We start from the raw sequence: 72089 nt of genomic DNA, 5'->3' as shown, positions 1-72089 counted from the left end.
AAGGAAACAGATGAATTGTGCTTTTGGGGCATTCGCTCTCTTCTTCGCTGATGATGACGAATGTTGGAAGCAGATATGAAACAGACCCGCCGCGGCACATGTCTCTGGCTAATGGCCTCCCTGGTAATCACCGGAGGAATGTTTCTCTCGACTCCCCAGACGGTGCCAGTAACTGAGTCTGATTAGGCTATCTGAGTTGGCCAGACCTCCCCTTCATTTCAAGGGTAACCGAACAGGCAGGTATGCTGATGCACAGCAGGAATGCGCTTTCTCATCCAAGGGGAAACCTCACAAAATGACGAACAAATCCGTCTATCGTGAGTCATTTGAATAGATAAAAGTATGATGCCACACAGTTGAGACCACACAGATCTTACCCGTCCAAGAACAAAAATCTAGACGTCAGAAATAACAAAGCAGACTTTTTGCTTGGCCCTTTGCAGGGGCAACAGTCATCAGCTCAGCAGGGTGTCTTGTCGGAGCCTCACAAAGAGTAAGACCTCCGTTTGGCCTCTCATTTTCCTTGATTGTATTGTTTTGGCAGATATTATGATGAATTGCCTTGTTGACAGCAGACGCAGAGTAAAGGCTTTGTCCATTCCAATCGCTGTCCGCCCCCTCTTTCTCTCTATTTGGCCCTGCGTCACGCTGCTGCAGGCATTGTTTACACAGACACATTCTCCCAGACCGTATGAGGGCTTCCTGCTGTCAGCTGTAAGGATGGCTTGTCTCAGAGGAAACGCCTCCCCACTTTAGCCCGAGCCGCACATAGAGGACCAGCCAATGCATCACAATAGAGACATTTTATACAACCTCACCACGCATTCAGTCTTTCCAGAAACCAGATGAACTTCCGAAACCTCTGCAATCAACGCATTCACTTTTGACAGTAACCTGGGAACTTCCATGACCTTATTTTCTTCCTATTTTTAGTCCTAGTCATTTGGAAATGTCTGTCTTTTTCATCTCCAGTAACAGCAGCATAGAAGCAGAAAGCTTCTGTTTTGGAAATACTGTTACTATACTGGTCTCTGTGATGATCTGGAGGAGACACAAACTAAACTAGGGAAGTATTTTCATGGGGCCCAAAGTTGAAGGGAGCCCTTCGGAGAGGAGAGGTGGTCCTCTAAATACAAGCTGCACAACTAGAGCTGAACAATTAATCGAAAAAAACAACAACAACGGAATCGCAATATGAACTTCTACTATTTCCAAATCGCAGAGGCTGCAATTAATTGCTTAAGAGAGAGAAGCGTCCAAACTGGATTTCTGAACAAGATGTTTTAGAGCTGCAGGTAATCTTTGGTCCATGAATCAAGTACAATATTGGTGAAAACCTTTCATCATACTCAAACTCAGTAAATCCTTTTCTTTAAACAATTTTAAACATCTAAAATAAATATGAAACTTGTAAAACTTGATTCATATCATCACAATATTCTGTCAAATAATTGCAATTAGATTTGTCCAGAATTCCATGACTATATGTATTGTAGGCAGAGAGGTAACAGTGAAACTATGATCAAAATAATCATTCTTCTACATTCTCTAATTGTGTTAACTTCGAGTTTAACAATTCACTAATTTGCTGGGGACCCCTGGAACCCCCTCAAGGATCCCTGGTGGTCCCCAGACCCCATGTTGAGAACCACGTGGCCTAGACGGCTATGAACCATTAATATGTCTTTCAAATCAGCGTAAAATTGTTCAGTGGGATGGCAGCGAATCCACTGATGTTGGCAGTCCAAGGTAATAAAAAGCAAAATTAGCAGTTATATTCAGACTAATTCAATCAACTTAAGGAAAGCGAGCAATATCTGCTGCAGTTTGTTTAACGTTGATTTTAAAGTGACTTGTTAATGACAACAGCTGCCATCTTAGATGTGAGCGTTCCAGTGAATGCTTGTTGTTGCAATGAGGTGTCATCCTGTTCTTCCACTTCTTCCGATATGATGTGAATGCAGCATAAATTGCATGGTGGTGGGTGGGTGGTGGGGGGCAGTGTGACATCTTGTCAGTGGGCCCAGAGTTTCTACACACAGAAAAATAAAGGTGCGAACTGGGACTGAAAATGGTTCTTCAGGGTGATTCTTCAGAGAACCTTTCTGTAAAGAACCATTTCTGCACTTCTTTGCTTAGACTCCTGCATTGTGTTTTTGTTTATCTGTCCTTGTATAGCCTTGTTTGCAATTGCACAATATATACTATGGAGGGGTTTGGTTATTTTCCACATTTATGCCATCACCCACCACCCAATACCTAAGAATTAAGAACCTTTTAATATCCCAAAGAACCATATATGGTATGGATATTAAAAGGTTCTTGAAAAGTTGTTTGTGAAACCAGAAATAGTTCTTCTATGGCATCACTCCGAGAAGCCATTTTCAGTTCCAGTTCACACCTTTATTTTTCTGTAGCACCGTCCCTGAGTTCACCTCTGTGAAACATGAGAAGGTTTCAGCACTTAGAGGCTTCAAACTCGTCAAACTGTAGTGGTGAAATAAAGTCTCGGCTTGTCTCTGAGGTGACAGGGTTACAGAACAGGTTGAACCGAGATGCTCCGTTACACCCCACCCTCCCCCCGCGCGCACGCTATCCCGGAGATCAGAGGAGGATCCAGTAAGGAGGAAGAAGTGATGGATTTTCTGTCTGCGTTCTCCAGAGGAGTGATGTACTGAAAGTGAATGATATGGACGACTTCACCCGGTTTCATCTGCGGGGAAAGTGTACTCACCAACGTCAGGTTTGCTGAGCGTCAAACCGCCGGGGCCTGAGGTGACGTGGGTGTTTCAGAGGGTAAACACAACCGCCTGGAGCACCCAGAGGTCAGATGTGACACTTGATTTGGAGTTTATAAACAAAAAAGATGAGGACAGAACATGTTAAAACAGCTGTTTGAGTCAACTTTGTTTTGGATTCTACTCTGAGTGTACCGAATATAAGGAAACTTTCCACAAAACAGACAAACCAGGTGTTTCCAGGTGTTTTATTTTTACATATTAATCCACCTCAGTCATGATGAGAAGATGTAGATGAAAGGGAGAGGACAGGCTAAAAACACACCTATTTTAAGTGAAACTTAATAAGTTACTTATTACTTAATACTTAATAAGTGCAACAGAGAAGAGTGTGCCATTTCCCCTAATTGAGACAACCAAATGTTTTTTTTTGTGAGGTATGTACACTTGTCCTCCCACAAGAAATGATGAATTGAAACTTGTGAAACAGAAAACTTTCCTGTAAACATCATTGAGAAAGCTGGACTCACCACCAATAGTTAAACCAGCTGCCAAAAGATTTGTTTTTCACCATCTCCACCCCCACCAGCCACTAAGAAGAAGAACTTTTTTTTGTTTTCATAATTTAACTTTCAAATGTACCATGACTCAGGATAAGAATGATGTTTTGCAAATACATCTAGTGTAGTTAAAAGCTTAACTGAATTAGTTAAATTAAATTAATTTGAAGGCTAAGTTCTGACAGGCAGAACAATTAAAATACTGGATCCTGATTGGCTAACAACACCAGCTCCTCTAATTCAAATGAGGTAAACCTGCCGAGTGGAGGCTTTCCAGTTCCAATGCTGCAAACTGGCCTGATGAAGGATTTCAGTAATTCTTTAGTGAGGAAAGCCAATCAAGACCAAGTCGCCGTGCATTTACAAGAGTTAGTCTGAAACTGCAACTGCTTGTAAAACAGGGTGAGGTAAGCATGTATTTATTGAATATCTTTGATCATACAGTATATGTATATAGAGGGAAATTTGAATTCCTATAATATGGGAACTTAAAAGAAAGATTTTAAGCCTTAAGACAGATGGGACAAAGATTGTGCAGTCAGTGCTGGGTGCCAGTTTTCTTGTCCCATTGATGATAATGAGACGTATTTTTAGCAATGGAGTGTCAAACTGTTTTTCGGCGCTTATTGTCACTTTCATTAACAGTGACACTGCACATTAGCGTGAACTTTAGAATGGCCTTTTGGGCAGTCCACTCCCTTAAATATTACATCTTTACTGTGACATTAGGACATTAGAGAGGGTTTTTGGTGGTTTTATTTTGGCCAGCAGGGGTACATATGGTTCAGGAGGGGTGGGGGTCTTAACCACTACACCATCTCTGGGGACTTGAACCTTTAAAAGTATATAATCCCGTGAGCCCTGTTAATTGGGTGACCTTTTTCGCTTGCCTGGAAATAACTGCAGTACTGTATATACGCTTGCAACTGCATGGGTTCAGTCCTGGGTCATGTTTTGCTCCCGCTTTTCTCCCCCCTTCCCCCTGCCTCTCTTCACGCTATACTATCTAAATATGGAGCCAATACTGAAGGTGCCAATAAATAAAATGATTATCCTGACTGCACATTCAAATTGTTTTGATAATGAGGAATAAACTAGGAATAAATTGAGTTTTAATCCCCAAATTGGGTTTTTTTTCCCATCCATTTCTCTCTTTTTTTAGTCTCATTCTGAATAACAAATCACGGCCACCGCCTGGCTTGAAAAGTTATTCCTATACTGAAAATATGTAAAGGGAAATAGATCTGGTTTCACTTGAAATTTATGAGCAGATCCATCTTAGTAAAACCTGCTTACTTTTGCTAAAGGCCATTTCTGTCATCTCTTATTCTCTTCTGAAGCAGGCCCACCCAGATGCTAAATCACCATGAGTCCAGCACACGGGACGGTTTGTATTCGTGGGAAATGAGTTTACCTGGAGCTCACGTCAAACAGAGTGCGGCCAGCGGAAAGTAGCCGTCAAGGAGCCGTCATGTAGGGAAAGTGTGATAATTGGAGGCGGCCGAGTTTCATCTTCCACGTCAGGAGCCAGTAATGAGCCATCAATCTCCTCCACTAGTTTAGCAGGGGATCCACGCTTAAATTAATCAAAGACGGAGTAATGGCCAAGCATCTGCCATAGAAAACTCCTCTTTCCCTAATCTTAATTGTCTGTAAATTACTAATCGAGGGGGCCAGATTTCTTGTTTGCAAAATAGTTTTAGCGGCAGATAAAAAGCTGCTGATTCTATTGTGATGTGAGACAAACAGCACGGTTTGTTGACTGCCAAATGGCAATCTTCTCTCTCCTCTGGCTTCATTAGCGCTAATATCTTCTCTTTATATCAGTAGAAATTAGATTTGTGCCCTCAATTTCTGAGATCCCCTGAATTTGCTTCGTAAATTATCTTGTCATCGTCTCCGCCAATACTTCAGTAAATAATGTCCTATTGACACTGCAAAGACACACTCTTTGTTTCATTGTGTTTATTCCCTTGACCTTTGAGCATCCTTTCATGCCCACTTTTTTACACCTCGCTTTGTGTCATTTGCACTCAAGTTATTTCAATCATCCTGATTGCTTTTTAGACAGCTCCTGCTCTCCAAGGATCTTTCAGCCAGTCGCATTGTGGAAGCCTTTTGCCAGTCACTGCCACAACCAGGTAACGCCAGGGGATGGTCTCAATTTCAGTTACCATGGCGACAACATCACGGAAACGGGCAGCCTGTTCTTTTTTTTTAATGGAGCATTGGCTGTCTGCCCTCCTCAAGCATTGTAGCAATATTTGCCACAGACACAAGAGACACGGGACAGAGATGAGAGGTCTGACAGAATAACATGAGGCAAGAATAAAATCTCTTTGAAAATGAACACAGACCGTTTGTGTATTAACAGTCTGAGCAATGCAGGCAAAGGTGATCAGAGGCTGAAAAAAATAGCAAAAAACAAACTGGAAGCATCTGTTAATGTTTGCATTTCAGGGATCTAATCAGAGTTATTTGTGAAAGTATTGGGCCAATTTTGTACATGTACAAATATGTACGAGGTGAAAACATTTTTCTTGTTTATTTTGGTGTTAGCATTTTCTGCGTTCAACTTCCCAAATTAAATGTTAAGAGGTATTTTGACTAATAGCATACATTTGAAATAAAGTCATCATAGTTTAAAGTGTTCTCTGCAACAGCTGGCATTGTTCAGATGACATTCAGAGTTTTAACATGCAAGTGAAAGCAATACCCAGAATAAAGATCCTTTTGGACAACAGTAGCTTAGAGAAGAAAAGGTCAGTGGCCTCAATATCTGGACCAACTAAGAAAATCTGACGAGGGAAAGTGAATGAGGCTCTGCCCTCCCTAAACAACTACAGATATGATGCCCTTGGGCAATGCACTTGAAGAAAGGGGCGTTATGACCTGTATCAACCTCTACTGGAATTGCAAGAACATTGAAACAACATATTTCCTCTTACACAAGTTCCTGGCAGAGCTGAAACTGCGAGTAGGTAGGGGGGAGGAGTGTCTTGTTAAAGTTCAGACTGGAAAGTGAGTTTGAAAGCCAGAAATCTCAACAACTGGCCAAGTAATCATTGAGTCATTAGTATTGATCGCGAAACCCTATCAACCCCCTGCAGAAATATGATGGCCATTTTGTCCGATGGGGCAGTAAAAACCTTACTTATTGCCCTTTTATAAGCCCTAATTCCTCTAGAGTAGCTGCTCTGCGACCAACAGTAAAAGATTGGGGTTCAGGCAGCTCCCATTTATGAAAGTGTGTATGAATGTGAAACAGGGCAGTGCTAGAAACCTTTCCCTACATAAATTACATGTCAAAAAAATTACTTTTGGCTATGAACATATAGACAAATTTCAGGAATTTAGTGCAATAGGACCTAATTTCCCTCAACTGTCCCCATTCTTTTCTCACTGACTAGATTATGGCCTTATGCAATGAGGTGTGCGGTATAGGCTTAGAGATCTATGTTGCTATTCTGTGAGAAACCATTTCAAGGATGAGCAGAGAAGATGACAAATGCATCAGGACACTCCTGTGTAATCATCAATATGCACAGCTCTGGGCCTGGCATTTGGCTTAATCCAGGTGACAACCTTCTGTTGACTCCCAGCTGATGGCCAATGAGCGCGGCTGCCTGTCTTAGCAAGGTAAACAACCACATATATCATGGATGAGGGGACGAATCTAGCATGCATCAAACAGGCTCGCCGTCCAAACAGATTTACACGCTTCTGGCGAGAGTCTATTACTTTTTGTTTTTTTAAACAAAGGCTACAGTTTCTGTTTTACATTTGGATATGCAGTATGTGCCTGCCAACAATTCCAGAGATTTTGCGTGAGATGATTAGATATGAATTGTCACCATAACAGACACATGAGAAAATCATGCCAGCAAGGAAAATCCCTTTGAATGTGTAAAGCAGTGCAGCAATAGAATAATTGTCACCAATCACCTTGGAAGGTAGGAGCATACCAATGAGAAGCAATGGTTTGCATCTTAGAAAAAAAATAGTGGGCTAAAATCAATGCAGCTTGCGACGGGATGTGGAAGAATATTTTTCTGTAACATTTGTGAGAGTAAACTTCATATTTTTTCACCAAGATGAGCTTTCTGAATGATAATAAATAACGATAATAAATGAGTTCTGGCTTATGTAAACGTGTTTAAGTAATATATTTGCCAATGTATTGGTACAGTACATAATATTTAGAGGCAATGTCATTTTTTAATATATTTTTCATTGCATTCCAAAAAGGTAGGGTAAAAAAAGAGGGTAAAATATAGGTGGGTGTAATATAATGTGACAATATATCTGTGTTGCTAATGGCTTTGCTGGAGTTGAACTCACATGCAGAATGCTTCAGTATGAGGACAAATAAAAAAAGAGGGCAGACTGTAGATAATATTCCCCAGCTACTGCAGCTAGTAAACCATTTATCCCCTCAGGTAAGAGAATCAGTCACGGCTAGTTTTGGGCGTGAAATGCAAACAAAACTTGGCTACTCTCGATTATCTTCTTCATAAGTCAAAACACAAAAAAAAAATCAAAATACAAGGTTTGATATCCTTCTTGAAAGAGATGGAAGACACTGAATGAATGAGCTTGGAGAGTCAGCTATTTTCAATGAACCCAGGTTGTCACACTGTCAGAAAAACACTGACCCTAAACCCCAGCGGACATGCTGTGGGGTTTTGACGGAGCGGCCTTTGGGAATGTCGGTGTCATCGGAGTGGCTGTGAGAGGAGGGTTGGCTGGTCACGACTCGCTGTGCGTGCCCAGCCAGGCGAGCGGTGCACTGGGGCGGGAACGGACGTGAGGGCCGTGCTAAATGCGGGACGGCGGGGCGCTGTGTGATGTGAATGCTCAGCAGACAGACGCACCGCTGAGGTGAAGACAAAGACCTCATCACAGCACACTTACAGTTTTCTTTAGTCCAAACCACAGTGGGAAAGTTTCCTTTGTTGCACTTTTGTATTTGGTTTGTTCAGGTTCACATTGCCCAAGTACAAGTGAACCAGGAGTTGTAAACAAAAGTCACATGGCTCACAAGTAGCTTGTTTATTGGACAGAGTTTTGGATGGGCGTATACATCTGCCTTCAACTCAAGGGTTAGGGTTAGGGTTAGGAAAGGGTTAGGGTTACAGCAAGAACTTTTCTAGTTTGAGTGAAGTTTTCATTTTTAGCAGAAGTTCTTATTTAACCATGACCCATTTTAGTTATCCTAAACCTAACCTTAAGCTTAATCAAAGTTGCTTTACTTGCTTAAACTTAACTATTAGCTAACCCTTTCACGTGATGCACAAGAGAAAATGTCCAATTTGCAACATAATGTTCACAGAATTTGTGCGCACAACATGCAATCTGTATTTCAGAGTTTCTGCTTGTTTCACAAAATTTTATGAGACTGGGTTGTATCTTTTTGGCTGTAGAGGTTCAAAACTATGTGTGATATAATTGTCTAAACGACACGTACTTGAGCCCAGTCTACTCTCCTCTTGACTCTCCTCCTCACAATTCATTACAAAATGACCACCATGCTATTCATTTAGCTTAATCAACTTAATATGCAGCTGAAGGATGTGCTTAGCTTATCAAAAAGGTAATTACTATTCAGAAACATGTCTTGGTGGTGATACGGTACACTTATGTCTAAAGGGAAAACTTTTTTTACAAGTTAGATAAATGTTGCTACATTCTTATGTTTTTAAACTGACTGGAAACTCCTTAGTTGATGCACTGATGCAAGCCAAACTAATGATAAGATGTACTTTGTTTAGTGTACATGATTTAAATGTGAATTCCATTTAATGTCTGCACTTTTCTTACCCAAATATAATGCAAAATATATATATTACAAAACCTTCAAAGTATGGTAAACTGCCTAATGGATAATAACTTGAATAATTGTTACTTTTGATATTACACGACTCCAAGGTTACATATTACCTGCTTTATTTTATTGTGTGGAATGTATTCTGACAACAATGCATTACTCATCACCAGGTTATTCTTTAGATCCCATTATTTCTGCCTCTGATGTCTGAATCAATGTAACTTAATCACTTGCATTGGCAATAGCAACCACAACAGTATTGATCCTTTCTGTGTTGATTGGTGAGGTGCTAGCTGAATAATGAGCATGGTAAACAGCGTAGGAGTCAGTCATTGAGGCATCAAGTAGCTAACATAAAAAGGGATATTTGTGACATGATGGGAAATGCAGAAATTGGTGCATTTGATGGTTTGGGCATTTCTAAGTAACATCTAAAAATCACACTAGCAGATCACACTAGCAAACTCAAGTCAGATATTTCTGTATTTTTGCCCTCAGTCATTCCTGGAGGATCATGAAAAGTCATGATGACTCATGATCAGTTAAAGCTTTGATTTCTTAAAAGGGCCAAGTTAATCAAAAAACTCAAATGTAAGTATTCCTGTAACATATTTGAAGGTCTTACTGGATGATTGTTCTGGATAAAATAGATTTTCTTTTCTTAGAATAGTAAATGACTGAGAAAGTCCATATGCTGGGTACGAAAATGTACATAAAATAAGGCTTCTCTGCATGGGAAAAGGGAAATTCACACTCTCAAAAAGATATCTTGATTTATTTTTTCAAATAAAAAATATGCAGCAAACTCAAGAAAAGAGACAAAGCCTATGTTGACTTTTGTTTTCATTGTTTTTTTCTTTTCTTTCAATCAAAATATCTTTTTAGGCCATATTCAAACTTTGGTATAAATACTGCGATACCGATGTCACCACTTGCAAGTGGGTGAAGTTTGGCTGGCTTGACAGGTGTGAGGGTGGAGTGGGCCTTCTTTAAAATCCCTGACTACCTTTCAAGAAAATCCCATTATCTTTAGTGGGAAAAAAAAGCATTTTCTGTGAATAACAACACTTGACATGTGACATTTATTCACGACAGTTTAATAATAGCTACATTTTGATACAAAAGACCATAATTACAGTGCTAGTGATGTACAGTATGGATGAACACGTACAGTAAGTGTCCAACTCTCCAAAAACACTGCAACAACTTTATAACTGACAGCTCAGGATATGCAGAGCCTATCGCTGCAGTCGGGTAGAAAACACGTATTTGCAAAAAAAAAAAAAAAAAAGGAACTTTTTCAGGATTGACGGAAGGAATGTTTATTTTCTCACTGATACCCATGTGTAACCGGGAAAATGCAACAGGTCTCAAGGGGAAAACGGTCATGAAACTCACTCAAAACATAAATGATCGTGTAAACACTAAAATTGCAGTTATGTGGTTTTTACCCAACAACAGTGCTACAGTATATACAAACTGTCCTGTACAGATAGCTTTAGTCATCATTTTGGGGAAGAGGAATTACTCCACTCGAGATTTTGTTTGGACAGTTCAGACAAATCCACTTCAGAGCAAAAGTCCATCAGGGGTTTAGAAAACGAAAACCTGACAGGACTCCGCCTCTCCTCAGTCAACTTGTAGCCTAAACTACCTGTATACTTTTGCAGTTCAACTCACGGTGAGCTTCTCTATATTGTAACTGTGCCGCGAGGGCAAGGAGATTGTCTAATCAGCATATCATTAACCCAATTTTTATGCGTGATCCATCTCCCGGTTAAAGACCAATTAATCAAAGTCAGCATCGAACCACTTGATAACACAAACGAATGGTAGCGTGTGCAGGGAGCGAGCGTCATCCGCTCCCCTTAAAAAGGACACTGTATCCCATGACTTCATCACTGTGTGGCCGTGATAGGCAGACTAGCCGGCCATTCACAAAACAGTCACTTTATTAATGCACTGTCTGTGACCTCCGGGGTCCTGCTCTGCTGCCATGTCCCACAGATGCATCAGGGATTTCGTGACATTTCATTAGCCTCGCAGCCCCGACATTACACCTAATAGGCGAGCTCACTGTCTGCTGTCATTTGGGGAGTGACTTTGAGTGTCCCGTCTCGAGGCTGGAGGGAAAGGAAAGCGTCTCGGCTCGCCAGGGGAAAGCTGTGCGCTAGGGGTCATCGTGCTCCAAAGGGAGTATATTCGTCAATATCCAGACTGTTATTCACATTTGGGCTGTCTGGAGGATTCTCTGTGTTTGGATGAATCATGACATTTGCTACAAAAGCCACCATTTGAAAACAGGATGCCTACTCTTACAAGATGATTGATGGCAAAAAACGAAAATTATTACAAACGAAGGTAAGAGGGAATAAATAAGATTTTACTGCCCTGTAGCACAAAATGACCATGTTATATCTGCGGGGGAATTGATAATACTAATGATTACTTGGCCAGGCGATGAGATTTCTGGCTTTCAAAACTCACTTTCTGGCCCGTACCCCGACCCTCGCAAACACACACACACACACACACACACACACACACACACACACACCTACTCTCCCCGAATACATTGGAAGACTACACTTTTCTTAAGTGCTATGAGTGAGAGAAACAAGACATTTCAGCTACAAAGTCCAAAAAGTGTCGTTCTCAATCCAGAAAAGCAAATGACGAAGCGGTATTATTATTCCAGTTTTTAGCATAGTGATATACAGTATTAGCTATTCACTAGATGTTTCCGTTGGATCTCTGCTTTAGCTAGTTTACTCGTCTCTGTTGTGAAAATGTGACTTTATTATTTGTGTCAATTAGAGGCCACCCTAATTCAAGGGGACAGGAGGGGTGGGGGGAGACAGAAGTGCTATCAATGTTGTTGCAATTCCTACTGGGCACCAATAGAGGTCGACAAACATCATAAAATACGAATTGCCCCTTTTAAGGTTAAGAAAACACTTTTACACTCTGGGTCCTGTTTTAGAGATGATGAATTTAAGCTTATGAATTTCTCTCCAGTATGGATATGTAACATTTTGGGAATAAAATACCTGGGGGGGGGTTCGTTGCCTGCGAGGCAGCTGTGTGTGTTGTGGCGTCATTAGCTGGGTGTGTGTGGCATCTGTGTGTTGCTAGCCAGGTGGGCTGGGATACATAAAGCAGGTGCGCTGCTGGGGGAGCGTGAGGATGGGAGCAGGGAGATGCATCGCTATGGCAACAGGCAACTTTCACCCAGAGCTCATTACAGCTATTCAGCATGGAAAGCAATTTGGGTGCCAATGTGCCTCACAAGGACAAAGATTGAGGAGAATCCAAGCTAAGGACCCAATCCAGATTTTTTGTTTATTATACCAATTACGGGTATATTCAAACACAATTTTGAGGGGTATGCCTTGCAGATGGAAAACAGTCATTTTGTAAATATCAGATTGCAAATGCAAAATACAAAACTAAAAATTACAATGTCAAAATACATTTAGAACTACTTTAGCTTCAAGAGCTCAGTGATTCAATTTCAGAGAGGGAAACTGTTGAATGATAACCAAAGCCAGCACAGGCTGAGTATTAACACATGGAGCACTGTACACTGGTTGGGCCTTTAAATCAAAAATACATTCACCACCGGGCTTACAAATATATACAAACTGTTGCACTGACATACTGTAATAGGAATTTTACACTTTCTTTATTTCTTGGTATCCAAGTTGGATGAGGTTAAAAGGCTGATGAGCATATTTAAGGGGAAATATGTTTCTTGCAAGCATGCTGCCTTTGTTCAGTGAATTTAAGTGTGTAGGCTAAAGATTGTCTGTTCAACAGAGAAAAGGCTGATTTCTTTGATTTTAAACCATTTTGTCAGATAGAGCAGGCTTACATTTTAAAGGGGCCATACAATCTAATGTGAGCTTTTTACATCTGTTGTAATGATCGTCATGATAACAAAAGCTCAGAAAATAAGGCCCAGATTGAAAATAACCAAAATTATCCTTTAATGGAGGAATGATTATCGTATTGAAACCAGCAGCTGCCTATTTATACCGGTGAAAAAATAACTGGGAGTCTGAAAAGTGTAAATGGAAAGAATTTGTCCTTGCATCTGTGGTAGTTTTGGAATTAAAGAAGATTTGCAATGAGATTATGGCACAAAAAGTATCTCTCACTCCTCTAGACTCTCTCTCTTCTGGGCGCTGTGCCAAGCTGTTACACTGCCCCACCCTCATGTCTCTTAGTACAGCATTACCTCATTTTTCTGAAGAGCGCCCTCCAGCTTAGGCCCCCTTTAAACCCCCCCACACCCACCCCCCCCACTCACCTGCACACACACATACACACACGCACACACACCCTGCCTCTGCGGAGACATATGTAAAAAGTGACTTTTTTCACAAGTTTCGATAGGCCATTAGAGAAAACCCCATACTTTGAAGCACAAAAACACATTGATATTCTTCTATGTACAACAAAGAGAACATTTTGTACATTATGTTTCCTATTCCCACTCTATTTCCACAAAAAGAACATTTTTGTGCAGTGTATTCCCTATTTCCATTCTTCCATGCTTCACTGGCAGAAGTTCATTATGACTCAAGTACTTTGAGTATGATGACTGCTGGGTAATTTTGCTGATGTGTCCTTCAGTGACTAGACGAAAATTTGTTTTGTGAGTCATCCACGCCGCAGAAAGGACTGCCATTGTACACTGCACTAACAGCCAGTCATTGTTCATTCCTAGTCATGCAGTATATTCCAGTCCCTGCAAACGTCCCGGCTTATAGCCGTTACTTTCAGAAAGTGAATGCGTACACAACACCCACGACTACTATGTTCCCAATGGTGGCAGTGATGGCAATCCAGAGCCAGATGGCGTCTCGGGACATGGACTGGGGCTCCTCCGGCGGGCCGTGGGCGGCCATGGAGGCAGCGTGGACGCTGGCTGAGGAGTTGAACAGAGAGTGGTCGGTGCTGTAGTCATCGTTGGGCGACGAGTCCATGAAGGCTCCGGTCATCACCGGGATCTGAGGGCAGAAGAACAACACAGATACATAAACAAAGGGAAGGCAATAATTACTACTATTACTACTGCTGCTTCAAATACTACTGCTACAGCATACTACTACTACTACTACAACAACTACTACTACTACTACTACTACTACTACTACTACTGCTACTGCTACTACTACTACTACTACTACTACTACTACTACTACTAGGCTACTACCACTACTATTGCTGCTTCTACTGCAATTGCTACTGCACTACTACGACTAGTAGTACTAATAACAATATAACTTTCCAACACTTCTCAAAGTTACAAAGTTCTGTGAACAAAACAAACATATTAGCAGACAATCAGCTCTAATCCAGACTTGCACTGCTGGCTCCATGTAACTCGCTGAGGCCCACTCAGCAAAATTCAGAGACCATATTGGACTCCAAACAAACAAATTAACAAAACTACTATACTGTAGCATAATGAGAAAAAGGGAAAACAGGAAAGCAATAAGACAGATTTCTGTAGAAATATCATGACTTTGCATCTTCCCACTTGAGTCCAATATATTAGGAGCATCTCTTTCCATGACATAGACTGAACAAGGTAAATTGTGGTGAAAGCTATGATCCCTTGTTCATTTCACCTATTACATCAACTTTGGTCATAAAGGGGGTGGTATTTTTTTATTCTGGAGAAAACTGAGACAGACTATAAAAGGATTTGCACTTCAATATGAGGAAGGTATTGTTAATATTGCTGTGCAAACAGTGTAATTACACACGCCTCTGAAGCACATCCAAAATATTCCTCTAACTAAAGTCAAAGGGCAGAGTCTTTCCTCTGGCTGATATTCGGTGAATATATTTTTATTCCATTTATCTTTTTTTTTCCCTTTCCAACATTATCTGGGAAAATATAAATGGTCTGAAAAGAGCTCAGTGATTGTTCATATTCATCCAGGGTGAAGCTGTTATCTGTAAAGCAGAGCTATTTTAAAATCACCATTCAGGATTCTGAGGCTCATCTGAATCTAATATACAATGAACCACTGGAGCGGAACAAAAAAATTAGATAGGAAATAGGAACAGTCAGAACATGAGGTGAATTTGAACGTTTCTGTCACGGAGACTGAACTTTAACTAACATGTCTTGAAAAAACACAGGAAGGGTTTTATTCTACAGTATATATCCATCTAGATATCCATTTTGAGGACTAGATGTGCTTTGTTCAATAGTTCAAAAATAAAACTGAATAAATCATCTAAACTGTTGCTATTTTTATGAGTACAGGCCTTATATAACTAAAATATAACGAGTAGCTTCAACAGTAATGTTGAGTTACTTTCTTGTAAGCAATCTTTTTGTAGGGGGTATGTGTCGCTTCAAATGGCTTATATCTCATTTTGGAATGAAGTTCTTCATGTTTTCATGTACTTGTTGATTGAGTTTTTTATTGAGTGGTCTGTTCACAAGACCTGTTGCAAAGCACCTCTGCTTATTAATTTACCTCTATATTATCTGAGTTTATGGGCTTTTTTCTGCACAGTCAACTGACACATTGAATTTCTTGATGACCTAATCAAGCAAAGCACTGTGATGGGATCAGTGGTGAGTGTGATTTCACATTTCCATTGATTGATTTTGAAGATTCACATCTCACAAAGAATCAGTGGTATTGAAGTAACACACTGTAAATGGCAGGGAATTTACAAGATTGTCCAAATGTCAGGATATCAATGCAATTTACTCAGAATAACTAGTTCTACACTGCAAAAAACATCCATCTTAACAAGTCATTTAGTCTCATATTCAGCCTTCAAATCTTATTTTTCTTAAAACAAGAGAAAAATTCTGCCAGTGAGGTGAGATAACTCCACTTGTTTCCAATGCAGCTTCACTTGTTTCAGGAATTTTCTAGAAATGAGTGTCAGTATCTTGAAACAAGTCAGAATACTATCAAGAAAATGACACTTGATTCTACAAAATTCTTGAAACAAGTTGATTTGCATTGGAAACAAGTGAAATTATCTAACCCCATTGGCAGATGTCTTCACTCGTTTTAAGAAAATTAAAATTTTAGGACTGAATGACTTGAAGATGGAGATTTTTTGCAGTCTAAAGAAAAAAAAACAGATCTTGGGCCAGTTACTCCATCATTTAGTATAATATTACTTCACTGCCATCTGAAAAACAGCTTCTAATCTCACTTAAAATGATTAGGATTACTCAGCAAGGTATGTCATATTGAGAAAACCTTTGACGTCTAATACATTTTTCCATTTTTATTTTCCATTAAGAAAGTTCCAGACTTACTTTAAATGAACCACACTCTGTTGCTGGGTGGTGTCACCTTGAAGTCCGCTAACCGCATGAATCTTAATGCTGTCACTAATTTACTTCATCAACAGCGCTAGATTAGTTTCACTGAGATGCCATTAGGATTCATGATGAACACACACACATCACCGCTACACGATTAAACCATTGCGTAAATCCAAACAAACACTGTGCTTTTCTTTAACACAAAGCAAACACAGGGTTGCATACACAATAGACACTACCAGTCTACCACAGTGTCGAAAAAAACAGAAAAATGCATATTCACATCTACTGGTAACATTTCTGTAAAGGAATAAATAGCCTACGTCTCCTGAAAATGTAGCCTTTAGTTATTTTTCCACATTTTAGAATAATAGTAAAGACATCAAAACTATTAAATAACACAAATGGAATTATGCAGTGACCAAAAAAGTGTTAAACAAATCAAAACTATCTTATATTTTAGATTCTTTAAAGTAGCCGCGCTTTACCTTGATGGAAAGGCAAAGGTTTTGAAAAGAAATTCATACATAGGATCAACTTCACTATTTATATTTGTCTAAGAAACTAATTTCAAGCATTTAAGCAGAAGCCTTTAGATCAAAATGGCGTTAAGAGAATGAAAAACACAGAACATTCAATCAGGTGTGTCCAAACTTTTGACTGTGTACAAAACAGTAAAACTATCTTCCTTAGGTTGCACCTGCTTTTGCACGATTCGTGTCTCAATGTTTCAACATTTAAAAATGCTTCTTAACCCGTCTCTCCCCCTTCATGATTGAATTTAACGAGACAAATCAAAATCTAATCCTAGCTTTCACCTCGATCCACCGAGTCAAGACTATTTTCATGGAAAGAGCAGCTGTTTCTCATATTTTGCACTGATTACCGGATGAGAACTCAAAAATGTCTTGGTCTCGTCGTGTGTCTGTTAAGATGGAGCAGGGGAAATCAGCATTTAGCCTTCAAATCTCCTACTAAATGGAATGAATTTTTATACTGGTGATATTAGACTCTATAATCCCCGTTCACCCATTCAGGATGGAAATGTAATTGACAATGGCAAACACATCTGTTTTAAGAGATTACAAGTCTGCTTATCTTGTTTTATAGTGCTTGTATGTTATAATTAGTGCTATAGAGAGTTACATATTATATGGTATATATGTATAATCTTGTGTCCTTTCCATGTTTCCTCTGTATCTTTACACTGCATGTGAGATCCTGTTTTTCCTATAACCATGCATGTCAGTATGTGCTGTGTAACTCTATAAATTGCCTATATGTGTCTGCACCAAGACAAATTCCTGTACATTTATTTAAATTTTGATTCTGAAAGTAAGTCTGATGTCTATTATAACTGATTATAAAGCAAGAAAATCACATTATTATTGTATGAAGAGTTTTGTTTTAAAATGCAGTTTTGGAGAAACTTGAAGCTCATTTCTCATTATTTCCTATTATATCCTCTAAAACAGTGGTTCTCAACGTGGGGTCCGGGGACCACCAGGGGTCCTTGAGGGGGTTCCAGAGGGTCCCTAGCAAATTGATCAATTGTTAAACTTCAGCATTATGTCATTTACAAGAAGTTAAGACAATTAGAAAATGTAGAAGAATGATTATTTTGATCATAGTTTGACTATTGTCTCTACAATACAGATAGTCACAAATTTATATATATTAAATATATTCTCAGATTTGGGCTTATTAAATGGGAGTCCGTGGCCCTAACGTGGACTAAATTAGGGGTCTTTAATATGAAAAAGGTTGAGAATCACTGCTCTAAAATGCCACTATTTTGTGATCAAAGGTATTCTGGTTGCTGTTATCTCCAGTAATATTCAATAGTGAGTTTACTCTCATGACAGCATTCATTCTATCAGAGTAGGTGTTATTTATTTTTTTTAAATGAGAGATTATCTCTTGTTGGAATAAAACTCATGATTTCTTTTCCTGCTGTCTACAAAGAGCTTTTATGTACTGTACATTACACATGTATGTTGTTAAGACCTTGTATTAAAATAAAGATTAAGTGAAAGGATAGACTTGCCACACAGCATGGTGACAACCCTATGATGCCAGAGGAAAACAAACACTCCTGTCTGGATGAGAGATGAGGTGCATGCATGCTCATTCGCTTGTGCCACAGTACATGCTTTTTGCTCCAACTGGCCATTTAAGTGCTGTGTTCTGTTCTGGGTAATAGACGTGTCTGTCACAGCCATAACGGCTTTTTGAAATGGCTTTCTGGGCAGAACAAATGAATCTCACATATTGGCTCCCCAGTGGGCAGCCAGCTAACTCACAGCTGAGCCAATAATTAAGAGGCATCAACAAGATAGCAAGGCGGGGGGGGATTCACACAAACCTGGCCAGACGACCTGGATTTATGAACTAATTTCTGTTGATTTTCTGCCCCCGCACAATTTCCCACTTTATCACTGCCGCGGCCCCCCATGCAGATGCTGCTGTAAATAGTTACTCTATTCAGTTATGATGTCGGCTCCCTGAAATGTTGCTTTTGGTGGCAACAACATCCTCACGTATGAAAATGCATGCAGAGATATTTCTGTTAAACCTCGATTCTACCATGCAACTGTTTTGAAAGAGTGTGCAACATTTTACGAACACCTGCTGAAGGTGAATCCAGGTAAAAGCGAAGATTCCTCAGCATTCAAACAAAAATAGAACATAAACAAGACATATGATCGGTTACAACAGGTGCATGTACTTGTGATTGGCAATTATATTTCCATCCTGAATCGGTGAATGGGGATTATAGCGTCTAACATCTGATATAACACTTTAGCGGGCGAATAGAAGGCTGATTTCCCCGGTTCCATCTTACCCAGACCGAGACGCTCTTGGGTTTTCATCTGAATCAATTCTTCTAGAGTACAAAATGATAGAAGCACCTGCTCTCTCCTTGAAATACACTGACCAGGTGAATCCAGGTGAAAGCTATGATTCCTTTTTAATTGCATATATTAAAGCCACTTCAATCACGAAAGGGAGATGTAGATTAGGTTAAAGACAGACATTTGTGTGCCGTTTCATATTCCTGCTGCATGGGTCCTCTTTTGCAAAATCCATGCATCAGTTCATCTACTGTCAATTCATCTCCTTTCAAGATTGAAAAATCATTTTCTCCCTTTCAGCTGTTTTCCAAGTATCCATTCATCTCTTAAGCATAGAACTAAACTGAGTGTGCAAAATATAAGTAACATCTTCTTCTTATTCAGTTGCACCTCCTATGTTGGTATGTATGTCTACTTATTTTATTTTTCTGCTCTTATGGGTTGTTATGTGTTTTTATTCTTCTTGCATTTTTACTCGTCTTGTTTTATTCTTTGCATTTTTATTCTTGTCTTGGTATATTCTTTGCATTTTTATTCTTGACTTTTATAAAAAATTCTATAAAGCACTTTGGTACAGACTAAACTTGAACTGTGCACAATCTGGTTCTCTTGTCTCAATATCGCAAAAGGCTTAAATATCCTCTCTTCTCCTGTTTTCTCTTCTCCCATTCATCTACATCTCCTCTCCATGATTGAAGTGGGTTTTACAGGTGAAACAGGCTCATCTGGATTCACTTGGTCAGTCTACAATATTAGGACCAGATTCCAAATATCGAGTCGCAACGCGTTTTGCACAATTCATGCCTCGGCTCTCTCAGGGTTTAATAATCTCTCTTAAACCTGTCTCCTCTGCATTTAGGGGAAATCCAAAATGAATCCATCACCTGGATTTACACGGTCACACTGCGTCACTGAAAGGTATTCCTGATATTTTCTACGCTCAGTGCAGAGAGAATGCCTTTCAGTAGAGTCTTAGTATGTTTCTTGTCTGCGTATCACTGTCTCCGTCCCTGCGGCCTGATACACACAGGCCCGGAGAGCACTTTGCAAAGCAACTGTCACAAACGGTGAACGTCTTCCTGTTGCTATCGGCTGTTCCACAATTAAGCCTCCAGTCGGATGTCAGTCACTGGGGGTTTAAGTGCTCTCTGTGCACTAAATGATCCTCTGTCCTCTAGCCTGCGGTTGTAACACATAAGGAAATGATGCACTGTATTTTAGAGCCCAGAGCAGCTGTTTGCTCACTGAGATCAAGTTGAACACTAACAGGTTTTTTTTTTTGTTCTGAAAGCACTGAGCACACCTGCTGATTGGAGCAAAGTCAGTGAGGAGTCGGTTTGTTGAAATTTCTACGATATATTGTGTGCCTTTCTTATAAATAAATGTCCTTTTTGCTACTCTCTTATGCCGACTGATATAACACAATATGATTCAACCTATATCCAGTTCATGAAAGCTTTTCCATTTGCTGTTCTAAACACCCGGCAGATCTTTCCTGGGAAAAATTCTCTGGTTTTACATTTCCGGTTTGTTTGGAATAAACAGAAGAAGAAGAACTGGATAGTTAGCATGAGCAGCGATAGCCACCATGGCTGAACAGACGAAGAACAGAGAAACTCAAACTGCATCGACAGAAAATCCAAGCTCCGCCCACACTGTTTGATTGACAGGTGATCTCTGGGAAGTGCAGTGCAGAAACACCACAGTGATGAGGCTGAGCATCAAATATCACTTATCACAATAACTTCTTGAATTTGACTTGTGCAATATTTTCAAATGAGGCAGTTTCTGTTCTCTTTGCAGGAAAGTTACAGGTGTCTGTAGCTTCATGAGCATATTGTTTTCTATTGTATAAATTTCATAAGGACTCTTTGCATAAGGACACTTTGACAGCGATTGACACACTGGCTGTTGCGGGTATTGAACCTGTGACCTTTTACAGGACAGTCTGCCCAACAACCAGGCCGCTCTTCTTCTTTAACAATGTGCTAAAGTTAATCGCTCAAGATTACTTTGAAAGAGCAACGTGATGCTTCTGTATCCTCCAGCCTGATCTGTATTCTCAGGCACGCTTCAAATGAAAAGAAATCTCTCCTGAGGTACGCAGGCATTTATAACGGCATTATCCTCCTGTGTGCGTTTACACCGAATGGCTCATCTCAAGTTTCTCGGCACAGCTCTTATTTCCTTATCAATACTCTAATACACACTATGCCAGGCAAGCACAGGGCATTTAATCATCTTCAGCTTCTAAGGATTCATTTTGAAAATGTGGTGCAATTATTGGATTTCTGCCCTGACAATCTATAGTGATGGCCTTTTCCCAGGTCATAAGATGAGCGCCTTGCACTTAACGAGTCACTGTCATTTGTCGTGCGAATATCGAGAAGGTGAATGAAGAGAAGGAGTCTACAATCACATTGATATTGCCAAGTTTCATTTCATTTCTGCAGAATTTGGTCGTTTGGAAATTCCTCATGCCTGTTATGAGCGTTATCACATTATTGAAGATGGAGCGCCTGTGTCACAGCAAAGTCAGTCAGCTATTTTTCCCCTTCCTTCTCACTCCTGTTCATACCTGGAGTTCAGATCCTCCCTGTGCCTTGGAAATGTCACAAACCTTTACTAATTACAGGCCTATCATTGTGGCTTCTTCCTCTTAAAAAACAATAAAGTTTATCTCTGTGCTTTTGTGTTTAATATTTAGTTCCCTGACACTAGGCACAAGCAGCTACAGTAAGGATGAAAGAGGCTGTTGGTGAATTGAATGGAGCTGAGATTAAGACTAAGCACGCCCTAATTACTATAAAGGAGATCCTTCAAGTCACAAAGCACAAGTCATCCATCAGACATCCACGAGAGAATAGACAGGGATATTAATACTGCTACTATTATTACAATCCTTACAACAACAACAACAACAACCACTACTACAGCAAAGAAGAAGAGGAAGAAGAACAAGAACAAGAACAAGAAGATCAAGAAGAACAAGATCAAGAAATATCTTGCAAATAATACATCGCTTTTTCCCCATCTCAGATTGATTCTACTCTTCCTGCTTGGACCTTCCCTGAAGAGTTAATCCGGGTGAAACCCATCTACCAGATTGTAAACAAGCCCCGAGCGAAAGCAGCGGCCGCCGCTCATTACATGCCGAGCCGCATCACGGGGAACAGGATATTTAATGTGCGTGTGCACTCACGATCCATTCAGCCACAGGCTTCTGAACCAAAGGGAAAACAGAAGAGAACACCCGCACTTTCAGCAGCACCTGCATGTTTTCTTTGCATAATAATCAAATGAATACGTCCCATGTGTGCAGGAGGTAACTGGGTTAGTAACAGTATTCTGGACGAATGGGGAGCTGAGTGCAGTGGATCTCAAAGTTTGAGCCTTAAGAGGGTTTCAGGGTGTGTGCAAGTAGAATTAGGAATAGGTCAATTTTATTATTATTTAATTTACCTAAATGAGAGAGCAGAACATGAGAATTACCATGAAATCTGATCAGAGGTGTCATTCTCCCCACCATTATCTCTACAGTATAAAATCTATACTATATCTTACTTTTACTTACTTGTACAAACTTACTTTTATTGTAAGGCCTTTCTATAATCTTTGGCTTTTATTCATTTTATACTTGTTGTCTTGTCTGTTATTCATTTATTCAATGATTTATTTATTTATTCTATTTGTTTGATCCCGATGGCAAGAACTTTCTTACTTCATTGTTGTGTTTTATTGATCTTTGACTCTTTTTTTTCCCTTGGATGTGAAGCACATTGTTACTTTGTTTTGTTTTGAAGTGCTGTATAAATAAAGATTATTCTAATATTAATATTATTAACATGAAAATGCAAAGGAACCTCCAGGTTAGTTGTTGTAGATGCTGTCCTATAACTGAAAAGCCACAAGTTCAATCCCAACAATCTGTCTATCAACAGCCATTTATTCTGCTAAAGTGATCTTGAGTAATACGACAAGCCTCTACCTGCTCAGTCATTTGTAAGTGGATAACAGCAGTAGTTATATGGCTAAAATGTGAATGTGCTCAGCAAACATGCAAGCTCCTTTCCATCATTACAAATGCATGTTGCATGGCTGAGCTTTGTTCAAACCCACAGAATTTTATTTCAAATTCTAGTGAAGATACCAAGGTTTCCAAAGATATCAGATGTGTACAAAATGAAGCACAAGACATCTAGATTTTTTTCTATTTGATGTAATGATGCAGACATAAAAAAATGGTGTCTTGGGTTTGAATATTTCACTCAATATAAACAGCTATAGCTTCAATTAAGCACTGTAACAACTAGGTGTAGAATATGTACTGTATGTGACATTGTCATACAATATGGATAATACAGTTTTCTTCTAACTTAGCTACTTGAGGGGAAATTTAAAGGGAAACCAGGGTGAAAATCGTGCATTGCACAAAATCTGACTGGCCTGTCTGTGAGGCTTACTTGTGTTAGAATGTGCTGTAGCCTATGTAACAACCTGTAGCATAGTCACCTGTAATCTGTAGTAACACTGACATTTTGCATTTCAGGCATTTAGGTGACGCTCCTATCCAAAGCAACAGTGCGTGCAACAGAAGAACAACATCTCATCTGCTCAGTTTAGCTCTTGTGCCAAGCAGGGTGTTGACACGATGCTGTTTTGACAGATTAACCACCGGAGGATTATTTTGGGAAGCCGACATCGACAGGGGCGATGACACCTCATTCACCTTTCATTTGTTCTTTGACAAGAGCGGACAGATAATGGATTGGAGATGGAATAGGGTTGGCACTAGCGGAGCCCGAGCGGCCACATATAATACATCGGGAACAGATAACCTCATTGAGCGATATCCTTCCACTTCCCTGCAGATTTCATGTTTTGACTGATGTGACACTGCAACAGCCTGATAGCAGCCTGAGAATCCCTGAAGATATAAACCTAGAGCTGGGACTCTTTGTTGCAAATTGTTGTTGAATATTAAACAGGACGGTCAGAATTTTGATTCAGGGATCTTTTTGACCTCGTCTTTCCCTCTTGAAATTAAGTGTCACTTTAGGAAGGATTATTCCTCTATTTTACATAAAATTCAGATGGCTCTTTGGCCTGTGTGTAACTTATGGAGCAGGTGAAACCGGAAAACATGGCTTGGCTCTGGTAATTGCCAAAGACAAGTGAATTTTAACTACTGCTAATGGTTATTTAATAAGAGTCATACAGAGACCTGTGGCATTTTGCATAATTTGTAGTTAAATCACCTTAAATAACGGAACCAGCAACATTTCTTTTGCCCCTATGACTTTCTGACTACTGATTGCCAGAGAACTACAGTTAACCATGAATTCTAGTTTCAATTGGTTCTTACATTACAAATCATGGCTTCCTGCAATGAAAACATTTGTCTGACATCATGTCAACATGGCAGCATATACTGTAAACACTACAAAGCATTATTTTATTTTCCCTGCACGACAGTCGTTTGGCCTCATATGCTGCAACTTGAGCGGTATAAGCAACATTTATAAACAGCAACATATCTAACCAAGAACAAACATGGAGAGTCAGGGAAATTCAAGCGGCTGGACCAATGAGCAGATCTCGTCTCCTAAACATTCTATGAGGGACTGAACACAAAATTACCTTCTGCAATTTTTTCATTCATAAGGAGAAAGCAGATCTAAAATTGCTTTATAAACAACAGGGCACAAAGGACTCTGAGTGGAAGCAGGGGGTTGGGGATGTGTGAAGAACACAAATCACACTTGAGCAGTTTTTTCACTTGGAATATAATTTTGATATATTGAATAAACCCAAAGCACAATCAATGCAAAACAAAACAAAGGTCAGTATCTCATAGTTAGCATAATAATGTTCAGAAAATCTGTTTGCAGCAGTAAGTTTGCCTGGAGAAGAGGGTCGGGGGCCGTTGTTGCCTAACAGTTAGTGAAGCAAGCTTGTTTCCAGGCCGAATCCCTCGGCCAGCAGGGGGAAATGAGTGAGTGCAGCTTTCCCCTCCATCAACAAACACCATTGACTCCGTCCTTAAGGGAGCCACTTACTGTAAAACCCAAAACAAATCCGATTCCAGTCCCTGTAACTTTAGCTAAGCATGATGGACTTGTTTACACTCTTTGCTGTAACATTTCCTTCTCAGGTGTTTGTAGTTTATACCCTCGGTTCATTTTGTCATGCTATAGGCTTTCCAAGCATGAGTAACTGCTGGCTATCTGATGTCAACATCCATCTCCCAATACCCATAAAACTTTGTGCTTTGAGGTCGTTTCCTGTAGCGGTTCAGATTGCATTCTTACTCCTTATGAGCCGCACCGCAGTTTTGCTTGGAAAAGGACGGAGACTCGCATTTTCAGACGTCTCAGTGCCGTTATTTGGTGCCACCAAAATTGGAACACTGCAAAAATCTGCATCTTAACAAGTCATTTATTATTGAGTCCTAAAATGGTAATTTTCTTAAAACAAATGAGTAAATCTGCCAATGGGGTTAGATCATTTTACTTGTTTCCAACGCAAATCAACTTGTTTCCAGAATTTTGTAGAATTAAGTGTCATTTTCTTGATAGTGCAGTGATCTGCCTTATTCTGACTTGTTTCAACATATTGACACTCATTTCTAGAGAATTCCTGAAACAAGTGAAACTGCAGTGGTTATCTCACCCCATTCGCAGAATTGTTCTTGTTGTCGAATTCTTGTTTTGAGAAGATTAAGAAGGCTAAATATGAGACTAAATGACTTGTTGAGATGGACGTTTTTCCGCTTTGAATGGCATTATTCTCACCTGCCCAAACCAAACAAACCGAAATGAAGTTGTAAACGCTCCAGAGTTCGAATAAACCGCTCCAAACATGCTTGGCGTGATCGAACCCTGTCTAAAAGGTGAAACAGGAAGATGCTGAGAAAGAGTGCACATGCTCAGTAAAGCCCTTTCCTGGACAAATGAAGGTTTTAAAACAGTTACATCATCCGGTTGGATTCTCTTGCTGCTGTAGTGAAGAGCTGCTGCTGTGCTGGAGGGCAGACAGCAGTAAGGATGACCCAGAGAACCTCCCGTTTCCTCTCCCGCTGCCCTTGGCCTCCTTTTGTCACACACACACACACACACACACACACACACAGCTGATTAGACAAATGTCCTCTGACGACTCGCCGCTACACTCTGCATTTGATTGAGACGGCATACGTTCCACCAGTTCAACAGGCCAGCGGCAAGACCGACTCTCTTGCTCAATTTGTGGAGTTTATTTTTCCACAAGGACAGACAGAAGGAAGGGCGGCCTAGTGGTGGGAGAGGCTGTCCTGTAAGGGGAAGGTCACAGATTTGGTATCCGCAAGAACATGTTCATCCAACAGCTGTGTGTCCTGCTGAAGTGTCCTTGAGCAAGATGATTCACCCCTGCCTTGCTCACTCATTTTAAAGATGCTGCTCTGGAGAAGAGTGTCACTTCAGTGCCTGGAAATGTAAGTGTTTGTTTGAGGGAAAAAGAACAAGTCTTTTACGCCTCTGTGCTCCGACACAACTTTAATGGACGGACAATGTTTCGAGCACAAAGGCTCTTTGTCAGATGTCGTCCGTCCATTAAAGTTGTGTTTGAGTGCAGAAATGTGCAGGCTTTTCCTTTTTCTATGAGATTTCTTTAGCCCAGCACCAACAAAGCAATAATAGGCGTATTTTCTCTTAGTGTTTGTTTGAGGAGCCGTATGTCCCGCCAGCTTAGCAGGCCAGTGGCAGTACTGATATCTGCTCCCTACATGTTGTCTACTGTATGTATGGTTTGTTTTTCAAGAGCAGATGCATTCACACTGCAAAAGACGACTTAACGAGTCATTTAGTCTCATATTCAGCCTGAAAATCTTATTTTTGTTAAACCAAGAGAAAAATTCTGCCAATGAGGTGATATAACTCCACTTGTTTGCAATGCAGTTTCACGTCTTTCAGGAATTTTCTAGAAATGATTGTAAATATCTTGAAACAAGTCAGAATAAGGCAGATCACTGCACTACTATCAAGAAAATGACATTTGATTCTACACAATTCTTGAAACAAATTGATTTGCATTGGAGACAAGTGAAATTATCTAACCCCATTGGGGGATTTTTTTCACTTATTTTAAGACAATTATGATTTTAGGACTCAATAATACACTAAATCACTTGTTAAGATCACATCAAGTCTCACTGTCACATTTACATTTTGGGTATTCAGCTAGAGCTCATATCCACAGTCGTTTACAATTAATACAACAGTACAATATGCTGGAACAATAGAATAAATCCTTCATTACTAACATTACAAGCAACAAGAAGTCCAAGGGTGAAAAAGCCAGAATGCCAAGGCAACAGATGTCCCCAGTAGGTTCACATATAATAGAGACACGCTAGGTAAAGAATAAGAGCCAGGCAGAAAAGTTTTCTGCCCGTGGCTGCCATTAGAAACTCCCCCAACCTGCATCTCTTCTCTTCACTGCAGACTATTCTTTCTGCCTACTCTCAAACGCCATAGATAGAACTGACTAGGCATATTGTACACAAACTCTCATATGTCAAACTACTTGCCAGAGCTTTCTGTACACTTTCTGATAGCTGAGAAGGGAATACAATTTGAATTTTCTGAATAATTCCTCGCAGGAATTAGATAAGGTAATCTTTATTATCCCAATAAAATGTGGGCAGTCAAGGTGAAATACATAGACAAACAATAGATTAAGAGTGCAGTACAGCATGCAGCAAAATGTGGGATTTCTACATCTGCTACATCTGCACTTTTCCCCTTTTTGATTCGAGCGCTGACAGAGTCTTGGTAAGACATCGCCATGGTGACGATGATGACCCGCTACACAGCGAGCGCTCCAAGTCCTCTGGTGGAGGTTGCATCACAGGATGACGCCTGCTGTAATGTGACATAATCAGGGTGGCGAAGAGGCCTCTGACTCCCCGCATGTCACTGGGACAGGAAAAGCCCTTACTGTGGCGAAACGTCTGCCTGTGGCTGAGCAGTCATACGTTCTAGTGCTAACATGTTCTCCGCAGTATGAACACATGTATGTGTATGGCTTATTTTATTTTAGCAAGAACAGATACAAGGATATACTGCAAGCAACTGCCTATTGTAGTCTTATGCAGTATTTTTTAGGAATATCTATTTTTTAGGACTATCAGTATCGGCCAATATCAGCTTTAAACTCTAAATAACCGCCTCGCGGTTGTATGTCTCTGCCAATAAATTTTGTTTTATCATTGCAAGGACAGTCTTTATTTATTGAACATATATAATTAATGTGATTATTAGGTCAACTTAAAGGATTTTGGTGTCTGCAAATGTAAGTGACAGCACTTCCACCGTTTTTGTACAATGACCCAAGATCGTTTTCTCAGCTACAGTGGTAAGCAAAACATTATGATGTCACAGTGAAGTTGACCTTTGAACTTTTGGATATAAAATGTCATCACTTAGACATTTGTGTGAAATTTTGTCATAATTAGCGTATGAATTCTTGAGTTATGGCCAAAAACGTCTTCTGTGAGGTCACAGTGACCTTGACCTTTGACCACCAAATTCTAATCAGTTCATCCTTGAGTCCAAGTGGCCGTTTGTGCCAGATGTAATGAAATTCCCTCCAGGCGTTCACGAGAATGGGACAGACGGACAGATGGACGGACGGATGGACGGACAACCCGAAAACATTATGCCTCCGGCCACGGCTGTCGCCGGCGCGGAGGCATAAAAAACAATATTGTATCAGTCTGATATCATTTTCACTGCCGATTTTTGGCGATATTTGTGGAATTGCCATTTTTGTGATGAGTGTGTCAATACACCTGACAAATTAGCAACAGAATAAAATTAACATGGTCTTTTGTTTGAAAACCACTTCATTATCTTAAGATAGGCATGTCTGAAAAGCTTCACCTGTTTTGCATTTGTACTAAGATTCTTACAAAAATGTATATCCATATCGGCCGATATGGATGGGAAAATGTCGGATATAAAAAAACACATTGCTGCATCCCTAGTATTTTTACTAATGTTAACTTGTTTTGATTGTTTTCATCTGTCTTTGGAGCAGGGCGTTGTCAGTAGCGGGGATTGAACCAGCAACCATTCGACTACTTGGAGGTTTTAACCAACCTGCCACTCCATTCTCAATCAGCACGCCTCTCTACTGGATATCATGTGAATGATTGAGTAAAAATTCAGATGCAGCCATTGTAGAAATCCCATTTTACTGTATGCTTGATGAATTACTGCTTCACTATAGATCTGTTAGCAAAAATAATTGGTTACAGAAAAATTAAGTTTTGCTCTCTTTTCAGCTGGAAGTTACAAGGAATGGACCATACACTCATTTGTCTCTGCTGTATAATGTTTGATAAAGAATTGTCTTCAGTAGAAATGCGGGATAGATGCCAAGAGATCCCACAATCTGGGCCATCAGTTACAAAGTGAGATCCAGTAGAGAAGCACAATCATTCATAATTCAGTTAGTTAGATAATGATCTAAAATGTGAACTGTCCGCGAACAAAGATGAACTTCTCTCCTGCTTCATTAGGTCTACGTTCAAATGTTTTTGATAAATGGTAGACAACACATTCAAATGTCTCATAATACATTCCTCAGAAATTAACATAAAACTCAAATCATTGAGGGAGTAAGATGAATGAGTCGTAACTGTGCCATTCAGTAATATGCATGAAAGCATAAAGAAAACCAATGAATGAAAAATACAGGACAGTGCTTTCTTTAAATATTCCTTTACATCAATCTATGCGTAGAGACAATGAACTCAATTTTTCATATTTAAATTTCTCATCATTAGTGGACACTTGAACGAGCAATATTTAATCTGCACACTAATGAGCATTATAAATTTCCATACAACACACTACTTACAGAGATTACACACTCAGTAGACCACAGGGCGGCTCAGATATCACACACTGCAGGAAGAATTGATCATATCCCAGCCATGTAATGACCATACCCCTCTGAAAGAATGGTCAGTGTGTGATGTTTCATTTAATTAAGCACTAACGTGAACCAGTGTCCCTTAATAAAACGTGAGTAATGCCTGATTGGTTCTCTACAAAGAAATGGTACACATAGAGAATGTGTCTTTATGTAAAATAAACTAACAAACAAAGTTAGGGCTGTTTCTAACATTTGCATTTTTGCAGGGATCCATGTACCAACTGATAATGTAATAACTGATGGATAATGTCATAACTAGTCAAAATGGAATAAAATATGTCCCGCTAAATGAATCGAAAGTGTAATAAAACATTTTAATGCAATAATTTGCTGGATAGTGTAATAACATCATTATTACATTGTCTGGGGATAAGGGTGTAACTTATTTGTAACATTCTTATTATGCATCCGAGTTATTACATTATTAGTCAATATGATTGTTGCATTATCAGTTAAAAAATATGTTACACCGCTTATGAAGTTATAATGGCTGACTAATGTAATACTGTGATGGTGTTATTGTACATTATCTTGGAAATATGAGGGGCGTTACGTTATATTTTGACGTTATTATATATATTATATTTGAAGTTATTACATTATCAATTGCTACAATTCAGCTTGGAGTTTATGGAGCATTTTCTGTGGAGCATTTGAGGAACAAGTCTCTGGAACAAGCTTGAATTAAGTGAATTTTGAACTTTCGTAAAGATAGCAACACTAGGAAAATAAGGGCCAGGTTGAAAATAACCGGAATTTTCATTTAAAACATCTCTTGTTTACGTAGTAATCTATTAAACGGAAGAGATTTAGTCTCTCTTAAATGTCATTCGGACCTTTTACAAGATTGACTAACCTGTAAATTGAGTTTTACAGGTATTTTGAGGCTGTAAAAACTCGCTTTCTCAATGTCCCTGCATGACTTTTCCAAGGCTATAAACCAGAGTTGCAGGATTTTCAAAATCACAAGGAAATATTAGTCATCAACACATTTACCCCTCTTCAGTTGAAGGCTTCTCTCAGACCCCCAAAATCAACTGGCCTTTCCAGTGTCATGATTTGTTATTAAAGTTCCAAAAGAAACTTAATTTGTGTCTTCAAGTCATTCCAGAGTAAAGTACTTCTTCCTAACTTAATACAACACTAAGTCTAAGAGCTTGCCCACCAGCGTCAACACTGTTATTTGAAAGTTAAAGTAATGGATTTAAAGTTCAAAAACAAAAGTCTTTTTGGGTTTGTGTAATGAAACCCGATTACGTAATTTGGAACCATTGGAACTCATTTGTTCACTTGACCATGTCGGGATAAAAGGCCAAAATGTCTTTTATCTTTTAAGTCACTTTTACAGTGTATCCATTAAGTTGGTGGATAGGCTGCCTGGTCTCTTTGAGCGGCTCGGCCCCCTGGCTGCCTGCATGACTCATTCACTTTGTGGCATTTCTCGCAATGCGCTGCCATTTCCATTCGCTCTCCCATTTCCATTCTTTTTAAGTCAAGAAAGCCTATAACCATCCCTACTGTGCTACATGTTGTGTTTTTCACCGAGGCAATATAAAGTTTGGCTTTCAGACTGCGCTGTATATAATCGCCTCTTGGAGTGGCTCCAGTCTCATTGGGTCAATAATGTCCATCTGATCTAATATCAGCTGTCACATTGGCCTGTTTGTAAAGAGTTTCCTTAGGAGGAGTTGTTCACTAAATAAATATAAAAATCATCATGGGAAGGTTAGATTTTCTCTGCGGGCCTTTTGTCCTCGTGCTGTGTGTTATAACCTCAACACGCAGGAGAGGTGTTGACAGCTGGCAGCGTTCAGCCCGTCTGTACACACACACCTCCAGCCATGCCCTGCTGCTACGACAGGCTAGAGGTGGAGGTTTAGCATCAGGAATGGCATTGAGCATATAGGCTATGGGGGGGTGGGGTTCCTCAAGAAGAAGAAGAAGAAGATGATGATGATGATTCTGTGATAAAATACAGTGATAGAATACAACCAGCAGTGCTAAAATACAATGATAAAAAGCAATGATGGCAGAGAAACATTCCCATTTATCTGTTAAGGTATAGAACTATTATCATATACTGTATCACTGCACTCCCAAAGACTAGCTTAACAAAAAGATTTCAATTTAAGATCATCCAAATTCTCTCGGTGGTGTTGTGGATCGTAAAAAGATTTTTCTTCAGATTTGTTGTTACATATGAAAATAATCACACTGAATCAAATTTGAAATTTTCTGGTACATTCAAATTGAGAAGGAAATAATCTATTCCATATCTAAAGCTATAATATGCAACTTTTTAGACATTAAAATAGCCATAAACCAATGGGACACATTGATTTATGGCTATTTGGCTGAAATTCACTTTCCAATGATGTTTTTGGGGCGTAAAAAAAAAAGTGTTATGGTGAGCTGGGTTGTGGCTATCAAAGTGAGGCTAGTGGCCACTACAGGGAAGTAATAACAACAACAAGAAGGGAAAGAAGTGGGAAACAAAAGAACAGTGACGCGAAACGTGTGGCAGTCAAGACCCGTTCAAAAACACGGTGAACATCAGCGTTACTTTTTTATTTAATTGCAGATTGGCTGCTTTCACCGTCTGCTTCTTCAACACCTGTGGTGGCTTTATGGATGCCGGTTACCTCAGCCAGGCTAGATACCATTTTACGTAGGCAGCTCATCAAGATGAGGCAAGTGACAAGTGTCGGAGCAGGAAGTTGACCAACTGAGTGGGAGGAGGACGGGAGGAACGGTACACTTACTGCCTCAAGGCAAAAAGTTGCACATTGCAGCTTTAATGCAGGACTGTAGAGGTCAAGTGGGAAGGGACAGAACCAAATATATCACAGTCACCCCTGGCCAGCACTCTCAGCATCCCTATCTAATTACACTTGCTCTCTGACATACTCCCAGCAATGGAAATCAGCTTGTGGAAAATAATTACAGCAATTTGCAGCTCGGATTTGGGTGCCATGGGGCGCAAAGTGGGGATAATTATCAAGAGGATCGTGCGGAGGTCTAGGAGCTTTTAAGCTGGAGAGATGGACTCGGTCCTTTGGGAGAGAAGTGAGTAATTTTTCCGCTACCTTTTTCCTCCAAAGTGTGGATGAGTTTTTAATATACCTGCGGAACCACAGGCTTCTACTGCTGCAGGGACTGGGGGTGAAGTGCCTTGCTCAAGAACACTTCAGTGGTAGTTGTTTAGGAAAGAGTGAGTATTTCTCATTCACTTTCCCCACCAAGATTTTTCCCAGATGATCCAGGATTTGAACCGACAAACTTCTGGTCATAAGCCAACTTCTCTACTCTCCACACCTCTGTCTTTTCTGGGGTTGAGAAGGTTGCATTCAAAATGTCATCCGGTATAAATTACTGTCACCTGCTTAAAAATGAAATCAGTAAAGCTATCCACTTGAGTACTCAAACTGCACTGTAATCTGATTACATCTGGATCACTCCATCTCCAAAATACATAGAACAAGCAGTTAAACAAACCATTTATTCTCCTTTACAGACTGTAATTACAATAGTATTGCATCATCTACAAGCGTAATCAAATAAGTAATACATTTCTTCAAAAGCACCTTTAAACTGCATTTCAGACAGCAACTGTAACAGGTTACAGTTATCATATGCTGTAATCAGATTACTGTAATCCCCTTACATGCTGGCTGGCTGGCTACAAGCCCCAGTAGTGCCATTCTCTTTTTTTCCACTTCTATGGAAGAGAACATCACATTAACTTCACATCTGCATGCTGTCTTGCTTGTTGGCAACCATCGGGGCTAACTGGCTACCTGATTGATGAACCACTTGACTATCACCTCATTTCATATCATGCCTGATTTCAGCACCCACTGCACTTCTTCTTCTTCTTCACATCTCTGAGTAGAAGGTGTCATTATTACTGTAGTAAAGTACCTGACCAGGTGAATCCATGTGAAAGTTATGAGCGCTTATTGATTTCACCTCATAAGCTTGACGTCACTAATGGGGGGAGATGTGGATCAAGGGGAGGAGACAGGTTAAAGCAGCTTTGAGATAGTTGACGAGCAGCCTCAACATCTGAGACGCACAAAATCTGACTGAATTAAAAACAATTTCAAAGTTCTGGAAATAAAATCCTGAATCTACCTAAATACTGATCAGGAGCATCAGGAGGCAAACAAATTATCTTCTCTCAAAAACTCTTTCACTGCAAAAAAATCCTAACAAGTGATTTACTCATACATTCAGTCATAAAATCGTGTTTTTCTTAAAATAAGTAAAAAATTCTGCCAGTGGGGTGTGATGATTTTACTTTTTTCCCCCAATGTAGTTTCACTTGTTTTAGGAATCTTCTAGAAACAAGTGTCAATATCTGGAAACAAGGCAGATCACTGCCTTGAAAATGGCACTTGATTAAAAAAACAAACTCTACAAGTTGATTTGTATTGGAAACAAGTGAATTTATTTCCTCCCATTGGCAGATTTTTTCACTTGTTTTAAGAAAAAATAAAATGTATGACTCAATACTCGATTAAATGACTTGTTGAGATAAATGTTTTTTTTTTACAGAGAATGCAATTCAAATTATGCAAGGCCTCTTGCTCCTGTTAAAAGCTACAATTCCTCTCACTGCAGATAGATAAATGACAGTGGTCAAAAAAAAAAGAAGAAAATATAATTAGCAGCTGAGGAATCCCTGACATGAGATAAATGGAAAAACCTGCAAAGCAATAAGGGAAATCTCTACTGCAACCGTGCCCATTATGAGCAGAAAAACATAAACTTACAGCATCCTTCATCTTCTGTCAAAAGCGATCTGGCCAGACATTCATTTCAATGCAAGTTCCAAAATGAAGGATACAATTAAAGGAGGAGTCGTTTGGCCAAGGATTAGACCTCATTATAGCTTGGCTCCAGAAGAAATGAGGACTAACAGAGGAAAATCCTCGAACAAAAGCACATTAAACGTCCGGCCCATTTGTACCGCTGAAGGACAGCCAAGTCTAGCAAAGTTGATAACCCATTATTATTCCTGCCGCGCGCCTCGTCCCCGCTCCCGGGCCGATACTCGCCTTAAGAGACGACGGATCTATTCTTAACATCTTTTAGACACATTTTTGCCATGTTGGTTCTGGTCTACCATGATGGGACGGGGAGAGAGAGGCAGCTTTCCCAGCATTAATATTGAACAGACCACCTCCAGCCTGTCAGAGCGGGGAGACGGTGGGCAGGGAGTGTGGCGAGAGTGGGCACTACTGCTGCCGCTGCCTCTAATGGAGACTGGTGTTGTGGTAGCATGTGAAGCACCTGTCCGCCTGTCCAGAGATCAGCTCACATCGCGGCACACAGGTGACTGAGGTCATGGTGGAAACAGTCCCGCCTCGTGTGCTTCAGGATCAGAGAAGAAGAGAAGAGGAAGATCCCCCTTTGCATCAGTAACAGCATTAGGGCTTAGCCAGCTGGGATGGCGTTGAGAAATGTTGTGTCATTTGAGCATTCTCTCTCTCTCTCTCTCTCCTCTGTTTCTCTCTCTCTCTCTCTCTCTCTCTCTCTCTCTCTCTCTCTCACACTCTCTCTCTCTCTCTCTTCTGCACAGCCTTTGCCAGCGAACAGCAGCTGAGCCAGGGCCAGTTTTAGCCTGCTATATTAGGGTGGGCTGGTAGAAATAATAGGTGGGCAACTTGGGCGGTAGGTAGCCCAGAGGTTAGAGAAGCAGACTAGTAGTCCGAAGGTTGCCGGTTCGAATCCCTGGTCAGATGGCACAAAAACCTGGTAAAATGACAGCTGGCAACCGGAGGGTTGTCAGAGTCAAGATCAGATGCAAGCTCCTGCCATCGTGCCCTCAGGCCTCTCCAGCTTATGGCTGTGTGTTTGTGTATGGGGTGTTTGGATAGGTTAAATGCAGAAGATTAATTTCCCCATGGGGATTAATAAAGTAGTATTCTATTTTATTCTATTCTAATTTATAAAGAACAATTTGAAGCAGGGAAATTGGGAGGTAGTGAAGCAGCATTTCTAAGTTTGCTGCTACCCTATGATTTGAGTCAGTGGAGGGCAGATTGATTTACCCTAAAATAAAAAAATTCCTTCATCCAGATTTTAACATAATCAACTCCATAACATTTCTTTTTATTGGATGAGCTTAGTTCTCAAATAAAATGAAAACCTAATCCAGTGAGACTTCTCACCACAGCCAATATTTACAAAACTAGAAGATAGTCTTATTCAAACTCAAACTGAAAAGTGACATTTAACATTATCTTTCATAATCGTAATTGTGCTTTGGCAACACATGTCAAATGTCATGCCCATAACGCCTATTGAATTTAATTTAATTTAATTGAATTGAATTGAGAGAGAGAGAGAGAGAGAGAGCAGCGGTGGTCGAGCGAGCTAGAGAGTGAAGTGGCCGACTTTGGAGGCGGGCTGTAGGCTGCCCACCCAATCAGAAGTTAGAAACGGTACTGGTATTATCTGTGCTATTTTTCCATTGGCTGAACAAAAGAATTATGTTTTCTTAACTTTTGATTGGGTGGGCAAGACGCACGTTTGGGTGGGGTGAGCCCCGTGCCCATAGCTACCGCCGGCCTTGAGCTGAGCACTGTTTGTCCACAACTAATCTGAAAATTTGTTAAATATTACTTTGAAATATGCCAGTACCTTAAAGTGTGAATTAGCCAAATTCCTTTTTATTTTTTACTATCTGTATTTGTTAAAGCTGCACTAAGTAACTTTGCATGTTGGCAGCTCCTAATGGCAGCATAATTGTTTGACATTTTTTTATTTTAGTATCAAGAAATCATGTAATGTAAATGTTGGTGACTCCAACGTTATAGAGTTTGGATTTCACTCTTAAGTTTGGATTTGTCACTTTCTGTGGGTGGAGAAGAGACCAAACCCGACACACATTTTTGTCCATTGCTGCCCCACTTTGTGATTTAGGCTGATAAAACTGGCATATTTTTACATAAAATCTTGCCTGTAGTGAAGCTTTAATCTCTATTTTACAGAATATCCTAATTCCTCCCAGGGATTAATAAATGATCTATCTATCTTGATATCATATTGATATGTAAATGCAGATTTGGCCGTGAGACGGGAGAATTGTCATGGAAATGATTATGTTTTGGCTACCGTGTCCTAGTTTAGAATTTTCTTTATGTTTATTAAACCTTTCAGTATGAACATGTGTGACACTGAAATCGGCATACGCTTCCTCCGACCAGAGTTCGGTGTTACACTTGTTCAAACTGAAAGGTTTAATAAACATAAAGAAAGCAATTCACTTAACCTCACATGAGCGACAGTTCTCGGCTTTTTATGTATTGTCAGAATCTGCTTTGTTCGCGTTCGTTTATGTGCTAGCAGTGTGATTTTCAGACCTGTTCCTCCATACAATGACAGTGAATCTCCTCTACCGGAGCAACAGCTAACAGACAATCATCGATTTTGGGGTTATATCATGGCTGCACAACCCAAGGTAATACAAAAGTTCAACATCACTTTAAGCAAACCAGAATTCAACTCCTTGCCAAACAACATGGTCCCTTCAGTATAAGGGAATGGGAATTCATCTAGCCTGGGCTTTGGATAGGAAACCTTTACTGTAAAGCAGCACAGATCACCGCTGCCTGCTGCTGCCCTTCACCAGATACCCCTTTTCGACCAAGGCAGTTCGAGGGCCGGTTCGGAGCCGGTGCCTAATCTCGAACAAGTTCTTCGCGTTTCGACAGCCAAAGAACCGGCTCTCGGCCAGGAAAACTGGTTCCAGAGTGGCACCAACACTTTGCTGGTCTAGAATAAAGAACCGCTTACGTCAGGGGCTGGGGGCGGGATTATCGTGACCAACCAAAACCAACAAGACCAAGAAGACCGCCATTGTTAAAAAACCAGAGCTTAATCAGAACAGAACGTAATCGCCGTCCATAGCAATCACGACGAGCAGCACAAATGCGTTGGACCAGTCGTGTTTGGATGCCAAAGAAGGCTCGCAAAGCCAGGAGCAACAAAGAGACGTAGTCCGCCATTTTGGTTGCTGTGCTTGAAGTTGGCACTAGTGTTGCTGGGAAAGCAGAGACATATACAGATCTATACAGTGACATAATGACGTGGCTCTCTAGCCAGCTCTAGTCCGTGGAAAAGCAAATCGGTTCTTAGAAGGTTCGCAAGTTGAACCACGTGCGAACAGGCACCAACACCAGCCCAGCACCAGCACTAGGTTTTCAGTTGGTGGAAAGGGGGTAACAGTCACCTGGAAGATGACAACTTCCTTTAGAAGACAGGATGGAACTTCTCCTTTCACAGAGCCTGATGAAAAGTGACAGAGTCAAAGGTCAACGCTTGCATGAGTGGCTTTCAGGTCCCAGAGCGCTGATCTTACTGTCAGAGTAAAGGCAAAGACCATTTCTCTCTCTCTCTCTCTCTCTCTCTCTCCCCCCCTCTTTCTCTCTCTCTCTCTCTCTCTCTCTCTCAACATCCTCTCTCTCTCTCAACATCCTAACAGCTCGAGCAATACGGGTTTTTGAAGTCTTACAGAAATTTAAATTTTCATGTATATAGTGTTTTCCCCCAGAATTTTCTTCTTCTCAGGGTGGAAAAGCCTCTGAAACAGCATTTAGACCATCATGGGACACTAAAACTCTCCAGTGAAACCCAGACTAATGAAATTCTTTTAGTGTTAGCAGCTCTTTAAAGGATAAGGCTGGTGTTTTTTAATGCATTGCTTACCATCAACAAATCCCATGAAAATAACAAAATCAGCAATGATTTTGTTTTGCCAACAAGTCTCGTCCATGTAGCCGATGCCCAGTAAAGCCATGTCCCAGCAGCCATAGAACTCCATTGTATTAAAAAAACGATTAAAAACACGTCAAAGAGCCATGCCGTTGCTCTGGGCAACATATTTCATCATCGCGATGCACCGGGCCGGCCGACTTTTTCCTCAAACAACTTAATAAGCCGGCTGTAAACACGTTTGCGATCTCAGGAAAGTAGTTCCGTAGCACAGAAAATAGTCCCCGGCGTAATGAAGAATTTGTTCCCATTTGAATTTGATTTGGTAATAACTACAACAGCCTGACTTTTCGTGGTAACAGTTAGCGATTTTTTAAATTGAATCTATGTCTTTGTGAGCTGTATTTCAAGGTTTTTAGCTTACAATTGGAGCCAATGACTTCCGGGTTGACGGCTAAAAACGGTACGTGGGAAGTCAGAAAGTAACGGGAGTAGAGCAAACACATTGTTGATTTCGTGTTATTTTCACAGGATTTGTTGACGGTAAGCAATGCATTAAAAAACACCGGCCTTATCCTTTAAGGCAGGCTGACCCACCGCACTTATTTAATGATATTTAATAACTCTTACATCAGGCCTTTAAATAAAGAATTAACTTTCACTGTTGAACAATTGAATGAAAAATAAAATTTCATTGCAGGTTTTACAGAGATGTATGTGATCAGGGAGGAACCTCCATCATATCGGAGGAGGACGGCGTTGACCGGCCGATATCTGATACTTAAAAAAAACACAGTATCGCCCTGATATACTGGCAAACTGATACACCAGTCTAGTCACGGCACTGATGCTTGTAAGCTGTGGTGTCTACATGAGAATATAATAATGTCGTTGCTGATAAAGCATTCTGAACACTGAGCTCATCTGTGAGTCACTGACGTGAATACAGAGATGAAACGGTCTCTTCACCTTGTAGTGACGTTTCCTGAAAGACGCAGCCAACCTCGTTCATATGCATAAACCATTAACAACAACAACTACTACTTGACTAAAGACTATGAAATCACAGATAAACTGTAGATATGATGTTATTTATTTCTTGTACTTTTATGTAACTAGGTGGATCAGCCAAGAAATGTAGGCTACTTACTTGCTTATTTACTAAATTATTTGTTTGTTTGTTTTTGGTCACAGTTAGATAAGAGGCAAAAGTGTTTTAAGGGGACTGCTGCTACTATGACTATACTACTTTGACTACGAGTACTACTACTACAACTACAACTATTAGTCTACTACTACTAATAATAATGAAGTAAAAACACTGAATACCAGAAAGACTTGATAACAGGAAACCCAGCACTAAGAAACAGGCAACAAATGAAATGATCATGTTTTGACAGCATCAAATACAATATAGACATATAGGTTTGTCATTATTAGAAAACCAGCCATTAATCAATAGTTACTGATCAACTTTAAGGCCCTTCAAACTGCATACAGACGAGGTGAATCTAATGAAACACGAAAGACCATGCTGATTATTCACAAACCCCATGGCAATTTCATTGACTGTCATAATATCACATAGTGTCGATAAGGCTGTAGAAAAAAAGTGCTAATTTTTTGTAATGATCACCGAGTCTAATTTATACAGTGTGGTCATCAAACAACTCATATTCAAAAAATAAATGAATTATTTATTTTAATTACACATGCGTCATGCAGGCTGTTTTGGTTTCAAGGTAAACGCAGTATAAGTTCGACAGGGAAAAACTTTGCCAGCCTCGCGCTATACAGTAAAGATATGTCGACTTAAAAATATCTCACTTGGTAAATACTGTCAACTCATAATCTTGAAACTCTGACAAAAAACATCCAATGATGAATTTTAGAAGCAATATGATACCAACAAATATCTCCCTATAGGGGGTAAAAATACCAAAAAGTACCATATGGTCACCACAGAAACACTATAAGTCACTATACGATATATTATAGTGAATTTTTTGTTTGGGAAATTTTAAGTGCACTGACGTATGCCATCAATGCATGGATTTCCCCGTAGTTTCATTGATGCAAAACAATAATTTGCAAGGTGTTTACCTGCGCTGCCATAAAGGAGAGATCCATGGTGGCTTCTGGGTTTTGAGGACAGCGGCGTCTGGTGTCTCCTGAAACGGACTCGAGTCGTCCTACTCCTCCCGGGAAGGACAGGAGACTGGGGAGGCAGGGAAAGTCTGTGTCATCCTCCTCACATGCAAGCGCAGATCATCGCATCTTCATGTAATGCGATAGACTAAACTGCACAATGTGGTGAGGAGAGATCTGGCAACCCAAGTCAACTCGAGATTATCTTTTTACTGAGAACTGGGAGGAAGAGAGAGAGAGAGAGAGAGAGAGAGAGAGAGAGAGAGAGAGAGAGAGAGAGAGAGAGAGAGCGCAACAGCCTATGAGGACAGACACAGAGAGAGAGAGAGAGAGAGAGAGAGAGAGAGAGAGAGAGAGAGAGAGACGCAGCAGCCTATGAGGAGAGAGTGATATTTTGCTTTGTGTGTGATCCAATAATTGCAATTTTCTATTGTTCAATTATTACCTCCGCCAAGGAGGTTATGTTTTCGGTGCCGTTTGTTTGTTTGTTTGTTTGTCTGTTTGTTTGTCTGTTAGCAGGATTACGGAAAAACTACCGGCCCGATTTTCATTAAACTTCGTGGAAGGGTGTAGCATGGGCCAAGGAAGAACCCATTAAATTTTGGAGCGGATCCGGATCCGACTCACGAACAAGCAATAATAGCACGAACCTTGGCGGAGGTCTGCGCTCTCCGAGTGCAATTCTAGTTTTTATTGTTATTATTGCTACTTTTATTGATTATCCCAGTTTCACTAGGCCTACTGAAGTATTTAATGCCAATAACTAAATAGATATTACTATTTTGCTATTGGTATTTGCTATTTTGATAATCTTTTGCATTTTAAGTTTCCTTTTCTCTGTTTCTTTGCTTCCTTGTTGCATTTTAATGTATGTCATGACACAACGTATGACTATATAGAGTCCATACTTGGCAACATTGTATCATAACAGTCATGCCAATGAAGATTATTTGAATTGAATTGAATTGAGAGAGAGAGAGAGAGAGAGAGAGAGAAAGAGAGAGAGAGAGAGAGAGAGAGAGAGGATACAACTGACTGAAATCCCTTACGAGAAAAACAACAGTAATTCCTATAATACATTTTAGAAGGATGCTATACAAATCTACTATAACACACTATAAGTCACTATAGGAATATTATAGGAATGTTAGAGTGAGGAATCTGTTTACCAGCTGTAGTTATGACACCCTAAGTGGATTTTCTTCTAATGACCCATATCTGGCGCGTGTATATTGAAATGCGAGACGAGCGAGACTTGCTTTTGGATCATGTCTTGCTATATTTAATGAAGGCGTGTAGGCTATCTCACACAGTAATTCATCACGCCGCTGAGCAGGCTGCAGCTCCGGTGTTAAATGCATGGAAGTCTGTGTGATTAATGATTGTTTGATGAATTGGTAAATCTTTAATGTATCCCAGCCTATTTCCAGATTCCCAGGGCTTTACTTTGCTGCTTCTGTATGGATGGTGAAGTCCATATGGATGTCTATACACACACACACACACACACACACACACACACACACACACACACACATACACACACATACACACACACACACACACACACACACACACACACACACACACGCTTCCCTCTACACTAACAATATTTCCATTTTCCAATCAGAGCTATTATGCAGTCCAACATTAGCTTGCACTGTAGGGGATACTGCAGGGTTTTTATAACAATCAGAAGTAACAAACGTTTATTAACTCTTAAGTCCATTGTTAAACAAATAAGTTACAGTTACTGTAGTGCAAATGGAAGTGGGACTGTTCAGTTTTGTTGCTCGGTGACTGAGGAGTAGCCTATAGGCCTTATTTTTCTTTTTATACGAATCTTAACACCTTTTGAAATTCGTTTCATGGACTTTTTAGGCTTAAGATGACTAATATCTCATACCTTTTTTTTTTTTTTTTTTTTACTGATTTTTTTTTATTATTTTGACCAAGATGGGACAATATGCTTATCTCACGATATGATTCGATACCTGATATGGGGTTCACGATTCGATACAAACACGATAAGATGTAATAAAAGTTCAATGACAACAAAGTCTGACTGTGCAGAATTATGTTTATTTCTGAGACACAAATCGTTCTAGCTATGGCATTGGCTGCTAGAATGTAAACAACAATTTAGAAATGTCATTACAAAGTGCAAATAATATAATTTCCATGGAGAGCTTGTAAAATTGTGATGGTCAAGCCGTTTCATTACTACAGCAGAATAAAATGGAGCTAATATCACAATTCATATTTCTGCCCCACGATAGGTATTGTCACATTTTTGTATCGCGATATATTGAATTTTGAACTATTGTCCCATCCCTAATTTTGACAGATCTTATTTTGACAGATCTTACCTGTGTTGTCCCAATAAATTATATTTGAGCCGCTCCAGCCTCATTCTCCTTTTGGGGATTTGAACACTGCTCTCCCTTCCACAAACAGCCAGGTATTGAACAGTGATTCTGCAAAACAGCAGGGTTCCCCAGGCCTTTAACCTTAGTGGCTTTTCTCACAACACTACACATCCTCTCCGAGAAATAGTGCATTCTCATTCTCAAGTTTAATATTGAAGAAAGAGGTATTACATCATTGGTGTTTGAGAGATGCTTCACCACTCCAAATCAACTATGATATGGATCTATAAGTAGCCTACTGTATTTCTATACATCTCACTACACTGTTTGCCATGATAGTTTAATGATAAATTGCAATGATGTATCCTCTGGAGGACCCCGACACAAATTGCCCGCTGGATTTGTTGTTGTGTGAGGATATTAATTTGCTACAACAATTGCAGTGACACCGAATCTCTTAAGCTCATCAATATTTCATCTGCAGCTTCCTTCCCAGGCCCAGGAGCCGTCAGGGCTTTGAGAAAACACCCTGCTGAGTGCAAACAACCTGCCGGCAGAGAGGGAGCTTTGACAGAGAGACAACCTTAAGGGGAAATTAGCTAAAAAAAAATAAAAAATGGCAGATTGGAGTTTTAGTTATACAATCATTTCTTACAGGAAGAGCTGAAGTCAGAAATAATTTCATTGGTTGAGTTAAACCTCAATGAGCGGAGCCAAAGAACCACAGCTTTATTATTCTTTGTTTACTTTATCCTCTTTTTATGCATTTTAATTCTTTTTGATTCTCTCTTCTTATACATTTTATCTCTTTTTATTTGTTTTTTAGTTATCTTATCCTGTATTTCTTATCTAATGTCTTATATACCTTGTGTAAAGCACTTTGAATTGCCTTTATGTATGAAATGTGCTATGTAAATAAACTGGCCTTGCCTTTTAGCTAGCTAACTGGCAAACGAACGGCAAAGCAGGAACTCAACATAGAAGTAAAAAAATATATAAATGGCAATGACTTATTTTTTCATTGAAAACCTTTCAGGCTTCATAATATTAGCCTCCTCCTCTCTCTTGTTGTGTATGTAGGCTATATGTGTTTTTATGTGTATGTATGCATGGATGTTTCTGTTTATTTGCCTCTTACCTCTTACCTTTTTCACTGGGCTTCAGTCTAACGTTACTTTAGCTACGTAACTTGGCTAATCGCGTTGCTTGAGCTCCAAAGCTCCTGGCACCACCTGTGATCAGGACAAGACTGTTGGTGCTTTGGAGGAAAATGCGATTTAACGTTGTCCTGCAGATACTTCTGTCATTTATGTCTGATGGATCTTTCCTCTCTGGCGTTTCTTTGAGCAGTGTAATATCACTGCTATCTAAAAAAAAAAAGGTACTTTTTCTACCTGGCTCTTAGACTTTGTCTTAACTTAGTGCTTCTTTATCATAAATGAGCATTGTAAAGCAGTGGTAAAACAGTAAAAAACAGTAGTATTTGTAAAACAAGTATTTACATCTATTATCTGGTTGGTGTGGTTTTGGTCCTTTCACTTCTTACTATTGGTGTCTTGTTTTGGCAATCTAGGAACTTAAGCTTACTTTAAAGTCTGGAATATTGTCATGACACCATGGCTCTCATCTCAATACTCTTTACTATTCGAATGTCAGCTAAATAACTAAAATGTAAAAGGCAATAAGAATTGGCCTCTGAATCTCATCTGTTGCATTCAGGTTGCAGTAGCCTGTATCTTGTCTTCTCTGCACTACTGGCACCTTAGCAACCGTCCCTTGTAAACACAGCTAATGTTTGGCAGTAGATGTGCTGGTCATCAGAGTGTGGAGGCTGTGTGGGAGGGAGCCCAAGCATTTCACATTTACATTTTAGGCTGTTACTGTAGCTGATGCTCTGCCAGAGTACACAAGCAGGGGTTCAGTGTCTTGCTCAGTGACACTTTGAAAGGACATGAGGCTGTGGAGGGACACACTGGCTGCTGTGGGGATCTAACCTGTGACCTTGCAGGTGCAGGACGGTCTCTCTCTAACCACAAGGCAGCTTATTGTTAGTCAAAGCAACAGTTGGAGAGTTGCAGATCAACTCCTATTACAGTCATCAAATACTCAGGGGGTTGATCCCAGCACCAAAGTAAGAAACAAGGTTAAAAACCTATTGAAATCTTTCCTGGCAAGAAAATATTCCTATGTGATGAAAGCATCAATGCCACAGCATCTGCTTGGACACACTGTTGCCCATCAGAGTTGCCCAAAAAAGTTGCCCTCTGTATCACTGCCTACTGGCTCACAATCTAGTTTTTTCCTACAGAAGACAGATGCAGGAAAAAGAGTGAAAGTTACTGGGAGCGAGTCCCTCATTACTGTCGTATCATGTCTCATGTCAGTCATGCAGAAATATTACAATATAATATTTTGAAGTTAAAGACATTTGTTCTAAAATGAGATATTTACCATTTAAAAACATGTAACACCAATTCTTTTAATATAAATAATACAAAATTAAAAGTAATTCTGATATTTTAAAAGGTGGTAAGTATTGTAGGACCCTGGTTGACAAAATGATTTGGCCTACACTTCTAAAGACCGGATTGTTTATAATTGCCTATTTGCTTACATTTTACTTACATTTGTTTGTTTGTTTGCTTGATTGCCAAAATGGATATATGGCGTTTTGGAAATTAACTGTTAAACTGTAATTAGTGATATAAGTGTTTTTGTATCTCTAATGACATTATTTGTCCATCCTTTGATTTTGATAAATGTTATGTTTAATGCCCAGTGATTTTGTCATCCTTGGTTTGTGCTTACTGTGGCCATCACCATAAACTAACTAAGAATAAAACCATACAAGCTGCAGCTGAATATTGTATCACATGGTTCACCCCACTTGGTCTGGAGGACTTTTCATTGTTTTTTCGACACACACTCTCTTCGACTCCTGCTTGACGCATCATCTTTTTTCATACTTATTGTAGATCGAGGTCTCAACCAGCTGAACAAGTCCCATGTCCCAAAATGTTTAAAATAGTAGACAGAAGGTTATTTTTGGTCAAGTGATTTTTCGACCAAATGTCGCAGACTTTGTATCAAAACCATATCAACTCTAAAGTTGAAAGTAAAACTTAATTAAATCTCATTCTCCCCACAGTCGCACTGCCTATTCAGTGTTTACAAAAGAAGTTGCTGCAGCATCTGAAAAGGCAGTCGCTTGGGTCGCAATTAAAACTGTTGAGCGATACAAATATCCCCACTGGGTTTTCAAACTCTGTTGCCTGTTACAGCTCCGACAGTAGCTATACTATCTACAGTTAACTATTTGATTTTGTTCTAACCTGCGTAGAGTACCAGAGGGGTTTACATGAGGACAGTTCAGATCATGTCACCTAAGGGTGTGTTCATACCAAGCGGCCAAAACCATGGGTGAATTTTGTAATAAGGAAGTGTCGGCAGGCGGCGATTCCTCTAACGTCCGCTAGATCCTGGCTCCACAAAGACTCCAAATCCAGCCCAACTCCATGCAAGTCAATGGGACCACAACCCAACTTCTCACTCAAAATATAAAGTCAATACATTTTTTCGAGAAGAGGTTATGCTCTCAGTAGCTAATTTCACTTCTTCTAATGTGTCTCCTTATGGCGATTTTCAAAATAATTTAGTCATTAACGGGATATAACAGATATAAAAGGGGGTTGTTTTTCTAGTAATTGAAGGGTCGCCTGTCCATTGATTGACAGGTCGACCATTATGGGCCAATAGCAAGCGGAGCTGCGTCTCTGCAGACGACCCCCGGCTTCGCTCTGGCTGCGCTGGCTCCAAAAAAATTCAACATGGCGGCGATCATAAACCCAAACTTTTGGCTTCAAAACGGCCCTTCAGAAACCAATGGGTGACGTCACACTCACTACGTCCATCTTTTTTTACAGTCTATGGTTCATACCAAGCATGTTTGGAGTGGTATATTCAAACTCTACTTTAGTTTGTTCATTTGGGCAGGTGAGAACAATGCCATTCGAAGGTGGCATGAAATAACCTGAAAATAACGCCTGAAAATGCGAGTCTTGGTCCTCGTCCAGAAGTTTGTTATGAGTGAGAATGAAATCCAACCAACTACAGGAAACAACCCTAAAATGCTTGGAAAGCCTAGCATAACAACCCACAGTCTGGACTGATGCTCATATTCAGCTGTTTTGTCATGGCTTCTTAACTGGTTTGAACATCAGAGAAGGTAAATTATAGCAAAGAGAGCAAACAAGTCCATCATGCTTAGCTAAAGTTACAGGGACTGGAATCCGATTTGTTTTGACTCCCTCCCGGTGCCAAAATCTCTAACCTGCAGGATGACAGGTCACCAAAAGTCTGTCCAATAAACAAGCTGCTTGTGAGTCATATGACTTTTGTTTATAAGTCCTGGTTTGCTTGTAATTGTGAAGAGTGAACCAAAATGAAACAAATCAAAAATGCAACAAAGTAAACATTTCCAGAGTGGTTCAGACCAAAGAAAACAAACTGTAGGTGTGATCGCACCATTAGTTGCCAATTGCAGAAAAGCATTTGAATATTTTCCTGTTATTGGCAAAACTTTCAGGGATTCAATATAATGTCATATGTGGTAAACGCCAGCCAACTGGTAATCCAAGCAAGTTGAAATAAATACTAAAAGTTATTTGAAAAACAAATTGGTACACAGGTCACGCTGGCATGTGGCCCTTCAGTTATTTTATGGCATCTTAGCACTTAGCTTTAAAGTTTGATGTGAGCGCTCAGCCTGCTCAGGATGGAGAATCTCACACTGGGGAGAGCAGTGTGTGACTCACTGGCTGAGGGCGAAGGCAGCCGTGTGATGAGCCTTGCTGAAACGCACAAGTTTGGGTTTAGGGGAGGACTTGGCATTTCTCATCCCCTCATGTCCACTTCCACGCCCATGGGCTTGAGTCAAGACGTGAACTCTCACATCAAATGTATCATTCACATTTAAGTGGAGGAGCAGGGGAGGAGCAGGGTTAATGGGCTGAATCAGCCTCATTTTAGACAGGAGGAGCAAGTGTTTGGAGGGATTACCCAAGAAAGCAAGCACTTTGATTTACAGTTTAGGCTGAGAGGCATTAGGTTTTCTTTAATCCTTACAGGTAAAAGGCTGAGTCCCAGACCTACATCATGTTAAAAGCTTCTGCCATCAGCTATCAGCCCATACATTTGATCCAAACAGGACATATCCAGCATACAGCAGATATACATGACATTACCTGTAGGCGTGGTTCTCAAGGACAGAAGCTTCTCATTTGATTGACTGCTGAGGCACAACCTGTTTCCATGGCCTCCTCCCTGCAGCGCTTCACACTGTTAAAGACACACTCAGCCTTTACTGCCACTTTAAGCAGAGGAAAATATATGTGTTTCTCTTGGGAGGGCACAAGTCTAAACACAAACGTTTTTTTCTTCTCAGTGATTGTGCAACCCCTGTATGTGGTGTTTGTGTGTCTGTGTGTGTGTGTGTGTGTGTGTGCGTGCATGCCTTTGTGTTTGTTTGTGTGTGTGCCTAGACGCATACACATACGTATGTGCCTGGATGTGTTTATGTGTGTGTGTTTCTATGCATGCATGCGTGTGTGTGCGTGCATGCACTTGTATGCATACGTGTGCCTGTGTGTGTGTGTGTGTGTGTCTGTATGAGTGTGTGAAGGACTCTGTGGGTTTTGATTTTCTGCCCCGGTTGCTCCTCTGTCGGCGTCTTGTGCGAGGCTGACCTGCGCTCTCTGAACTCAGCTGCTGCCAGAGAAGTAGATTCCCCGACTTCATGGCTGTGTGGATCCTGTCTGCAGAAAACACCTAACCACAGACTGGCTGCTGCAGAGCCTGGCTGAACACTGAACACTGAACACTGAACACTGAACACTGAACACCTCATTTAGAGGTGAAGTTTCAATCCAACTGAGAAGATGAAATCTTTATATCTTACAAATCATAGTTGCTATGGAATATCTATTAGCATGAGGACTTTAGCTTCAAAATATCAACATTTGAGAGAATGTTATCATCTGCATTTTTGAAATATCGAATGGTATTTTATGTATCTATGTAATGTGTCTTGGTTATTAAATTTAAAAAAAATAGACATACTGCATTTTGAAACTGTGTCCTTCAATTACCTCGCACATAATATGGAATAATATGGAATGAATACACAGGCTAATTTTCATTGTCATTATACCAATTAAGTGGCCATGTTTTATATGAGGGTATTCATTGACTGAGCATTTTAAAATGATACTAACTCTGTGTTTACTATATTCTCAGTCTTAACTGTCCATTTTCAAACCATTATCCATAAAAAATCATAGTATTTGGTAAGAAAAAGTCTTTCACAGATTTATTTGGTGCCATCTATTTCTGTTTATCATCACAATAAATGGTTATCATGACCAAAAAATTGAGCCAGCCTTTGATTTCCATCTACAGTGAGGATCGATTTCTTCTTTCACCAATTTCATCTCAAACTAGCTCCAACAAAGAAGCCTATCTCTCCTCATCCAAGCTAATAACTCAAGTGGTTTTTTTTTCAAATTGAGTTTTAATGTCAGCAATCATTTGAGTATGTATCTTCTTCTGTTCAAATGATGACGGTCTCATTTTGGGAGCTAAACTCATTTGTTTGGTTTTTTTCAAAAGGACTTTATTCCCATAGAGGTCGTCTGTATTTGATTACCTACTGAGCGTTCACTGTCACTGGCAGTGGAGAGGAGTCAGGGTCAGCGTGTCCCCGGGTGAATGAGCCAGACCTTCAGCATGCTGACTCCAGTTTCCACCGCTGCAGGAAGAAGCCCATCAGATTAGTTTACAGAACTGACCTTGACACAATTGTGCATCTCCTGAGTCAATAACTCAAACCGAGATAACAATCACTGCGGGGAGGTGGGGGAGGGTGGACGAGGAGAGATATAGGTTTCTTTGTCGGAGCTAGTTTGAGATGAAATTGGTTAGAGAGGAAACGTCGATCCTCACTGTAGATGGAAATCAAAGGCTGGCTCCATTTTTTGGTCATGATAACCATTTATTGTGATGATAAGCAGAAATAGACGGTGGCGCCAAATAAATCTGCGCCCAAATAATGAAACTCCGGTTTCTCCAACAGAGAAAGTTATCAGAGAATAGGAAGAGGGGAAGAAAGAAGAAGTTTATTTATAGGTAGACCAGGAAAAACAGGCTTACAAAAAAGAGGAGATATTCAATATAATGTATAGTACACAAACAGCTACACGACACTACACTGTGCCACTTCAGGTAATGAAACTATAAAAGAAGTTTTTGTGTACTTTACACTATCAGTCAAAAGTTTGGACACAACTGATTGAATGTACTATGTTTTTCATTCTCTTAAAGCCATTTTAATCTAAATTAGTTTCTTAGACAAATATAAGTAGTGAAGTTGATGTCTGTGTATGAATTTCTTTTCAAGGCAAAGGGCGGCTACTTTAAAGAATCTAAAATATAAGATAGTTTAGATTTGTTTAACACTTTTTTGGTCGCTGCATAATTCCATTTGTGTTATTTTATAGTTTTGATGTCGTTACTATTATTCTAAAATGTGGAAAATAGTAAAAATAAAGGAAAATGCGTGTGACTGGCAGTGTATATATGTGAATATTTGAAGAGTTCTATTCCAAAATGCTATCCACATTGAATAAAAAAAAAAAAAAGAAAATCATCACCTGAACTCCATAATTCAATAGCTCCAAACTATAGATGATTCAATCTGTAAAAAGTGTCATCATTTTGTTAACGATGGGTTTGAATTACCTATTCTCATTTAACAAGTACCAGAATGTGTTTTAATTTTGTGCTGTACGTGTGATTTCTTTTCTGATCTCATTTAGGAACAAAACTCTTCAATTTAACTCTGTCTACACATCTGCTCGTCAAAATTTATGTTACAGAACTGAAAATCAAGAGGAGAATGGATAAGGGAAACAATAGAGTGACAAAACCATCACCAAATTGCTATGAAATAGTAATTGCACACCTTGCTGTTGCCTAGGAGCCGCACCGCATCGGTCTGTAGCGACAAACCTGTTAGGTCAAGTTGAGTCAAATGTATTTATTTAAGGGCTTTTAAGAAATAGGTTTGTCACAAAGTGTTCTACAGAGAGCAAAAGACACAAATAGAATACAGATGAAAACAAGAGAAAATGAAACAAGAAAGAATGAGACAATGTGTGTGTGTGTGTGTGTGTGTGTGTGTGTGTGTGTGTGCGTGCACGCTAGGATGAGCAACAGTGTAAAAGTCCTCCCCTCCTCCCTCTACTGTCGCTGTCCATCTTGACGACAGATAGCGCCTCCCTTTATGTAGGTCAACCCAACCTTTAGATGATGTACTGTAGTATCTCTGGGTGTGATACACTACACACACACACACACACACACACACACACACACACACTTGGACAAATGATGATGAGAGAAGAAGAGTGGTGTGTGAAATGAAAATGAAATTTATAATATTTGTCACTTTAGGCACTGGACATATTTTTGTCCATCCATCAGAACTTTTTTCATGCATTTCATACCTCATCAATACAACTTTCTCATGTTTTGTTATTCAAATTAGTGTTACACTGCAAAAAATCTCCATCTCATTTAGTCTATTATGGAATCCTAAAATCATAATTTTCTTAAAATAATCTGCCAGTGGTGTTCGATAATTTCACTTGTTTCCAATGTAAATTAACTTGTCTCAAGAATTTTGTAGAATGAAGTGTCATTTTCTTGATAGCAGTGCAGTGATCTGCCTTATTCTGACTTGTTTCAAGATATTGATTAATTGATACTCATTTCTAGAAAATTCCTGAAACTGCATTGGAAACAAAAAAAGTGAAACTGCATTGGAAACAAAAAGTTGGAAAGTGGAGTTATCTCACCTCATTGGCAGGATTTTTCTCTTGGTTTAAGAAAAATAAGATTTGAAGGTTGAATATGAGACTAAATTACTTGTTATGGACGTTTTTTGAAGTGTAGCTCAACATATTGGTTTGTCGATATATTGGCCTTTCATTAAAGCCAGTCATGCTGCTCACTGCTGATGTGAGTTTCCTCCCTGACCACAGCTACATAAAACAGTCTGCAAAACCTGCAATGAGTTTTGATTTTCTTTGCACATTTCATTTCTTTATTTAATTATTCAATTATATGTTTTTGTAAATGAATTCTTCATTTAAAGCCCCTAATGCATCCCAGAGTTTCCCCTACCACTGAATAGGTGCGATGGGTCAACCTGCCTAAAACACTTTCATTAGTCTGGGTTTCAGTGGAGAGTTTTAGTGTCCCATGATGGTTTAAATGCAGATTCAGAGGCTTTTGATAAGAATAAACAATAAATATTTGTAATATTTTGGCCAAAATGAAAATGGCCAAATTCAAAGACATTGACTATCGGCACTAAATATTAGCAATTGGCAACTTCAGCCTAAAAATATCAATATTGGTATCAGCATATCATATTGCACATAGTGATACAAATTTCTTATTTTTCTTATTTCTATATCATTGTTGTTATATATTGTAGTATAATGCACATACTTTACATATTTTTATTTTATTGTAGTATAATGCACATATTTTACACATTTTTATATTTATTTCTTATTTCTATTTTTCTTATAATTTCTCTATGCCTATATATATTTCTCTTCTAGAATGTGAGCAACTGCAACGAAACCCAATTTCCCCTCGGGGATCAATAAAGTATTTCTGATTCTGATTCTGATTCTGATTGAATGCTGAGTGTATTTAGTGGCATGAAGAGTCTGCAGTCTATTGTATGTAATGCTCTGCTCCCTGCACTGTGTGAGTGTGAGGTCTTGTTGTCCCTGCTCCATGTCTTCCAGTTGTTGATATGTTACTCCAACACTGTCGCCAAGACAAATTATACTTGGCGAATAAAGTGACTGATTCTGACACTTTATTTATCCATTGTTTTCCTTTGGCGAGGCTATAGTACATAACTTAATATGATTATCTCTATCTACTTTATTTGAAAGAATCCGTCATCTCATCCATTTGCTCTCAGACAATCCTCTGCGGTGAACAATATAAACATTGGCCGGGCAGTCTGCTTTCTTTTGCCAACTTTCGCTCTCAGCCTCTCTTTAAAGTCAACAAAGTAATGGGCTTTGGCGTATCAAATAACTCCAACTAAACACCATGGACAGGCGCTGCCGCCCTGTAATGAATGCATGGGAGAGAGAGAGACAGAGAGAGAGAGACATAGAGAGAGACAGAGAGAGAGAGAGAGAGAGATATGCCACAGTTCTGAGGATGCCCAAACTTTGTAACCACAATTCATGTGATTGTTTTACCTGAAGTGAACTTTTATATGGTCCCTTATGTGCTTCACATTCATATAATCTTAAAACATAAACTTACAAAATGCTTTCAAAACCCACTGTATAATTTACATGATTGACTATTTGAAAATTGCATTGGAGTCTTTTCCTACAAAGTTGACTTTTTGGAGACATTCCATCCAACAGCAGCTATTAGTAACACCGCATGATAGATCGATGCTAATGTCTTCTTTGGTGAGGCTTCGTAGGCAGGGGGTTAATGTAGTTTTAAATTATGTCAAGTCGGAGGCATTAGCTTAAATAGAACCCCAGTCAGTGGCAAATGAACCTAAACACAAGCATGGGAGTGAGACCTCATGCACACTTACTTTGGGGAGGAAATCAATTAAGATTAAACACCAAACAATATATATGATTAGTGAGTACAGAAGAGTATTAGGGCCATTGTAGATAACATTTTTTTTTACCGCAGCTGGGGGGAAATTCAGAGAATTTTTTTTTTTAAATTGCGAGAAAAAAACTCACAAATTTCTCAGTTTTGTTCTCGCAAATTTCTGACTTTTTCTCATAATATTACCCCCCTCCCTCCGGCTGCGGTAAAAAAAAAAAAATTCACCTACAATGGCCCTAATACTCTTCTGTAATTGAGTATACCTAATAAGGAGTAGGGCCAACTTTCACCTTCTTAACAGCTTCAATCCTCCTTGGATGCTGTCATACAAGTCCTGAATTACAGTATTGTGTAGTGGGATATGGGACCTTCCTTCAAGACGGAAAGCCTCCAGATCTTTGAGGGAAGAAGGAGGTGGAAATCTACTTTCCATAAAGGTTCAATTGATAAGATCTGGTACTTGGGGAGGCCATGGAAGGCATTTGACCCTCCCATCCTGGTGTTTATGAAACCACTCTTGAATTTCTTTAGGAGGCATTATCATCTTTGAGTATGCTTGCACGATAGAGTGCACCTGCTGCTGTAAAATGACCTCATATTTCTTGGCTGTTATACAACCATGCAGAGCAATCATTGGACCTAATGATCCCCAGTAGATGGCTGCCCATGCCATTACAGATCTACCACCATGTTTCACAGGTGGCACTTTGGTTTGAAGGCATCTTTAATATTCTCTAAACATAAACCCCTCCACACATAAGACCACATGACCTGTTTACATTGCTCAGGCGTCCAGGTTTTGTGCTCCTTACACCAGGTTATGCATCTTTGTGCTGTGCTTGTATAAAAGTTGTTTCCAAACGGCCAAGAGGCTGTGACTGCAGTGTGAGAGGTGTTGATTCAATTCTGTGGTTATTTTTGTGGCCATATTTTTGTGGTTTTAACAGTTGTCCTGGTAAGTGTCCATGCATCCCTGCTGGTGAACTTCGACTGTCACTGTTCCTCTTTGTCGATGCAGTTTGCAAAAGTTTTGCAGTTTTTGTGAACAGCACAGACTTTCTGGCCTCTTTGGAACTCTGTTAGTTGCCTCACGTCGCTTTGAAAACTCACATTAAAAAAGTGGTGATTGTCAGACTTGTTTTGAAGCCAACACATACTGCTAATTGGCATTCAAGTTAATATGATTTGCCTGTTTAGCTGCCTTTGTAATTGTGATTTAGTTACTTCAAAGTTAAAGTCCTTTTTCATGTGGTGCTTCCTTTATTTTGTGCCTGTAGCTGTACTGCTGCTTTCCAGAACATGATCAGAATCAGAATAATTTCAATCACCTAGTACAATAAATTTTTGTCGTGACATTGGTGCAGAGACAGTCTCTACTTCTGATTCTACATGTGTACAACACTGATCATTGATCAACATTCAAGCAGCATAGCATTATGGTTCCAATACAACAGAAAATGTCCTAAAATTCGACATGCAACAAAATCTCTTTACCTTTTTCGGTTCTCATAAAGCTTAGGGATACGATGGACAGCACATGAATACTAATCTGAGATAATTTGCTTTGGAATAGAGTTGAATATAGAGACGGGGAAACGGAGGCCAAAACAACTGCGGCATTGCTTGCCAAGAACGTTCATACTCCGTCTGGAGATGGAAATCAATGATGTAACACAACCATTCCTGCATCCATTTCTTCCCCTCAGATCCATATGTGAAACTCTGTAAGTTGTCGATACGTCTCTACATCAGTGTCACCACGACAAATTCCTGTGCATTTGTTATACTTGCCGTATAAAGTGATACTAATTTCTCTGACTCTGATCCAGAGGGCAGAGCTGCTGCCGTATAATGATCTGATCAGGGTTTTACTTGTCTCTGTGCTCATTACGATTTTCCATTTGATATCATTAGTGCTCGGTTTCATCATATGCTGAGGAGGAAATACACTCGCTCGGTTTCCTGTAAAACTTTTTCTTCTATTTCAGTCTTAGCCTGCAGCAGGCTGCTGTGTCTCTATAGGTCTGTGGTGCATCATAAGAGGTTTGGCGCAAACATAAACCTCAAAGGCAGGCTGGTCAATTAAATCCACTTTACATCAGTGTCACTGCATGAATGTCACACAGCCAGATAATCAATGACCTTCTCCCATGCAATATCAGAGCTGTATAGTGCAATAAGACCGTATAGTGAAGGTAACATTCATCTACGGTGCTTCATTATAGCTATTTCTGTGAGGTGACCTGAGCGTGCGTGGTATTACAGTTATGTCCCCCAGGCTGGTGAGGCTTATTAATCTGATAAACAAGGAAATCAAAAGGAACTGGGCCATGCAGCTGCCTACACTCCCACTGTGCACTATCACTGATATGCAAATCCACACTGTATATAGTGACTATAGATACAGATACAAGCAGTGAAACTCAATCTGGGTCATGATACTCTGCAGAAACAGTTCTATCCATATCAAATGTACATTTTACTCATTTAGTTGACAGAGCGACAATGAATAAGCTGTAATTCCTAGTTCACCAACATTACAGGTTGTTTCCTCACTGCTCCTTGTCTCTGTGACTGTCTCTCTGCTAGGTCTGATGTGCTATGTGTTTTAACTCACCATTTTATTGTTTTTCTATAATGTATTTAACTGTTTTGTTTTGTTTTATTGTTTTTTATAATGTTTAACTGCTCTGTTACTGTCTCGGCCAGGTCTCCCTCGCAAAAGAGATTCTGAATCTCAAGTGTACTTCCTGGTTAAAAAAAGGTTAAATAATTAAATAATTACAAGCAACCACTGGTAAAGAGTGCAAGGGGTCAGAGCCAAAGTGCCCTGATACTATTCCTATGACTATAAAGTTATCATGTTAGAGGGAAGTGCGGGGGAAAAAACAAAAAATAAAAGCTAAGGAGAGGTTTCTGTGCCATGTAATCTTTAAGAACAAGTCCAGTCAAGTTGACAAGTGCGTTTCCTCATCTAATTGTTCTATGTAACCTATTTGGGACATGTGCATTGCCTGTGTGTAATATTAAACACTAGCAAGCATGACAATCCACTATGCGGCCCTGCCAAGAAGATGACAGGAAACAGAAGTCTTTAATTGGATCGGCCATGGATCCAGTATGGACTGGATCTAGGCTCTACGGTTGATCTGAAATACAATGAGCCTAAACATGAATTGGCTATTAACACAAAAAATCTGAAAGTGAGAACAGCAAGACTCACAAGTGACTTTCTCTGAAGGGAATGTTCCTGTTGCCCCGACAACAAATAAAATGGGAAGCCAATCAATTAAGCCCCAGCCTGCACACTACAACCGACCAATCAGGGTTTTATTGGGGGAGAATTTAGCATAGTGAACAAATATACTCTCCGTGGACAAATGGGAAATTTAAGACTAATTTATGATGTTTTAACAGGTAAACCGCTCCGACTAGGACCCAATGAATCATCATACTGCCTGAGACTTGAAGGGCGACGGTGTTTCTAAGAGGCGGCGGAGACGAAGCCCGAAGTTGATTTAGTATCAGAGAGAGACTAGGGAGTGGTTGGAAGCATTCTCCTAAGGTGAAACATCAATTCTAGTAAATAAAGCTTCGCTGTCCACATAAATGATTTACTGCTGATCAGTAATGTATAAAAAGCAGAGGTCGCCACCCATAAATGGCTTGAACACACCTAAAGGGAAATCTTTCTGTGTCTCTCTTCTCTCTCTGCGGTTGCTGCCAGTCTCTAAGTAATCTGCATATGATTTATTACACTTCCCAGTATGGTGCCATGCATTGCTTTTAATGGCAAACTTTTACACAACAATAAACAGCTGAGGGACTTTGATGACAACGAGGAGGAGGGGGAGAAAAATGGGGACAAACAATTGTTTTAGTCTGCGTGGGCCTGATCTAATTTGGATGCAAATGTGCCGAGAGGCTTTCTGGTTCGGTTCGCCATTTATTCTGTTTTATGCAAATGTTACAATTAGGCTGCTCATCTCGACAGGATCAGCTATTCCAAAACAATGGGAGATAATGGATACTATCAGATGCAGGTCTCTTAGGGGACAGAAGGGGTATTTAGACAAGGCTAGCTTCATCCAGAGAGATGATGAGGCACTCTAAATGAGTCTGTGGGGTGGATTGCCTGCAGAGGGTGGTGTGTGTACTGCTGAGGCGAAACCTGGTTCAAAAAGTACTTGCAAAAAATTCTCAGTGTTTGTTTTGAACTTGATTGGAGAATTAGGTAGGCGGGGTTCGTCACATAGGTCAATACACTGAGTGCCAGAATGTTTAGACAATCACAGCAAAGTACTTTAAAGTCAGTTTCTATTTTTGTGTGACTGACATCTTACCTGACACGATCTGGCCGCCCATCTGGTACTCAAAACAAGTGCAAATGCTGAGATGCTGAGAATTGACTGCAGATTTTTTAGTCCCACTGCTTGCTTGTGTATCTATAGAAAAATACATCTCCTTCAGGGTAGCCAGAATTACTCAATTGATGGCTTTAATACACCTCTAACTGACGATTTTGCCCCCTGATCTGCCTCCAGAACAAGCATGAGTCTCATAGCCTACTGCGCTCGGGGCAGATAGGACAAGACTACACATCGGGGAAAAACAAGGTGAAGGTGTTTATTTCTGCCTAAAACAAGTTAAATAAAACTAACTATGCTATGTAGCCAGCTAACATTAGCTAGCACACAAGCCGCGACCAAAGAATATGTAGCTGGCTACAGTATGTCTAACTGATTTCTGTGGCCGTGACCATACCAGCTAACGTTAGTAACTACTAGCTAACAGCTGACTTGTTTACATAGTCAGCAAACTGTTACACCTGAGCACTTGTCTCTTTCTATTTAAGAGTAAAGTTAATAAATTGTGAATGAAATATCTACAAATAAGAAACATTTGTGTTACTTACCTCTGTCTTTGACAATGCCAGCTCTTAGTCACGGTCCCGCTTGACGTTTCAAATTGGCCCGTCTCCTCTCTTTTTTGACTGGTCGCCTGAAGATGTTTCAATAAGCAAACTCCTATCTGCAGCACTGCTGCTAATGATCTACCGGGGACACTTGGATGATTTTGGTGTCGATGTTCTCATCACTTAACGGGGAAGTTAAAACTAAAACTTGGTGAATTGCTTTAACTGACCTAAATCAAAAATGCGTCTTTTTCAAATCGGTATAGCAATTCTTCTAGTTTTTTTTTCCAGTTACTGAGCTATGAGAGGCTGTAGATCCCTACACTGACATCATATGCTTTTTTAATCCCTTGATGAAGAACACACTCTTATTTACAGCAACAGCCTGGGGTAATAACTGCAGGGGCAGAGAGCATATAGGCTAAGGAAACAAACATTTCTCTATGTGATGAGCATATCAACATACTGTATTTACCATAGGCGATCAGTATGTGTCATCTCTGACTTATAGTGTTTGTTTGCCTTTACAAACAGTTTGTTATACTGCAGTAAAGGTCAATTTTGGTAAACACTGAATAGGAAGTGGCAGATAGTGAGGCATTTACATCTATAAATGTATATAATCTATGTCTTTATCATGTGTGTATGTATGTTTGTATGGTTGTGTGGTTATACTGTTGTATGTACATCTGTACTTTATGCATATCTGTCTGTTCGACTATATTCCCTTTTGCCCTTATCGTCTTTCCAAGAAACTCTTGACACAGTTCATTCACTCCTCTTCAGATTTCCTGGAGTCTGCTGGTCTGCGATCAATAATCTGAGGACTAATTAATGTGCTAATCAATAAAGAGGTGGACAAGGTGGTGCCAGCTCTCCACATGGTCCTCCTGTTACATGTTGATAGCATATTTCTTTATTAAATTACCCAGCAGTCCCCTGTACTGCTCTGCATGAGTCACCCAGGGAACTAAACTCTGTCTGTCACTCTTGAGTCACGGCAGTCAGTTTGTGGTGAGATGTATTCTCCTTACGACGAGGAAGAGAAGAGAAAGTATTCTGATATAGTGGACAAATTTTAAACCTTTCCTTTATCCAGGGAAGGTTTGCTCTGTGCATGCTATTTTTTCAGCAAAGCCTTGCTATATGCAGATTGGAGTTTTATTTGGTTAACTGGTAAACTTGAATGGCAAGGAAGGAATAGAAATAAAAAATAGAAAATCGCAATGACTTCTTTTTTCATTAATGCATGACCATGGCATTCAGCAGGCTGGCTAATTATCTAGACTACAGGCCAGTATGAATGTTTGAACTTGGAAGGTCAGCCTCCTCGTCCTCCCTCTCCTCCTCCTTCTTCTTCTGCTTCTTCTTCTCCTCCTCCTTCTTCTGCTTCTTCTTCTTCTTCTTCTTCAGCTTCTTCTTCTTCTTCTAGTGAATTTCCATCAGACTGGACGCTGCAAGGTGTATTGGTGCCCTCCACAGTTCAAGTTGAAAACATGATAATTCAACTAAGGCTTATACCTGAGGATATACTGTAGGCCAGTTTAGTATAAAAATGACTAACAATTTTCTTTCAAACATTTGATGACTCTTGTTCTGAATAAACAAAGATTTAAATGAAAAAGAAGAAACCCACTAGGCTTCGGTCTAACTGTATAAAGGTTTAACTCAACCAATGAGATTATTTCTGCCTGAAATATTTGTATAACTAAAACTCCAATCTGCCTGCTACACATTTTCACAGATACACACATTTGGTGATGACGTCCATGCACACAGCACCACCATTACCATTTGTCCTTTAGTTGGAAGGCAACAAGGATATAAAATTATTTTATGCTCCAATTTAACGAGTGGAAAATGAAGGACAGTAACACCAAGATATCTGAAGGCCTGAAGGTTACTGGTAGTCCTGTAGTAAAGAGGACAGATGAGCATCCATAAGCAGGTACACTAAACTGGATCTAAATACCCTTTAAAACCTCCTTTGCATTGTGGTATTTCTTACAAATTGTCCCAGGTATTTGATCTCATGTGCTAAAAAATTAGATCCATAGTTTTCTGTGTTTGGTGTGACTGTTCCCCACAAGATGGCACTGATTTAGAGGTGGTTTCATGACCTTCTTAGGGGAGTAAACAATCTAACGAAGGATTTTAAAAAAACTCGAGGCAACTGAGACACAGACTGTGTATAATTGGGTCAGTGTTAGTAAGGCAACCCTGATATTTTGTGCACTCAGAGTATAAGATTGAATCCCTCTATCTTTGCCTGCATTACAACTATTCAAACAGACAATTTCTTTTAGAGAGATACTATGGCTTTTAAGGCTCACCACACTTTAGGTGGCAAACGATGTGACACTTTGACATCCTTTTCAGCTGCTGATAACATCAGATAACATGTCATGATCTTTCATTAGTGAAATCTGTGTTGAGGATTTATTACAATGTAATCTGAAAAACCTTGCTGGTAGGTGAACTTTCATTTCTTCATAGACTACTCTCAGGCTTAATAACTGTCAATCAGAATCACTCTAATCGCCAAGTTTAGTAAAACATACAAGGAATTTGTCTCGGTGACACTGGTACCAAAACATATTAACAACTTAAAGCTGCACTATGGAAGACTTTTATGTAAAAATACAGCCTAAATCAAAGAGAAGCGTCCCATCCTCCCTAATTGAGACCCTGTCGATTTGTCGCATTTGCCCAAATTAAATTCTGGTGTTTAATGGAACACTTCTCCACCCACATGAAGTGATGAATAGAAACTTAAGAGCAAAACAAAAGTGCCTAAACAGCAGCGGGCGAGAGAGTGCTGCATCCAGAGAAACGTTACATTTTTGCCTCTCATCACAGACTGGCCAGGTTGGTAAATATAAGTGTGTTCTGTGCAGTTTTTCTGACATCACATTACATGATTTCTGGGTAATGAAGTTCAAATTTTTCAAACAATTCCTTCTTGCTGCCATTTGGGGCCATGGTGCGAAGTTACTATAGTGCAGCTTTGAAGACTTTCACATGCAGTACATACATGGTACATGGATAACAAGATCTTACATACAGGAGTGAAAGTGCATGATATATGATAGACAGTGGACTATACATATCACTCTACATACCGTATATTTAACATTCATTATTTAACCAACAAGTCCTCCAACCCATACGACCACATGGGTGGTTTGTTCCTACCCTCTAACACGACCCACAGGAGCGTTTCCAACGTGATCTCACAAAAATACGTGAAATGAAAACAACTTGGGTTATGGTTATGGTTAGGCAACTAAAACAACTTGGTTAAGGTTAGGAAAATGGTTTGGTCAGGGTTCAATTTGGAAACGCTGGGAATGGAACCTGGGTCGCCGACATCGAAGGCAAACGTATCCGCCATCCCCGACCACAACTCCCTTACTTTCCACCGTGTTACTTCAATGTTGAGAGAGAAACGTGACGTCACGTGACGTGGACGCAGACCAATGTAGCGCATTGTCGTTATTTACACGACCGCTAGAGGTCGCTTAACTTTAAAACATAACTATCGTAATAAGCTGCTTGTACAAACGACCTATGGGGTCATTTTTTTGGAGGAGTACAGGCTCTATTTAACGTATATGCACAGCCACAGCATGGCACACAGTATGGTTGCAGCTGTCTGATTACCACATAAAAAGACACAGACACAGGTTTTCTGTCATGATCAAGCAGACTATATGTGCTGATACACAAACACAAACACGTCTCTGATCCGACTTGAATTGCTCATAGGCGTTGCTTTGAAGAAAAATATGTTATGTTTTGTGCAATGTAAATGGCATCTTTGGAGTTTGACATACAATGTGGGGGTGATCATGGCAGATGTTGTTTTGCCGGGACTGTGCAGTACACAGCTTGGCGATATACTTCCTCTTCCTCATTAAAAAGCCTCATGCTGTGAGATGCCCTATGTGGTTAAATTCCTCCATCCTGCAGAGAGACTACTGTGACAAACCTCGAGTGCTTAGCACACGTTTTTGTTGCGTAAGTCGGGACACTTTTTCTACATTCAGGTTTTCTAATATTAAAGGGAATTCAGGCTGGCCCGGAGCAACGCTGCCGTGTTTGACATGTCGGCTTCCCCCTGTTTTTTCCGTTCCTTTCAGAGTTTGACGGTTGTGTTCTTGTCACTGTGAGACACTCTGAAACCACCAGGGGATTCCCTAGCGTACCGTGGGAAACGCGTTTCGTTTTTAGTCCAACAACAAGAAAGCACTCTTGAGGAAGAGCGGAGCAAATTTATCAATAATGAGGAAGAAGCCTTTGTTCTAATGTGATTGCTCTGTCTCAGAATCTGCTCAATATTGATGGCAGGGAAGAAAGAGAGGGCCTGTTTTCTTGCAGGAACAGATCTCATGAATGTTTCTCACTGTCTGGTTATTTCTTCATGGCAGAAACTACACAACACTACGGTTCACTGTGCAACGAGAATAATCATTTATGAAAAGCAGACATAAAACGTGCAAGTCCAAAGAATATTTTCTTTTTTTATCCATTGCATCACAAAGGAACTTGTAAAAATACATCAAAGGGGGAGTGAAAAAGCAGAGGAAAAAAATACAGAAAAACACAATTCACTACAGACACCTTGGGCCTGAAACTGTGTCAAGAGAATATGCTGCAGCTGTGACAGATCCAAACTGCCTTGGGTGGAAGAGAAACCAGGCTGGTGTCTTCAGCCTCAGTCGAAGAAACAGAGGGAGCGTTCAGCAGCATCCTGCCATGAAGAGAACCAGAGGGGAGGACTGTGATGCAGTACATGAATATATGTACAGTACATGTATGTGTATAAGATAAGATAAATACTGTAGGATAAGATATGATGAAGCTTTATTGATCCCGTGGGGAAGTGATGATAGAAATAGGATTCAGCAGGATAAAGAGACAACTGGAATATAAGCACCACAAATAATATAAAATAAGCAGTAGAAACCGTAGAAATAGTAAACACTGAAACAAAATAACACAATAAAATAGAATATACACAATTGTGGGGTTATATAAACATATGCTGCTGACGCTCAACATGTATGGGTGGCAAATATTTGGAAAGAATATGAACTACTTGCATACTGTATATGGATTCATTTACAGTGGTTACTACCATTATCCATTACATACAGTTGTTACTTACGGATGTTAATCGCAGTCACAGTTGCTTACTTAAATATGGATAAATACACTACCAGTCAAAAGTTTGGACACACACATTTTTCCTTATTTTTACTATTTTCCACATTTTAGAATAACAGTAAAGACATCAAAACTATGAAATAACACAAATGGAATCACGCAGTGACCAAAAAAGTGTTAAACAAATCAAAACTATCTTATATTTTAGATTCTTTAAAGTAGCCGCCCTTTGCCTCGATGGAAAGGCAAAGGCTTTGGAAAGAAATTCATACATAGACATCAACTTCACTATTTATATTTGTCTAAGAAACACATTTCAAGCATTTAAGCATAAGCCTTTAGATCAAAATGGCTTTAAGATCATGAAAAACATAGTACATTCAATCAGGTGTGTCCAAACTTTTGACTGGTAGTGCAGTTATAGCAGGTAAAGGTAGGCATGTGATACTTTATTGAGTCCCATAGGAAAATTCTCTTTTTGCTTACCCACCTTCAGGGAGGTCAGCATCCTGTCTATATGTACTATGTACTGTATATGCATGGCTTATTTTCAAGAGGACAGATCGACTTATTGCAAGCAGTTGGATGTTGCTTTGTATCACAGTATTGAGTACTGTTGGTAGCAGGAATTGCACCAGCAGCCCCAGGTGTCCTGTCTAACCAACTGTGCCTCAGCACAGAGCACAGCAACACGTTTTGTTGTCAAGATCCATAACAGGCATGTGAGGAGTCGTCAGCTCGGCTGTGCGGACTGTGAGGGTTTTAGTTCAATGGGACGGTCTGCTTGGTACCTAATCAAGAGGAAGTGCATCCCTCGTGGCTCTCTGCAGGACTCATCTCTCACCTCTATAAAAAGAGCTTCTTCACAGAGACCCCCCAAAAATAATGTTAACAGAGAGCACGAGTTGCACAAGTTGCTTAACTTTTGTAAAAACTGTACTGTACTGTACTGTAAATGGTTGATTGTTTAAAGAGTGTGTGAACACACTTTTGTCAGCCAGTCTTCGCCTAATACACAATTTTGAAAGATATGAAACAGTGGGGTGGGAAGGGAGAGAGAATAGGGGTGTGTGTGTGTGTGTGTGTGTGTGTGTGTGTGTGTGTGTGTGTGTGTGTGTGTGTGTGTGTGTGTGTGTGTGATAACGGATCACCCCTCTCTACTCTCTACTTCTCTGATCGCAAAGTATTTGATGCTGCCAAAGGTGAAATCCCTGCCTTGACATCACTGATTGAGGTTTGGCCAGAAGTGCAACATGGCTGAAAGTACAGGATTAATGCTATTCACTATATAGAAGCACATGAACATGTTTACAGCTCAAAAAAATGTGACTTGGTGCTGATTCGCTCTTTAAAGCTGCACTTTGGCGGCCCCAAGTGGCAGCAGGAGATAACAGTTTGGATTTTTTAAAGTTTTAAAAGGACTTCATTACCCAGAAATCATCTAATGTGACATCAGTAAAGTGGGTGCTCCTCAGACCCAAAATGTCTTCCTCTTAACAGCTAGTAGGAGTGGAGATGGTGAGAAAAATGTTTTGTCAGCAAGTTCAGTCATTATTGGTGAGTGCAGCTTTCTCTGGACAGAGCGCCTGCTCGCTGCTGTTTAGGAGAAAGTTTTGTATTTGAATCTTAAGATTTGATTCGTCAATTTCTGTATGATGAGAAGTTTTCCCACCAGTGACCATAATAGAACAAATCTATTTGGTCTCAATTAGAGGGGATGGGACGCTCTTCTCTGTTGCAGCCCCACTTTGTTTTTTTACAAAGACAGGTGTATTTTTACATAAAAAAATCTTGCTTAGTGCAGCTTTAATGATACAATCAATAATGTATTGGACTGTATACATTTTGGGTACATTTACATACATTCTTAAAGTATTTGGAAAGTCAGCATTTTAGAATTTTCTTAACTTATAATAAATCAAAATGCAAGTACTGGTTCACTCCAGTGTTCACACATATTACACATGTAAAAATACACTTTTACAGCGTCAGAATGCAAGCAAAATATCTTTAGCAGTCACTTCTTGTCAGTTTTCTTATCAAAAGTTCAAATGTAGAAATTTCAGAGAGAGAAAAAAATGTCTTGATCCAATTTTCTGTGTAGACAAAGCCAGTAGTAAAGTGACAGTGTTTCAACAGGGGGCACCATATGATAGAAAGTCAGTCTCTTAGCTCTGTAAAACTTCACAATGATAGTAAAAGTTAACAGAAAAAACCTGACATGATACCTTGAGGAGAGTGGTGTTGACCCTGTGAAGGATTCTGCTTTAACGTCACAGTTTTTCAAACCCAAGGATTCTGATATTAGATGAGGAAATATGAGGGATGAAGAGAGGAAAAGAGGAGAGATAAAGTGCAAGCTCAAGGTCAGTGCAGCGTAAAAAAAAAAAAAAAAAAATGATCTGAAGAGGAGAGATGAAGATGGGACGCTGCGTTACAAAAGGACAGAAGAGGAGAGGAGGGGCGGATGTGAAAGAGGAGATTAAAGAGGAGAGTTCAAGGCAGGTGAGAGGAGGTGAGAGGATGAAGTGTGAGGAGGATGAGAGAGAAAAGATGGGGAAGCAAGGAGAGCTGGGAAGTCAGGTTCTTTGAAACTGTACTATGTAGTTTTGGCCAGTAATGAGTCATTTAATAATCAGTTGCAAATGCTTTTTAACTTATTTAGAAACTTATTAAATAACCTTCTGAGGCAAATCACACTGCTTAGATGCTTCTTCTTTTCATTCTATATGAGCAGAAAAGGCAGCCAAACTGTTACTTTATTGCTTTAAACTGTGTTCAAAGGATCAGATACTCCTTTTACAACATTTTTCAGTATTCTTCAGTAATAAATTTTCAGAATCTTAAATCTACACAGAGCAGCTTTAAAAGGGGTTCCTGAGTCTGTGAGCTGTGAATGTGAGCCTCATCTCACCCTGTCCTCACATTTTCAACCCATCTGTGTGTTTAGTTTGGGACAACACACATTCGTGTTACTTTTCAACACAATATATGTTAAAGAAAAAAATATTTTGCACACCTAAAAGACAGGACAAAAACTAAAAAGGTAGATACTGAGAGAGAAATATAATCCTGCACACTGTCTACACTTTATTGTGAAGTTTCGCACCTTTATCAGGCAAACAGGACATGATTTCCTTCTCAACACAACATATGTTAAAATAAACAGCATATTGTTAATGAAAAGTGTGGAAAAATGTGTTGAAAATGAGTCTTCATTAATTAAGAGTGTACCACAGAGGTTGGGTGGCCTTGCTCTATAGTTGTTGTCACAAACCAAAGACTGAGATGAGCTGAATGTGAGTGGAGAAGATTAATATTTTGCTTTTTGTTTTCAGCATCCTTATGATACATCTAGTTTTCCTCAGTTGCTCAGTGGAATAATGAAGCCCAAGAATTCTCTCCTATGATTTGTGTATTTGCACTTCAAAAATCAAACCCAAACTGCCCTTTTTTAGCTATAATGAGGAGCTTTGGGGTAGAAAACAATGTTTTGTGTTTCCACAGAGGAGTCGATGGGCTCCACGGACCTTCAGTCATTGCTTTCCGCCTGCTACAATTAGACCACTTTCTACTGCCTGTGCTGACTGACCTGATTCTACAGTGTGTGCTGAATCTTTGTGCAGAGGCATAGCATGCCCGGCTCTGACAGGAATAATACAAAAACATGCCGTTACCTAGCAACCAGCTCCAGGGATCTGCAAAGTGCTGAAAAGTGTTTCACTGGTTTTCACAAATTCACAAAAGAAGATATTAAGTAGAGCATCGGTTCTCAACCATTTGCCATCGAGGCCCAAGAGTCTGCAGGTTTTCATTCCAACCAAACGTTGCACCAGCTCATTTCACTAATTTCTTCCTCCCTCTCTGCTTGAAGGTGTCAATGATGATGATTATGTATGTGTTTTCTATATACATATATGTTAGAAGTTTAAGATCGAAAATTGCATGTCTTCAATGACTTTGCTTTGGAAGATACATTGCTCTAGTTCTGTGGTTCTCAACCACATGCAATCGAGGCCCGGGTGTCTGCAAGTTCTCATTTCAACAAATCATTACACCTGCTGATTTCACTAATTAGTTCCTCCCTCTCTGTTTGAAGATGCTAATCAGTGAAATCAGCAGGTGTTGTGATTGGTTGAAATGAAAACATGCTCTTGGGCCTCGATGACACGTGGGTGAGAACCTCTGAACTAGAGCATAACATACATCTGCTGAAAGAAGGCTAAATATTGAAGAATGCAATTTTGGATTTTGATGTTGTTCTAAAAATATATATGTAAAAATAATGCACACATAAGAATCATCATTTACTCTGAAGTTTGATTGCATGATGCATATATGATAAACAAAAGTTTAGAGTAAGGAATCATTAGGCTAACTAGCCCAAGTAATTTCTTGTCACACAGAGCAAAACCATAAAAACAATTTTTTCACTTTATTCAGGAATTGGGTTGGAAAGGGTTTGGTAATGAAAACCAAAGACAATAACAAGAAGAATGCCGTTTCCAGACAGTGTTGTCACAAATCTTGTTGAAAATCATCTTCCTATACTGCCTTGACACACTGATATATAGCCGGTCACACTTTATTTGCATAATCCAGTGCTGATACTTGATACATGATCTTCACAAGAGTGTGAAAAGTTGTCTATAGATATTCAGTGTGTGGGTTTGTGTTAATCATAGGGTTAAGGTTAGGTTTAGGGTTAGGCCAAGGTCAAAGTTAGGGTTACATAGTCTGTAGAGATGCAAGTTACTGAACAACTACTTTATTTTACCTGATAGTTGAGATTCAGCATTGGACAGTCCAAATAACCTCAACTTCATGTCTCATCACTTTCATGATCTAGAGGGAGAACATTTGTTTAACAGTATGAGTATTACTTTACACAAATTAGGTGACCAGATTTGTGCTTGTTGCAATGTGTTTTTGCTATTGCAATCTGTTTTTCCAGAAATATTTACATTCCTCATAATCCCATGAGGCATTTATCTGGGGAATTAAGTCTAAATCAGATAAATTAACCATAAGAAATAAATAGTATAATACTTTAGCATATACAGGTCTTTAACATAATCAAAAAACAAAACAAAACAAAACAAAAAAAGCAGCTGCGAGTGTTGAATTACATTCATAGAAATTATGACATTTTCTAATATTCCCCAGTCAATTTCTGTAGGTAAGCCAATGTATTGCAGCACCATCTAGTGTTGCAATCATCATACTCATGTCAGCACAGCATGAGCCATGGCTCAGGATCAAGCAGCTGCATGTGGTCTACACATCTGTGGACTGATCCACCAGACAGCCCAAGGAATTTCAACTTAGATTAGTAGCTCTGCTTACATCCATGTTTGTATGAACTTAAATCCTTTGGTGCACTTTGGGGCAGGTTCAAACACTGAAACGATGTAAGGTTTGTTGCCTATACTGTTCTAATCTGCACAAAGAAAAGCCTGAAGCATTCCACTGTAGTCAAAACATTATCGTACCACTGCAGTGTAACAGTATGTTTCCTTTATTTATCACAGCAAGATCTTTCATAAAACCATTTTGCACCGAGTATACTGTTGTTGGAACCAGCTTCTACTCTGCAGAAGAAGAAATAATGTGATGAAAAACAAGTGTGGTTCTAACACAGGCAGGATTGTTTGTACTCATGGTACTGCAAGGCGCTTTGGGTAAAAGCACGCACCAATTGGCTTAGGTCATGTACTGTAACTTTAACTCCAATTAGCTTGGTGTCTGTTATCTCTAAATGTGAGCAAGGTGGGACTTCGGCGATGCTAGGGGTTCTTCCTCCAGATTCATGGCTCTGCCTCTGCTGATTGAAGGAGGGTTGGAGAGCATATTGTCTTCTCTGGCTGAGGCTCTGTCCTTTTACCCCAGGCTGGGCTGGGACACGGGATGGGCTACAGCCTACCCAAGATGCACTGAAACGTTCCTCTCCGCTGCAGTATGGCTCTGTTTCGTGGCAGATCCATTCCATGGTGGACGGAGAGGATGGTTGGAGGGAGAACGGGCTCCAGCTTCACCGTATGTGATCAGTGATGGTGCTGGGACGCCTCTGTGGGGTGCGCTGTGAGGAGGTGAGGGGTGGCTGCAGGCCGGGGCTGGTCAGCACCACAGGCCAGTGTGCACACAGAGGCATGGGACTCTAACAGCAGCTCCAGCCTCTGTCTCTCCTCCTGGAGCTGCTTGACCCGGGTCTGTAGGCTGGCCTGCTCCCTCTCCAGCTCCTCGGTTTCCTAAGGAGAGAGGGAACATATGAAAAGAGTGCAGACGGCGATAAATTGATACTTAAAGGGGGAATAAGTAATGTTTTGACCACCCCATAGCACAAAATAACCGTAATATATATGTGGCAGGTTGATGGGGTTGCTCATCAATACCAAAGACTCAACGATTAGTTCGGCAGCTGCTGAGATTCCTGATTTCTGACCCATACTCTGTTTTGGAACAACATTTTTAATTGCTCAATGATGGTGGATGGTGCTACGAGCGAGCGACCAGTGTAGCAACACATTTCGACAATGAAGACTAAACTTAAAAGCCTAGCTCTAAGGCCAAAAAAGTCAAAGCATTATTATTATTGCAGCATTTTGCATTGTGGAGTATTATATCTTTACTAGATGTTTCTCTTGGATTTCTGCTCTAATTAGCTAGCCTACTCGCCTCTATTTTGAAAATGCAATTTTATTGTTTGGGTAATTACAGGCAACCTTAATACCCCTTTAATTTAATTAATTTGATCGATTATAGATATTATAGATTCATAATGTCACCAGCAGCTTGTTTTTTAACCTTTCTTTATCCTGGGAAAGCATGCTTACTCTTTTTCAGCAACACCCCGCTTCACATTCACACAGTTAGCCATATTCACACCTGGGAGCTGCCCAGTGCAACCACAGTCTTCCACTGTTGGCCGCTGAGCAGCTGTACTGGAGCAGGTGGGGATCAAGTGCCTTGCTCAAGGGCACATTGATGCTAGTTGTTGAGGGAGGGGAGAGCCTGACTCCTTCCCTTCCTCCACCCACATTCTCCCAGCAGGTCCAGGGATTTGCAGCGATGACCTTTCGACCATAAGCCCACTTCTCTAACCTCTGAGCGATCGCCGCCGGCAGCCAGCGGCTCCCAGGTGTGATTGTGTGTGTGTAACTGTATGAAAGTGAGGCAGAGCGTTGCTGAAAAGGAGCATGTGCGCTAGACAAACCCTCCCTGGATTTATTTAATAAAAAGCACAGTGAGAATAATGCATTTTGACGGGGTGGCGGGTTGGCCCGGAGGTAGAGAGGCTGACTAGTAACTGATTAGATCTTTGGCACTGACAGCAGAATATATTCCAGCTGTGAGCTTGTGACTGAAGGGTGACTGGCATTACATCTACTGACCTCACCCACGCTACCCAAGTGCCCTTGAGCAAGTGTGTGTTTGTTTGTGTGTGTGTGTGTGTGTATGTAGGCCCAAGATTCATCTAAAACTGATATGTAGAAAGACATATTCCAATTTATCCTTTTAAACTGGGAGTAATCTTAATCATGAATAATCCTCATAATAAGTCTATTTGCTGCACATAGTACATAATACATAAAAAGCACACACTCCTTGCAGATGGTCAGTGAGCTCTCTCCTTCGGTTGCGACATTTAGCAGCAGCCAGCTTGTTCCTCTCTCTCCTCAGCCTCCTCTTCTCCTCGTCTTGGTTCAGCTGGAGATGACATGATAAAACAGTAGGATGAGGAACACAACGCTATATAGT

The 72089-nt window shown here is 39.9% G+C and overlaps 1 protein-coding gene across 1 annotated transcript; it reads right to left on the bottom strand.

Annotated features, from left to right (window-relative positions):
* Positions 1-13909: 13909 nt before the first annotated feature.
* LOC144542790 (uncharacterized protein C14orf132) lies at positions 13910-41166 on the bottom strand. The gene is made up of 2 exons (XM_078290072.1): positions 41106-41166; positions 13910-14140 (listed from the first exon to the last, which is right to left on the bottom strand). Exons 1-2 carry the CDS (start codon positions 41130-41132, stop codon positions 13910-13912), a joined length of 258 nt encoding a protein of 85 aa, XP_078146198.1. The 5' UTR covers positions 41133-41166.
* Positions 41167-72089: the final 30923 nt, after the last annotated feature.

The sequence above is a fragment of the Centroberyx gerrardi genome, chromosome 18 (assembly GCF_048128805.1).
Source record: "Centroberyx gerrardi isolate f3 chromosome 18, fCenGer3.hap1.cur.20231027, whole genome shotgun sequence".
Lineage (NCBI taxonomy): Eukaryota > Metazoa > Chordata > Actinopteri > Beryciformes > Berycidae > Centroberyx > Centroberyx gerrardi.
Note: the sequence above shows the minus strand (reverse complement) of the source record. Positions and strands in the feature narration are given on the sequence as shown.

Bases quoted from the DNA above. Each gene is read 5' to 3' on its own strand.
- LOC144542790 (XM_078290072.1), bottom strand. From the start codon at position 41,132: ATGGATCTCTCCTTTATGGCAGCGCAG. The intron at 14,141-41,105 runs GTAAACACCTTG...TTCTGCCCTCAG, and splicing joins TCTCCTTTATGGCAGCGCAG to ATCCCGGTGATGACCGGAGC.